The sequence below is a fragment of the Trichosurus vulpecula genome, chromosome 6 (assembly GCF_011100635.1).
Source record: "Trichosurus vulpecula isolate mTriVul1 chromosome 6, mTriVul1.pri, whole genome shotgun sequence".
NCBI classification, from domain to species: Eukaryota; Metazoa; Chordata; class Mammalia; order Diprotodontia; family Phalangeridae; genus Trichosurus; species Trichosurus vulpecula.
In genome coordinates, this window is record NC_050578.1 from 273165012 (window position 1) to 273237100 (window position 72089).

Sequence of the window (72089 nt, forward strand, 5' to 3'; positions counted from 1 at the left end):
CTGGTGTACAGTGAAAACTCTTTTCTCTTTTGGAAGGTCATCACCTTGGACTCTATGAGGGGTTGGAGTTCTACCAGGGATCCTCTGGGCATAGGTGCTCCCATAGGATCAGCATTTAAGGGCCCAAACTTGTTACGGATATATCCTTCCAGCTAGATAGTAGGCCCTGTGCCAGCTTTTCTTCATGAATGGTCTGAAAGATTTTGGCATCCTCAACTGCACACAGACCTGAGAACACTGCCTAGCTACATTGCTTAATCAAAGTAAGGACGAAGGTTCTGGGGGAGGTATCCCCACTGGTCTAAAAAAACACATCATGTGTTTTGTTGCAGTCAAATGACTACTTTCTTCACTCAGTAGCTCTCCGAAGAAATTCTCTCCTTGGGGTCAGCATTCCAGTCCTGATGGCCTTTGAGGATCTCCTCTCCGAAGTTGGAGATAAGAGACGATTCCAGATTCTTCAGCTCCTTTCTTTGGGTATTCCTCTAGTATTTCTAGGTACCCATTTTCTGCTAGAGAACTTCACTGCCTTTGTCCCTGAGCACCGGTGCTGGGTTCACTTGCTTGACAATACCTCAGCTTTGCTCAATATCAGTGGGAACCTTAATTTTAGTTCCCTTCTAAAGCTTTCCATCCCCTTGGATTCCAATGGGAAACTAGAGAGGTGTCGCCGATTCTTCTGGCCACAGGGGCAGCCCTTGGGTCCAAATGTCACAGGCCAAAACCTGAGCCAGCTGGAGATGGAGCCATGTGTGGATGGCTGGGTTTATGACCAAAGCAGCGTCACTTCTTCCATTGTGACTGAGGTAAGAGGTTCTTCTTGCTTCCCCTTTCCCATGCCAGGAAGATTTAATTCTCCTTTTGAAAAGGTACCACCGATTTGGAACTTGATTCCCTTGGTGACTGACAGAATTAGATTCCTGTCCTCTGCCAGCCCACAGCTCCCATTGTGAAAAAAAAAATCAATGAAACACCTATTGATTAGGTCCTGCTGTGAAATACAAATCAACAATGCAGAGAATGTTATTCTGCAGATTTTCTTTATGCTAAAGCATAGGCTCACACAGTCAGAATAACACAAGATTTAGCAGCTTCTACACTGAAGGATCATAGGTCCTGGAATATGACATTCTGAAGGGCAAAGGAGACAGGAATGGAACCAAGAATCACCTATCCAGCAAAACTGAGCATAATCCTTCTTATTGAAAAATGAATACTTAATGAAGTATGGGACTTTCAAGCCTTCCTGATTAAAACACCGTGGCTGAATAGAAAATTTTACTTTCAAACACAAGACTCAAAAGAAGCATAAAAAGGTAAAGAGATAAGGGAAATCATGAGGCTCAATTAGATCAAACAGTTTACATTCCAACATGAGAAGATGATATTTGGAACTCATAAGAACTTTCTTATTGTTAGGGCAGTTAGAAGGAGAGTATATATAGACAGGGGGCACAGGTGTGAATTGAATGTGATGGACTGATATCTAAATAAATCAAATTAAGAGGTGAGAAAGATGAATGCACTGGGAGAAAGGGAAAGGGAGAGGTAGAATGGGGTAACTTATTGCACATAAAAGAGGCAAGAAAGAGCTTTTATAATGGAGGGGAAGAAGGAGATGGCAAAGAAACTTTGCACCTTACCCTTATCAGAATTGACTGAAGGAAGGAATAACACACACTCTGGCATAAGGAAATTGGCTTACTCTATAGGAAAGTAGGAGGGAAAGGGGATAAAAGAAAAGGGATGGGACTGAGAGAAGGGAGTCCATATTGAAGTAGGCAATAAAAAGAGGTACATTTTGTTGGCTAAAAACTACCTCATTAATTAGTGGTTTACTGACTAGATGTCTGTCTCAAAGACCAAGCCTTAAACCCAATTTATTCTCAAGCTCATAGATTGGACAACAATAGGTCCCTGCCCTTCTAGCACAGAGTGAAGGCAAATAGTAAATAGTAACTCTTTCTTTTTTAGCCAGCAACCCTGAGGGACTTTCCCTCTCAGTTTGATTTTTTTTGATTAAAGGGGCCATCCCTTGACTCACATCTTAAAGAGGCCTAATTACTGAATGGGGGTTACGTCACTCAAAGTGAAAACCTGGAAAGGCTTGAATCCTGAAGGGCCAGGGTCTCCATTGCATCCTGGGCCAGCTCCAGTCATCCTGATGAATATCAGGCCACTGGACCCAAATGGCTCTGGAGGAGAAAGTGAGACTGGTGACCTTGCACAGCCCTCCCTCACTAAAATCCAAGTCAACTGCAAGTCGGTAATCATTCCCTGATGTCATGGTACATATGCAATCAGATGTAAGACACTTTTGAAGAGGGATAGAATGAAAGGAATCGAATAACCAGGGGGTAAATAGGATAGGGGGAAAGACAGTTAGCAAACATAACTGAAAAAAATTTTTGAAGCAAGTTTCTCTGATAAAGGCCTCATTTCCCAAATATATAGAGAACTTAGTCAAATTTAGAAAAATAAGTGACTTTCCCAAATTGATAAATGGTCAAAGGTATGAATAGTCAGTTTTCAGGTGAAGTAATCAAAGCTACCTACAGCCATATTAAAAAATTCTCTAAATCACTATTGATGGGAGAAGTACAAATTAAAACAATTCAGATTGGCTAATATGACAGAAAAGGACAACGACAAATGTTGGAGGGGATGTGGAAAAATGGAGACACTGCTAATGGAGTTGTGAACTAATTCAACCATTAAGTAGCACAATTTACAGCTGTGCCAGAAGTCTAGAATCCTATGCCTACTCTTTGATGAAGCAACACCACTACTAATTCTGTATTACAAAAGGATAGGAAACAGGAAGGAAAAGTCCCAACACGTATGAAAATATTTATAGCAGTCTCTTTCTGGTAACAAAGAATTGGAAATTGAAGAGATATCCATCAATTGGGGAAATGGCTGAAATCGTTGTGGCATATGATTGTGATAGAATACTATTGTGCTATAAGAAATAATGAGCAGGATCCTCTCAGAAAAAACCTGGATAGACTTACATTCAATGATAAAAAGTGAAATGAGTAGAGCTAGGAGAATATTATACACAGTAACAGCAATATTTTAAGATGGTCAACTGTGAATGACTTCACTATTCTCAGCAATACAATAACCCAAGACAGCTCTGAAGGACTTAATATGAAAAATGCTATCCATCCCTAGAGAAAGAACTGATAAAATTGCAGTACACGTCCAAGCACATTTTTAAGAACCATTTTTCTTGATTTTGAGGAGCTATGTTTTCTTTTACAATATGAATAATACAGAAGTATGTTTTACGTGCTAAACATGTGTTAACTATATCAAATTGCTTGCCTTCTCAATGGGGTAGGGGTGAGGGGTTGTATTGATGTATGATGTACAATTATAAGATCGCATGATGGAGGCAGTGTCCTCTTTTTATCATAGTGGAGCAAGAAGCCTGAGCCAGAGTGTCTTTCCCATCATAATCTTTCTCTTGCCACATTGGCAGCAAGAGTCCTGAGGCCAAATTCTCTTGCCTCACTTTAAGATCTAATGCTCTCATCTTCTCTTTCAGTGGGACCTGGTGTGTGACTCCAGGAATCTGAAGTCCTTCTCTCAGTCAATATTCCTCGCTGGGATTCTGGTGGGATATCTCATACTGGGCAATGTTTCAGACAGGTCAGTTTCACCTGGACACAGATGTTTCTGAAACCCAGGGAGCCCAGGGCCATGGAGCTAAAAGTTGGAAGTTGAAATTATAGATCATTTAGTCCAACCCAGTCATTTGAAAAAGGAGGAAGCCAAGGCCCAGGGAAGTACAGAGACTTGCCCAAGGTCACATACCAGGAGCCAAAGCAGAATTTGAACCAAGGACTTTCTTTCTATGTCCATGTTATGCCAAAAGTCCACAAGGACAGGGAGAAGATTCGTGGCTAGATTTGGAGCTTTGAGTGGAGGTGGGTCTAGGCCTGGAAAGGACCCAAAAAGAAAAGCAGGTTGCTGATGGGTTGAACGTGGGACAAAGGTCGATCAGTCAACAGTCAGTCAACAAGAATTTTTTTTAAACACTGAGTATGTGCCAAAAGCTGGGCTAAGATCTGGGGATAGGAAACAAAACAAACTCCCTGTCTTCAGGGAGCTCACATTCAGTGGGGGAGACAACATGCAAACGACTCTGCACCTTCATGAGACAAGCCCAATACACTGGGGGTAGTCTGAGGAGGAAGGTGCTGCCCTGGCATTAAGAAAGTGAGGAAGGCTTCCTGCTAAGGTGGAATGTTACCTGAAAGTCAAGGAAGCCAGTGAGACTAGAAGGAGGAGATGAGGGGAAAGGCATTCCAGGGAGGGGGGACAGCAATGAAAACAATACCCAGCGAGAGCTGCCGGGTGGGGGGATAACATTATGCCTCTGCCCTGAAGTCACACCCATGTGCTTTCCCATGATGTAGGTTTGGGAGAAAACGGTTGCTGCTTCCAAGTTACTTCATGATGGCTGTCTCCAGCACTGGGGTTGCCTTTGCCCAGTCATTTCCAGTTTATTGTTGCCTTCGCTTCCTGCTTGGGTTTTCAGTATCAGGAATCATGCTTTGTGGTGGGACCCTGCGTAAGTCTCCTCTGTGGGGCTTCTTCAAAATTTGCACATGTTCTTTGAGATCTCTCCTGTGTCTGAAATTAATCCTTTTCTGGGGTTTCCTTTCAGTTATAGAATGGACCACCAGCCAGCAGCGGCCTCTGGTAATAGTCATAACAACTCTGTGTGTAAGTGTGGGGCATCAATTTCTGGGGTTTCTGGCCTATGGCATCCAGGAATGGCGCAAACTCCAGCTGGTAGTGTCTGCTCCCTGCTTTGCCTTTGTTCTGATTACTTGGTAAGTGCCCCCAGGACTTATGTTTTCTCTGCATGGGCTGAAGATGGAGGGTGAAGAATCCCAAGCTTCTTTATATTAAAAGCTCATTTCAGGATGTTTCAAATCTCATAAGAGAATAGGAATGTTTCCCATCAGGGTCTTGGGTGCCAGTCAGGAGTTAAAACCCATGCTTGGATGAGACAGACTTGAATCTAGATATCCTCATCAAATTATCTCAAGGTTATAAGAAGTAAAGAAAATATAATGAAAGTTATTAGTGATTATATTAGGAAGGCAGAATTTATATTTCAAAGAGAATCTCATATGTGCCTGAAATGTTCAGAACCACAGGATATAAGGAATTCTCTAGGCAGAAGGCAGGAGAACTAAAGCATGTATTTACACTCCACAGTAATAGGCCCACAAACCAGCATCCCCATTTTGATATTTTGATCAAAAGCTTCCAGGCCTCACAAGGGTAACCAGGAAGCCACAGAGAAGCGAGATAGTATAAGGCAAAATTGTATACATGCTTCCCCTCTACGGTAAGAAGATTACCCACTGGCCTCCAGTCGTTACTCAGCACTCCTTGCTCCATGTGGGTCAGCTCTGCTACCGGCAGCTCAACTTCGGCTGTAGGCATCTCTGGCTCCAACCGGAAAAGGAAAAGGGGTCTTCAAGCTGTCCTCTCCCCTCTTATAGTGTTTTCCATATCCTCAAGCGCCGCCTGAATGACCAGGGCCAATTGGTTCTTCAGTTGGCCCCTCCCCTTAGGGTAGACCAGGTTAACACCCAGTAGGGCGTGGCTCTGGAGTTAACACCTCCCCTCAGTCAGCCCCATGACTCATCACACAGGAAGTTCTCTGCTCGCAGGTATGGCCCAGCTAGGCTCAATGAGGTAAGCTGAGTCACTCAAAGAAAACAAAGGCCACTCTAGCTACAGTGATGAACAGACTTTCCTGAGGTACCATGAAGAGTATCCCAAGACACAGGAGGTGAGACAGAAAAATGTTATATTTCAAATCAAAAGTCAGGTGTTCAAAGCATGCCTTTAACCTTTATTAGATGAGTACCCATGGACAAATCACTTACCCTCCCGATACCCCAGTTTGTGAATGGGTCAGACTAAGTGACCTTTAGGGTCCATTCTCCCTTGGGGGGTCCTAGCTGGTGCAGTGCATAGAGTACTGAACTTGGAGTCAGGAAGACTCTTCTTCATGGGTTCAAATCTGGCCTCAGAAACCTATTAGCTGTGTGACCCCGGACAATTCGCATAACACCCTTTGCTTCAGTTCCTTGTGTAAAAATGAGCTGAAGGAGGAAATGGCAAACTGCTCCAGTACCTTTGCCAAGAAAATGCCAAATGACATCATGAAGAGTCAGACATTACTGAAAAGACTGAACAACAACATACTCTTGAAGGCACATAAACAAGCATAGTACAAATGCATATTGTTTTACTGAAGATAAAGGTTTAAAGAATCAGACCCAAAAAAGGCCTCTCCACCATCTTTCTGTCTTCATCAGCTTTGATGGAAAAACACTCTCTTCAATTACCCTCAAACCCTCCACCTTAATAGTCTTTTTCTAGTCTCACTCCTCATCCAATGACTTTCATAATGCTTCTTCATAAAACAACAATTGAACCAGGTTTGACAACAAAGAAATTTCTCCTCATCTGATGTCTGTCTTCTCCATAGTTTATTTCACAAATCCTCATAGGTCAAAATCGAACGCATATATGATCTCCCAGACTCCACAGGGAGAAACATCTCTTAGGATTACTATGCAGCTGTTGCTACATTTTACTTTCTCTGCTGCTAAAGAGAGTTTGAGTTTCTACAATCTATATAAGAGAGGCTTTTGAAGTGGCCTCCCATGAATCCTTCAAAGATTGCCTATAAATAGCACAGGAGGACTTCCTCTCTGGCAACATTTTGGCATGATGTTGGTGCCCATGCACGATGCAGGTAGCCCACAGGTTATCCCTCACTTATGCTACACAGCTTTTCTAGTGACACCTTTTGGACCACCTTTTCAGTCTGGGCCCACCAGAAATTTCTCCATAGCTTTTTGGGGACTCACAATTTCAATTCTTAAGTTGTAATGCCATTCCATATTCTGTATAACATCATATAGAGAAAAGTTATATGTGTTAGGGCTTGGTTTCAAAGAGAACTTGTCTTTACACAGACTTTTGAATATCAATTCTACTCTGGAAACTATTGAGAAATATGTAGTCATGGGCCTAACCCTGGTGGCAGGAAGCAGGAGGGTTCAGAAGATTCTGCCTTTTTAATGTATGGAAACAGGAACAAATGGTAAGGTAGAGCAAACACTTGAGGGGATGAAGGAGTGTGAGGAGAGCTAGGATTCTCAGGGGAACATGGAAAAAAGGTCCTGACCCACTTTTTAAAAATATATTTGATTAATGCATTTTCTTTTTAATACCATTAATAACTTCCTCCTTCCCAACCCAGAATTGGACCACCCCTTGTAACAATCAATCCAATCAAAAGTTTCTATTCTTTTCACATTAAACTGTTTTAATGGTCTCAAAATTCTGCATTAGATGTTTGTTTTTTTCCTTTTAAAAATTACTGATTTTAAAAACTAATAACTTAAACTGCCATGAAATTAATGGTCCACAAAAATATTCCTTTCCTCCTGAAGCTCTTACACTGCTCTGTAATCACTAACCAACCTTTTACTATGAAGCCAAAATTGCCATTTGAGACAAACATTTCTGAGTCCGTTCTTCCATCGCTGATTAAGACTGGGGTGGGAGGTGTTGTACAGAATATCCTTTTAGCCTTCTGGACAGATTTTGTGAACTTCCCAGCTCCAGCAGCCTCCTTGTCAACTGCCTTGATCACACCAACAGCAACAGTCTGCCTCATATCAGGAACAGCAAAATGACCCAGAGGAGGACAATCAGAGAAGCTCTCTGGGCTTGCCTGGACCCATGTCACTGGATTTCAGGAATTTAGGGCCATCTTTCAGCTTCTTACCACAAAGGCCATCAATCAATGTGAGCAGTGTGACAATCAAGAACAGGTGCATGTGGGTCAGGATAATGACCTGTGCAGTGAATCGAGCCATTTCCATAAGTGGGTCATTCTCACTATGCCAGCCATATTACCATGGCAGACATCATGGACAGACACACTGTTGACATAGAAACCAATGTTATCCCCAGGCAGAGCCTCACTTAAAGCTTTATGGGGCATTTCAACAGAATTTACTTCAGTTGTGATATGGACTGGGGCAAACGAGGTTTTAGAACATCAGTGTCCACTTACCCAACAGGTGGATGGCCTAGAAAGAAATTTGTATTTACAATACTAAGGGGGATTATTAACCACTTCCTTAATCTTTCTAATAAAGACCATGAAGATGAAATGTTAAAGACAGGAGGTATTTGTTTTAACCTTGAAATTGTGAGAAAGTGATATAAGACTTGCAATCCTAATTTATTATTTTTTCTTTTATTTAGAGTAATAAGGAAATGGAGAGGGTTTAGGAGAAAGCCTGAAAATCAAAGGGACGAAACATTTGTAATAGAAAAGATGAGATCAGCTTCACGTAGGATTGATAGAAATGTCTGTTTCCCGGCAGTGATTCAAGACATCTCCAGATGATATGTTTCTCCTATATCCTCTTGCATGACTGACACAAGAATGGAATTCTTGCTGAATTATGCCCATAGCATAGAGGAGAAATTTTCTCCCACTTAGACCTTCAAGGAATGAAAGGCTGATTTAAATGCTATCTATTCCATTGACAATTTTAGAAGTTTTTCCTGATAGGTCCATTTGATCATCTATTGGAGGACAGATTTGAGGCAAAATCAAAAATCTATCCTGACTCCTTTGAAGGGAAAAATCAAGAAAGGCTCTAGTTGATCAGTTACTCTGGCCATCTTGTCATAGGTGTGTGCCATAATTGGAGATGAAAGCTTTTACATGTGAACTTTCTTTTGTAGGTGAAAAAATGCAAAGTAATTAGTTGTAGAATTTTTAAAAAGAACCCTGCTCTAATATACGTAAGAAGTGTGCTTTTGAACAAGAAGAAATGGAGAATTAACTATACGTGTCCTGTACTACTTAATTAGGTGGTTGCCAGAATCTGCTGGATGGCTGATTGTCCACAACAAATATGATGATGCCTTAAAGTTGCTCAGAAAGGTTGCAAAAATCAATGGAGTAAAAGATAAGATCCTGACAGTAGAGGTGAGAGGCAAAGCAGGACCTAGGGCTGGGGTGTGGGAAGTGGGGGCCTTTCAAATGAAGCCCAATAGCCAGGGGCCTACCAGAGAAAAGTCTCATCTCTGATGTTGCTCCTCCAAGTCCCAGTGGACAAGGGTAAGGGATTGGGGAGGACACTTTAATCGATACAAGACAAGTACAGTACTTGGTGATTAAGGGTCACTTCCGAATGTAGTAAACTTGTCTCTTTGAATGTAACATATTTGGGGGCTTCCTAACTGTGTCAGAGAGACAGGCCAGAGTTGGGGAAGTGGTACCTGAACTGTGGGAAGGGGTGAGGATCCCCTGGGGGAGGAGACAGGAAGGGGGCAGTCTTTCTCCTTCTCTCTGGTTTAAGAGGGTCCCTGCAGCCTTCTGCCCTTCCATCCTCCTATCTCCAACACCCTTCTCAATATTCCTTCTTGTCTGCTCTTTCTGCTTTTTTTCCTCCTCATGTCCATCTTTCTTCAGTGGATTACCCCTTGCCCTGCATTCCATAAGGAGGCAATGTAAGATGGCTGATGAGAGAAATATAAATGAATATTAAATGAGATTTAATTTGTAAAGCACTTGCCACATAGTCACTTTTTAATCGTTGCTCATTCCCTGCCTCCCTCTGGCCTCAGAGCAGCCTTGACTGTGACCGAGGCTACCAAGGATCACCTACTCACACACGGCAAATTTAGAAAGAGTGTTACTGAAATTTGTTTGAAATGAATTTAATGATTTGTGCTCTAGTAAATTGTGGGAGCACAAGGTAGGCCCAGAAGCCAGCCCCTGAAGGCAATGTGGATAGAACACGGAACTATTCAGTCAGCAGAAATGAATTTGAATCCTTCATCAGCCACATCCTGGCTGGGTCATCATGGGCAATCCCCTCGATGTCTCAGGCCTCACTTTCTTCATCTATGTGGAGTTCCTAGGGAAATTTCCCTAACTCATACATGGGATACAAAACAGGACCACCTCTGCTTCCTACATTTTGAATTTCTATGGGACTAAATTCAAACAGCAGCTGAAAGAAAAATGCCCTCTGTCCAAGCTAAAGCTTCAGCCTTCTGTCCTGCTGCAAGAAGGAGGGGAAAATACTACAGAAGCATGGCGTTCTCTCTGTGGAGCTACAACCTCTCAAAACCATAGCTCATGAGCCCCCAGTAGTACAGGTACCTTTATTGTTCAGCCAATGAGCACAAACCAAGCAAAGGCATTTAATGAAACAGCATAATAGGGAAGTACCAATATTTTCCCCAGAAACCTGGCAAACACCTTTAACAACTGTATTATACAATATCTATATGCAAAGTGGACATGTGTAGGGAACTTAGGGTCATACAATAATAAATCCCTATCTGAGGGTCTGTAAAGGCCACCTAGTCCAGCCCTTCATTTTACAGAAGAGGAAACTGAGGTCCCAAGAGGTTTTAAGTGAACCACAAGTTCATGCTGGCATTAACAAATGGGATCTGCTGATCTGAACCCAGGTGTTCTGACTCCATAGTCAGCATTCTCTCTGCTCTACTACTCATGCATGGAGAGAAACAGGAAGAGGGAATGTGTGTGATCCAGACATATTCAGGAAGCAAACAATCATAGAATTGAAACTGGAAGGGACTGAAGAGGCTTTCTAGTTTAACCTCCTCATTTTACAAATGAGAGAACTGAGGCCCAGGGAGAATAAGGGCCTTGCTTAGGCTTTACCAGGAGTATCAATGGCAATACTTGACCCCAGCATTTTTGACTCCAGAGCCAGTGGTAAAGGTGATTTTTCCCCTCTGTTGATTGCTAGATTATATGATGCATATATGTTAGAGTTTAGTAAGTTCTGAAAAACATTTAGCCATCACATTCAGCTGGTACCTATAAAGTATTTTCATTAACGTTTTCTCAAAATGCAGTCATGTTCCACAGAGTTCTATGTTTGCTTCTAAGCTAGATGTCAGTAGTCCCATGGAGGAGCGCCCTCAGTGGAGTTATGGGGCCAAAATGGATGTCCATCATGCTGTAGTGGCAGACATAGGCACATCCTGTTATCTCTGCTGATCTTGACTGATCTGAGGGTTCTCAAAGGCAATCCTCTGGTGCTGTGGTCACAGGCATGGCTCCACCAGGCATGACATTTTACAGCTTGACATTGGTGTAAGGAAAAGCTCATAGCCAATTAGCTCCATTTGGTCCCAGTACCTGCCTAGAATGTCTTACCAACCCAATCCTTCCTACTTCTTCCTTGTCTTCTTCCATATACTAACCTCCAGATTGACTCTGTCCTTGGTTCTTCTTTCTGAAGGCTTTGAGATCCACCATGGAAAAGGAGCTGGCTGCAACACAGACCCGTTATAGCATGTTGAGTTTGTTCCACTTTCCGATCCTGCGTAAAAGAATCCTCTGTATGTCCCTTGCTGGGTAAGTTTCCTATAATGTATGAGGAATACTAAAGCTTACAGGCCCCACCAAAGAATCTCTCAGACACACAATGAAGAGATGGTAGAAATGGACAGACTAAACAATCTTCCACTAGTGATTCACAGAATTGCAGAATCTTAGAGCTAGGTGGCACAGTGGATAGAGTGCCAACCCTGGAGCAGAAAGATTCATCTTGCTGAATTTGAACCTGGCTTCGCACACTTACTAGCTGTGTGACCCTGAGCAAGTCACTTAACCATGTTTACCTCAGTTTCCTCATCTGTGAAATGAGGTGGAAAAGGAAATGGCAAACCACTCCAATATCTCTGCTAAGAAAACCCCCATGGGGTCAGGAAGAGTCAGACATGACTGAAATGACTCAACAGCAAGAAAGCATTGGAAAACCTTCAGAGGCCATCTAATTCTACTTAAATTTCAGAAATTTACTCAACACTATTCCTCACCTTAGCCCCACTAACACTTACCCAGCTTCTGCTTAAAAATCTCTATGGACAGTGCCACTAACTCTTGGCATGGCTCATTCTACCTTCAGCCAGCTCCAACTATTATGAGGTTGTTCTTTACCTAGAGCCTCAACCTGCCTCTCTGTGACTTCCATCTTGGTTCCTCATTCTGCCTCTGGGGCCATGCAGAGAAAATGTTTGCTCTCTTCCTTATGTCAGCCCTGTAGGTCCTTGAAGACAGGGTTCATGTCCCTCTCCCCAAATCTTCTCTCCTCCAAATGAATCATCCCCGGTTTCTTCAAGTGATCTTCATGTGGCAGGAGCATGATGTCCTTCCCCATCCCAGCTCTCCTCCTCTGGGCATTCATCTGAGTCACATTTCAGAGAACAAGACTGGGGCCAAGAATAGCCCCCAGGACTTTCTTAAGTGATAATTGAAATCTATCTCAAGGAATCCTCAAGTTATCATTATGCTCCATGAATTCAAGACCTCAGGGACATGCATTCTCCCTCCACTGATGGGTGTTGAAATTCATTGTCAATGTCTTTCTCATCTTCTGTATTTTTTCCCATTGTTTCATAAATTTTCCTTGAATGATCTATCCAATGAGGTGGAGCGATAATGGATTGATGGTGGAGTGATGATGACAGCTACCATTTATATGGTGTCTTAAGGTTTGCAAAGCACTTGACAAATACTTTCACATTTGTTCCTCATAGCAACCCTTTGAAATGGGTGCTATTATTATACCATTTTACAGAGGAGGAAACTGAGGCAGACTTAGGTTAACTGACTTGCCCAGAGTCACGTGATTAGTAAGTTTTAGAAATGGCCTTTGAACTCAGGGCTTCCTGACTCCAGGTCTTGCACTCTACCCACTGTGCCCCCCAGGTTTCACTCTTCCTCTAAGTCTCTTCACATTTCCTAAGTATCATGCAACATTTGGGCTGTTTATCCCTCATACTCCCCCCATGCCAGGTGCAATCATGCATCATCCTGAATATGCCTTTCACACCACCTCAGAAATAAAACTCAGATTCATCCTGTAGAGCTTGTCCTATGTGAAGGCTGGAGAATAGCTTTCCCCTCTTGAACCCACAAAAATCTCTCCCTTGTTCTACATGGGCCCCAGAATGTCCCCCATGCTGTTGGGGTTTTTTTGGGAAGAATTATGATGAATGGAATGAATCATGAGGAGGAAGAAACAAAACCAAAAAAATAGAGAAAAAAGGAGAGCAAATAGTTTGCCTCAATCTGCACTCAGACTCCATAGTTCTTTCTCTAGATATAGATAGCTCTTTCCATCATGAGTCCCTTGGGGTTGTTTGTGAACCTTGTATTCCTGAGAAGAGCCAAGTCTATCAAAGTTAGGCATCACAGAATCAATATATCTGGGTTTGGATACAATGTTCTGGTTCTGCCCCACTCACTCAAGCATTGTATTGTGTAGGTTTTTCCAGGTTATTATGAAGTCCATATCTTGCCCATTTCTTATAGCACAATAGTATTCCATTACATTCATATACCACAACTTGTTTAGCCATTCCCCAATTGATGGGCATCCCCTTGAATTCCAATTCTTTGCTATTACAAAAAGAGCCACTATAAATATTTTTGTACATATGGGTCCCTTTCCCACTTGTGTGATCTCTTTGGGATACAGGCCTAGAAGTGGTATTTCTGGGTCAAAAGGTATGCGCATTTTCATAGCCCTTTGGGAATAGTTCCAAATTGCTCTGCATAATGGCTGGATCAGTTCATAACTCCAACAACAATGTAACAGTGTACCAATTTTCCCACATCCTCTCCAGCATTTACCATTTTCCTGTTTTGTCATGTTAGCCAATCTGACAGGAGAGGTGTGGTACCTAAGAGTTGTTTTGATTTGTGTTTCTCTAATCAATAGTGATTTAGAGCACTTTTTCATATGCTTATCGATATCTTTAATTTCTTCCTCTGAAAACTGCCTGTTCATATCCTTTGACCACTTCTCTATTACCAGAGACACCAGTTGTAAAGATTTTCTCACAGTTTTCTGATTCCCTCTTAATCTTTGTTGCATTGGCTTTTTTTATACAAAAACATTTTAATTTAACATAATCAAAATTATCCATTTTCCATTTTGTAATGCTCTCTATCTCTTGTGTCATGAATTCTTTACTTTCCCATAAGTCTGATAGGAAAACTATTCCTTGCTCTCCCAAATTGCTTATAGTATCAGCCTTTATTCCTAAATCATGAACCCATTTTGACTTTATTTTGGTATATGGTGTAAGGTATTGGTCTATGCCCAGTTTCTGCCCTACCATTTTCCAATTTTCCCAGCAGTTGTTGTGAAATAGTGAATCCTTAGCCCAGAAGCCGGATTCTTTGGGTTTATCAAAGAGAAGATCGCTATAGTTGTTGACTACTGTGTCTTGTGTACCTAACCTATTCCACTGATCCATGACTTTGTTTCTTAGCCAGTACCGGGTAGTTTTGATGACTGCTGCTTTATAGTACAGTTTAATATCTGGTATGGCTAGGCCACCTTCCCTAGCATTTCTTTTCATTAATTCCCTAGACATTCTAGACCTCTTGTTCTTCCAGATGAATTTTGTTATTATTTTCTCCTGCTCTGCAAAATAATTTTTTGGTAGTTCAACTGGCATGGCACAGAATAAGTAAATTAATTTTGGTAAAATTGTCATTTTTATTATATTAGCTCAGCCTGACCATGAGCACCTAATATTTTTCCATTTATTTAGATCTGAATTTATTTGTGTGAAAAGTGTTTCCTAATTATATTCATATAGGCCCTGGGTTTGTCTTCATAGATAGACTCCCAAATATTTTTTAGTGTCTACAGTAACTTTAAGTGGAATTTCTCTTTCTATCTCTTGCTGTTGGGCTTTGTTAGTAATGTATAGGAATGCCAAGGATTTATGTGGGTTTCTTTTATGTCCTACAACTTTGCTAAAGTCATTTATTATTTCAAGAAGTTTTTTACTTGATTCTCTAGGATTCTCTAAGTAAATCATCATAACATCTGCAAAAAGTGATAATTTAGTTTCTTCTTTTCCTATTCTAATTCCTTCAATTTCTTTTTCTTCCATTATTGCTACAGCTAACATTTCTAGTACCAAATTGAATAGTAGGGGTGATAATGGACATCCTTGCTTCACCCCTGATCTTATTAGGAATGCATCTCGCTTATCCCCATTACAAACAACACTTGACTTCTTGGCTTTTTTCAAGTGTGATGTAATCCACTGGAAGAGATTGTAGACATGAGCAATGTGTTGAACCAAGAGACCAATAGGAGGAGGTATGCATGCTGGCTTGTCTTCAAAAGACTGCAAAGGTCCTTTAGTGACCATAAGCCTCTCCCTGAAACAGACATACTTCTTTCTTTCTTTTTTTTTATTTGACTTATTTTTTCTTTGTTTTTTATTCAATATTTTTAGTTTTCAACATCAATTTCCACAAGATTTTGAGTTACGAATTTTCTCCCCATTTCTCCCCTCCCCCCACCCTAAGATGGCAAAAATTCTGATTGCTCCTTTCCCCAGTCTGCTTTCCCTTCTATCACCCCACTCTCCCCACCATACCCTTTCCCCTTACTTTCTTGTAGGGCAAGATAGATTTCTATACCCCATTTCCTATATATCTTATTTCCCAGTTGCATTTAAAAACAACTTTTTTAACATTTGTTTTTAGAACTTGGAGTTTCAAATTCTCTCCCTTCTTCCCTCCCCACCCACCCTCCTTGAGAAGGCAAGCAGTTCAACATAAACATAGGCCACACATGTATCATTATGCAAAACACTTCCACAATAGTCATGTTGTGAAAAACTAACTATATTTCCCTCCATCCTATCCTGTCCCCCTTGATTCAGTTTTCTCCCTTGACCCTGTCTGTTTTCAAAAGTGTTTCCTTTGATTACCTCCTCCCTTCTGATCTGCCCTCCCTTCTATCATCCCCCATTATCCCCTTCTCCCCTACTTTCCTGTAGGGTTAGATGCCCAATTGACTGTGTACGTTATTCCCTCCTTAAGCCAAATCTGATGAGAGCAAGTTTCACTCCCTCCCTTTCACCTACCCCCTCTTCCCTTCCATTAAAACAGCTTTTTCTTGCCACTTTTGCATGAAATGATTTACCCCATTCTATCTCTCCCTTTCTCCTTCTCCTAATATATTCCTCTCTCATCCCTTAATTTTATTTTTTTAGATATCATCCTTTCATATTCAACTCATCCCGTGTCCTCTGTCTATCCATCCATCCATACATCCATACATCCATACATACATACGTACATACATATTCCCTTCAACTACCCTAATACTGAGAAAGGTCTTATGAGTTACAAATATCATCTTTCCATGTAGGAATATAAACAAAACAGCTCAACCTTAGTAAGTCCCTTATGATTTCTCTTTCTTGTTTACCTTTTCAGGCTTCTTTTGATTCTTGTATTTGAAAGTTAAATTTTCTATTCTGCTCTGGTTTTTTCACTGAGAAAGCTTGACATCCTCTATTTTATTGAAAATCCATATTTTGCCTGGAGTATAATATTCAGGTTTGCCGGGTAGGTGATTCTTGGTTTTAATCCTAGCTCCTTTGCCCTCCAGAATGTCATATTCCAAGCCCTTCCATCCCTTAAAGTAGAAGCTACAAGATAGTGTGTTATCATGATTGTGTTTCCATAATGCTGGAATTGTTTCTTTCTAGCTGCTTGCAATATTTTCTCCTTGACCTGGGAACTCTGGCATTTGGTGACAATATTCCTAGGAATTTTCCTTTTGGGATCTTTTTCAAGAGGCTATTGGTGGATTCTTTCAATTTCTATTTTACCCTCTGGTTCTAGAATATCAGGGCAGTTTTCCTTGATAATTTCTTGAAAGATGATGTCTAGGCTCTTTTCTTGATTATGGCTTTCAGGTAGTCCAATAATTTTTTAAATTATCTCTCCTGGATCTATTCTCTTGGTCAGTGATTTTTCCAATGAGATATTTTGCATTGTTTTCTATTTTTTTGTTCTGTTTTATAATTTCTTGATTTCTCATAAAGTCACTAGCTTCCACTTGCTCCATTTTAATTTTTAAGGCAATATTTTCCTCTGTGGTCTTTTGGACCTCCTTTACCATTTGGTTAATTGTGCCTTTTAAGGCATTCTTCTCCTCATTGGATTTTTGGAGCCCTTTTGCTGTTTGGATTCCTCTATTTTTAAGGTGTTATTTTCTTCAGTATTTTTGGGATCTCCTTTAGCAAGTAGCTGACTTGTTTTTCATGACTTTCTTGTATCACTCTCATTTCTCTTCCCAATTTTTCTTCTACTTCTTTTACTTGCTTTTCCAAATCTTTTTTTGAGGTCTTCCATGACCTGAGACCAATTCGTATTTTTCTTGGAGGCTTTTGATGTAGGATCTCTGACTTTGTTGACTTCTTCTGGTTATATGTTTTGATCTTCTTTGTCACCAAAGAAAGTTTCTATAGTCTGGTTCCTTTTATGCCGCATGTTCATTTTCCCAGCCAATTACTTTACCTTCAAGTTATTTGTCAGTGTATGACTGCTTTCAGAGTGTAGAGTGCTTTGTCCAAAGCTTCAGGGATTTTGCACTGCCATTTTCAGAGCTATTTCTATTCTGAGGTGGTATGATGCTCTTCTATAGTCCTGTGCTTCGGTCTGTGGGTGCAGGCACTCCTTTCTGTTGTATAACCACCAGGAGAATTCCCTCTCCGCAGCCACCACAAAGCTCTACCACACCAGTGCTCCTCCTACCCCAAGAACCACCAACCAGGACCACAACCCAGATCCAAGCAGGAAAAAGCAAGAGAATGCTACCTCATTACCAGCAAAGTGATCTCTGCACTCCTGCTCTGTTCAGCTGCTTGATTTATCCCATGTGGATCAGGGGCCAGAAGGAGCTGCTGCTGCCACTTCAGCCACCTCCACCACCCCAGGGTTGAGGCCAGATCACACACTTCCCTCACCCAGATCTAGCAGTTTTCCCACCTACCTGCCTTACCAATGAAATTACCAAAAACTTTTTTCATAGGGTTAGAAAAAATAATACCAAAATTCCTCTGGAAGAATAAAAGGTGATGTATATCAAGGAAATTAATGAAAAAATGTAAAGGAAGGTGGCCCTCCCAAACCAGATATCAAACTGTATTTTAGAGTGGTAATTATCCACACAATCTGGTACTGACTAACAAATCCAGTGGTAGATCAGTAGAATAGATGAGATGCCAATATGTTATACTAAATGGGCAAAGTAATTTCGCATTTGACAAACTCAAAGAGTAAAACCTTCTGGAGCAAAAACTCATTATTTGACAAAAACTGCAACATAGTATTGCAGAAATTAAGCAGAGACCAAAATCTCACATTGTATATCAAGATAAGGTCAAAAATGGGTACATTATTTACACATAAACAGTGATTCCATAAGCAAATTAGGAGAGGATGGAAGAGTTTTTTTGTCAGACATATGGAAAAGGGAAGAACCTAGGACTAAAAAAGATACAGAGAGCATCACAAAATGTAAAATGGACAATTTTGATTACATAAAATTTAAAAGGTTTTGCACAAAGAAAACCAATGCAACCAAAATTAGAAGGAAAACAGAAAACAAGGGTGAGGGGATTTGTAGCAATTATCTCTGATAAAGCTTTCATTTCTCAAGTATATAGAGAATTGAGTCAAATATATAAGAATAGCAGTCATTCCCCAATTGACAAATAGACAAAGAATATGACTAGGCAGTTTTGAGACAAACAAATCAATGCTACCTATAGTTATATGAAAAAAATGCTATAAATCAATATTGATTAGAGAGATGCACATTAAAACAACCCTGAGGAACCAACTCTCACCCATAAGATTGGCTAATGAGGCATAAAAAGAAAATGATAAATTTTGGAGAGGACATGGGAAAAGTGGGATACTAATACATTGTTGGTGGAGCTGTGAACTGAATCAATTATTCTGCACAACAATTTGGAATAATGGCCAAAGGGTTATCAAAGTGTGTATACCCCTTGATCCAGCAATACCACTACTAGATCTGTAATCCAAAGAGATTAAAAGGGGGAAGGGCTTATTTGTACAAAAATATTTATAGCAGCTTTTTTATGTTTTTATGTGTAAGACTGGGAGACTGTGGAGATTCCCATCAATTGCGGAATGAATGAAAAAGTTGTGATATATGATTGTGATGAATATTACTGTAGCATAAGAAATGATGAGGAGGATGCTTTCAAACAACCTGGAAAAATCTTACATTAACTGATACAAAGTGAAGTGAACAGAATCAGGAGAACATTGTACACAGTAACAGCAATACTGTACGATGAAGAAGTGGTCCAAGACAATCCCCACGAGCTCATGATGAAAAATGCTACCTGTCTCCAGAGAAAGAATTGATGGAGACTGAATGCAGATCAAAACATATTTTCCCTCCTTCTTTCTTTCTTTCTTCCTTTCTTTCTTTCTTTCCTTCTTTCTTCCTTCCTTCCTTCCTTCCTTTATTTCTTTCATTCCTTCCATGCTTCTTCCTTTCCTCCTTCCTTTTGTTCTTTCTTTCTTTCTTTCATTTTTTCTTTCTTGCCTTCCACAAAATGACTATTGACATTTTTACATAATTGCACATGTATAATCTTAATCAGATTGCTTACCATCTCAGCAAGAGGGAGGAGAGGTAGGGAGGGATAGAATTTGGAACTCAAAACTTTAAAAAAAAAACAATTTAAAAATAGTTTTTCAATGTCATTGAGAAAGAATGAAATATTATTAAAGAAAAAAAATCACAGCCCTTTACATAACCCAAATGATTTTCTTGATGTTTCCTGAACTAGGGAGCAGATCTCCCACTCTCTGTCTTTGTATGTGAGGTTCCTCATGCCTAGAACACAACCCTTCCTCACCTTTGCCTTCTGGTATCCTTTGGCTGCCTTCAAAGTTCAGCCCCAGGCACCGGCTCCTGCTGAAGCCATTTCTGGTCACCCCACTTAGTGATCCTATTACCCTCCTGAATTTATCTCGCATCTGCTTAATAGTATTCATGGAGCATCACCACCCCCAGCAGAATATGAACTCCTTGAGGAATTTGTGTCTTTCAGGGGTATATACAGACCCCTGGCACCCAACAGGTGTTTAATACAGGTTCTTTGTACTGACTTGCATTTAATGGTGAGTTCTGGGCTCCAAGTGTGATGGATTCTGTATGTTTCCCCACTCTTTGCTACAGTTTCACAACAGGGATGCTTTTTTATGGGATCTCCTTGGATCTTCAGAACTTGGGGAGCAATATTCAAGTGCTCCAGGTTGTTTTTGGAGTTTCTACCTTCCTAAGCAGGGTTGGGGCTTTGTTTCTCATGAACCACCTTGGCCGTCGAACACTAGCAGTGGCCTGCTTCCTTCTTGCTGGACTGTTCGTATTTACCAGTGCATTTCTGCCTCAAGGTAAGAGAGTGAGCTTTGAGGAAAGGGGAGAAGGGGGAGTAGGAGTAGCATAGGTTCAAAGGCAGCTACGTGGCCTGATAGAGACTGTTTCTAGAGTCAGGATGATTTGAGTTCAAATCCAGACTCAGATACCTCCCAGTTAGGTGATGCTGGGCAAGTCACATAACCTCTTCCTGCTGCCATTTCCTCATCTGTATAATGGGGGTAGTAATAGCACCTACCTGAAGGGGTTTTGTCAGATAATATTTGTAATGTGCTTAGCCCAGTAGCTAGAACATGGTAGGATTTGTATAAGGACCATCTGTAGTATCATTCTTAATTGTCATTTTTGAAGAGAAGTTCCTTCCCCATCTTTAAGGCTGAGTTGGATGTGTCCTCCCTGGGCTGGTCAGACCTCCCCCTCTACCTCTCACTTTGGGGCAAAGGGACACTAAAATGAATCTGGGACTTGGGCTCTGGATTCTGCTAAGGGACAAAAGGGGGAATGGCTGTACCACTGGTTGCCTTCATTAAACCCTCAAACTTAGAGCACAAAGACCTTAGAGCATGGATGAATGGTCCTTATGGGCTTCTTGGGTGTTAGGACCCTAGAGGAAAAGTGATGTAGATCTGTTCTCCAAACCAGGAAGTGCCTCGCATTTACACTGTATCTCTCTTGTATGCCTAGTTGTTGGCATGTTGTCTCCCTCATTAGAATGTGAGCTCCTTATGGGCAAGGATCTAGTTTTTGCCCTCCTTTGTATGCCCGGCACGTAGTGCAGTGCCTGACATGTAGTAAGTGCTTAATGAATACTCATTGACTGTGTGAGTTCAAGTCTTATCTCATGCCTACTCTCTGTGTGACCCTGGGCAAGTCACTTAACTCCTCAGTATAGTAGGCAAGTTACAGATTATTGATTGCAGAGAAAGGACCAATTCGAGTTAGTAGAGTGAATTTCTTTACCTGGGTTTTCCCTATACACCTATATAAGTATGAAATAATAGGTCTAGTCCGTGTTCCCAGTGACAATGAAGACTAAATGTGTGAGACCCCTGATTCATAGCATCATAGAGCTAGAGCTGAAGGGATCTCAGAAATCCCATTTTTTACAGATGAGGAAACTGAGGCCCAGGGAATTGAAGCAAGGTGGCCAAGGTGATACAAGTGGTGTACCTCAGAGGTAGAATTTGAACTCACATCATCTTGTACCAATGGCATTCAATGTCATAGTGACTTCCCAACTTTATCATTTTAAAGAAGAGGAAATGGGCTCAGAAAGAATATCCAACTTGGACAGAGTTTCAGAGCTAATAAATGGCAGAACCAGGACTCAAACCCAGGCCAGGACAGATGACCAGGAAAATAGGAATGATAGATAGATAGACAGATAGATAGATAGATATAGATGGATATATCAACAGATCAATGAGTAGATAGCGAGATGAATGGATGGGTGGATAGATAGAGAGAGACAGGGATGTTAGAGAGCGAGGAATGATAGATATATTGATTGATTTATAGGTAGATAGATCAATAGATGGATGAGTGGATAGCTAGACAGATGGATAGCTAGAGATTTAGGTAGATAGACAGATGACTGGATGGGTAAATAGGTAGAGAGAAAAAGAGAGGGGTGGATGGGATGAACAAGTGCATTGAATAAATGATGAATAAATGGCTGACATATGTTTTGAATTCAGCTTTACAGAGTTCCTTAAAAGAAGGATTATTGAGTTCTTCTTTACCTTACACCCCCGGCACTTAGCACAGAGCTTCACACACAAGAAGGGCACAATAAGTATTTATGTTTGCTAGATGAAACAAACAAATAACAATTCCCATTTGGAGAGCACTTTAAGGTTTCCAAATTACATTTCTCATGTCATATGTTCCTCACAACAACCCTGGTAGTCAGATGCCAAGATCCCTGTTGTGCAGACGAGAAAACTAGGTTGAGAAAGGTTAAATGATATGCCTGGAGTCACTCAGCTAGTAAGTTTTAATACAGGATTCAAATTCAGATCTTCCTGACTCTAAGCCCAGGATTCTATCCCTACACCACTTAACTGCCTCTAATAAGAAATACTAGTAGGATAAATGGGTGGATGGATATGCAGATCAAGGGAATGAATGGAGGAATAAATTGAGACATAATTATATGTATGAGTATTTGAATTAATATGGTTAATAAATTAATGAATAGCTCCAAGATGTGTTGAAATTTGATTTAGTGAGGTTTTTTGTTCTTCTGCTTCACAGGAATTTTGCGTGCGGTTTTGGCAATACTAGGGATCAGTTGTGTTGTGATCTCCATTTCCAATAGTGGTCTCTATTTTAATGAGCTCCTACCCACAGCAGTCAGGTAAGATGGAGAATTTGGGGATAAAGAAGCAGCTGTTGCCATTTCTGGGGGAAGGGCGGTTGAGGAGAAGCTCAAGAGACTAGAGCCAGCAGGACACATGCCAGGAAGTTTCCCTGTGTCTGTGACTCTCTCTAACATAGCCAGGCTCTCACTCTCAAAATACAGAGACCCCGACACCCCCCGCACTCCCCATACATACCAGTATCAGCTCCTCTGAAACTTAGATCATTCTCTCAGACCTTCCTATGCCTCTGGACAAAAATTTCCATCTTCCTTGAAAGCAACCTGGTGATTGGTGACCTCAAATCATCTAAGATGGTTCTCAGACAAAAAAGAAAGAGATCCCCCCCGGAGCTTTCCAGCACAATAGGGGCCACTATGGATTCTGTCTCCTGGCCTATAAAGAATGAGAGTCTCCTCAATATCACAGGGAGGTCTCAGAGGAGGACTTGGGGTGAAGTACGTGGAGGGGTTTCTCTACAAATAGTGTTGAGGGTTAAGGGAGATGAGGTCCAGGAAACCCAAGACTGCAGTTCCCAGACAAGGTCATTGAGGGGGAGTGCCCCTCAGGGACCTGAGTACTGGAGAGGGTCGGGGCCATTTGGAACGAATTCATGATCTCAAGCATTCTTTAAGTCAAGGTGGCAAAGATGTATTACGCTTTACAGCGGGCAAGAGTTCTTAGTGAACGTGCAACCTTAGATGGTGTATTTTGAAGGCAGAATTTATAATTTCAAAGGGAATCATATATATATGTCTGAAAGATTTGGAACCGCAGGATATAAGGAATTCTCGAGGTAGGAGGCAGAAGAATTAAAGCATATATTTAAGCTCCAGAGTAACAGACCCACAAACCAGCATCCCCATTTTGATATTTGGATCAAAAGCCTCCAGGCCCAATAAGTCAGCCTCACAAAAGTAACCAGGAGGCCACAAAGAAGCATGAGAGTATAAAGCAAAATCATATACATGCTTCCCCTCTATGGTAAAAAGATTACCCACTGGCCTCAAGTCCTTGCTCAGCACTCCTCAATCCACACGTAGGTCAGCTCTGCTACCGGCAGCTCCTGCTTCAGCTTCGCCTGTAGCTGTCTCTGGCTCCAACGGAAGCTGTTTTTAACAGTCCGGCTAGCAGCTTCTGTGGGGGTGGTGTAAGACCCACCCACAGCTTCTGCCGCCATGCCAGGGAAGCACAGGTTCTTTCGATCTGCTTAACCAAGGGAAGCAAGGGGAAGGAGTTGACTGGGAAAGCACAGGTTCTTTCGATCTGCTTAACCAAGGGAAGCAAGGTGAAGAGGTTGACAAGCCCACTTTAATTGAACATAGGCCCTCCCTGGAGTTAGCCCTACCCCACCAAGCACCGAGCAAGGCTCAAAGAGATAAACTGACTCACTCAAAGAAAACAAGGGCCATTCTGCTTACAGATGGGTGCAGGGAAAGTTTATATACAAGATTTGGGGTGAAACATATCAATTAGTTGTTTTGGGGTGGGATTAGGGAGTGGTTAAGAAGTGGTCAGTTCATAAAGGAATATGCACTTTTTGTATCTATTGCACAAGCATATTACCCAGAATTCACTAGGAAATAGCCCAAGTGGGGGGCTACTAGGAGGTGTGATTTTGACTGGGAAATGTCACTAAGCTTACTAGCAGTCAGGGCTGACTGGGAATATGTAGGTGGCTCTCATCAAATGCCTTGTTAGAAAAAATAAATGTAAGAGAGTATACGTTTGACTATATCTAGGATACATATCAGTAATTTCAGTAAGTAGTAAATATGGTCATGATCCAGAGCACAGCCAATTATCAGTACACAGGGAGTGGATTGGCACAGCTGCCTACTGTGAAAGGAGTAGAGATAAATATGTTGCTGGGGCATGCTGCCCTTGAGCTAGAGAGACGGCATTTTGAGGCTAGGGAAAGATTTGATTTTAAAACTGGCTGTGGTTTTGGAATTGGGGTTCAGGCACAGACACCCAAGCAGAGGCTGTTAGAATTAGAGTCCAAGTACAAGCACTTAAGTACCCCAGCATTGTAGAACTAGAGCCAACCTCAAGAATTAGCCAAGCCAAAACAACAGGAACTTCAGCTATACAACGTAGCATGATGGATGGACAATGCCAGCAAGCCTATGGGCAATGCCAACAAGGCTGTGGGCAACAGGAAATTTGTTCTCTCTCTTACCTCCACCCTGGTTTGAACATGGAATTGAAATATGTGTGTGAAGTCAGTATCCTAGGACAACAGTAGCTAGCATTCATTCAGCACCTTTCACATTTCACAAAGGTTTAGGCATGTCATTAGGGGTACCCTGGTAGTACAACAGAAAAAGCACTGGACCTAGAGTCTGGAAAATCTGAGGTCTAACATAGCCTCAGATACTGACTAGCTTGTGACCATGGGTAAATCACTTAACCTGTCTTTCCCTCAGGTTCCTCATCTGTAAAATGGGGTTAATAAGAGCATCTAACACCCAGAGTTCTTAGGAACATCAAATGAGATAACATGTGTAAAGCACTATGGGAACCTTAAAGCCTAGTCATTATTGTCATCATGGTAAGAAAGAAGAGATAATACACAGGGCCTGGCCAATAAGAGCCCTGCCCTTATGAGCATGCACAGTGCCCTCAGCCTGAAAGACCCACCTGTGAGTGTTGGAACATAGGCAGTTACTCTCTGACTGCACCCAGATGAATCACTATGGTCGTCTTTAAATAGTCGTTAATCCAGTGATCAGTGTGTAGGCAAAAGGTTCCCCAAAGGGTCTGATTCTTTTCTGAATAGCTTTTTGTTAAATATTGGCAAGCATGATGCTGGCTCTCCCCAAGAAAAGTAAGGGACATCAAGGGAGCACCTTGGATGCCCTTGATGAATCCAAGTGACTTGGCCCAGATGACCTGCATCCTGGGGTCCTGAAAGAACCAGTCAAGATAGCGATGGCCAAGTTAAACAGTGATTATTGAGGATCACAGAGAACAGGAAAGGTGCCACAAGATTTGAGAAGCACAAATGTTTGAATTTTGTAAAAGAGAAGAGAACAGAGCCTACAAACACTAGGTCAATGAGTCTAACTTGGATTCCAGGAAAGTTCTAGAATGAACCATTAAAAATATGGTCTGTGGATACCTAGAAATGGAAACATTGATTATGAAGAGACAGACTCTGCTAAGAGAGGGGAAGGGGATATGTAATAGGTGTTGAGTCTAGGACTTGTAAAGAACCACAGAATCTGAGAGTCAGATAGAGCCTCAATGGCCTTCTAATCCATCTCATTGAATGAAGGAATTCCCCCTATAGTTCCCCCAAAAAATGGCTGTCCAGCATATTTGAAGACCTCCAAAAAAGAGAAACCTCTTGAGCTGTTCATTCTACAACAATCAGATTTCCTTTACCCTGACAGGGACACAGGCAAAGGATTCATTTACACAGTAGATCGGATTGGGGCTGTGCTGGCCCCATTAATGAGTACACTCAGGCACAACATTGCAGCCCTACCTCAGATCATCTTTGCCATAATAGCCATCACTACCAGCCTTGTGGTCTTCTTCTTCCTCCCTGAAACCAAGAACAAGCCAATGCCTGACACCATCCAAGATATAGAACGTGGGTGAGTACTGCCTGTGGAATCTTGACAATGTCTCTTAACATGTCTCAGTTCTATTTGCCTCATCTGTAAAAAGATGTAAAAAAAAGATGTAAAAAGATGAATGAATGCACACAAGCATGGATTTATTATTCACCTACTGTGTGCTTAATAAAGGTTTGTGCCAGTCACTTAGGAAACAAATATGTGAGCAAACAATCCCTCCCCTGGTGGAGCTTACATTCTACTGGGAGAAGAAAATATATATAAATGAATTACGGGCATGGAAAAAATGTTTTTGGTCTGTAGAGTCACAGGGAGAGTGAATGGAACCAAAGAGGAGTCTATTGACAAGGCCTTTCTAGGAGCAATGGCAATACTGTTTTCAGTGCCTTTCCAGAACTGGAAAGGGAGTGAAGGGTGGGCATGGGGGAGGTGGGGAAGCATGTGTAGGGATTGTCACCAGGTGGTGCCCAAAGAAATAGAGTCATTGTACAAATGTACAAAAATGTACAAATTGTACGAAAGGACATTGATAGCTATCAAATAGCCAACGAGATTCATCTGGCCCTCCCAACTCAGACAAGTTTCCTCCCCTTCAATCAAATGAGGTAATATTTGTAAAGGCACTTTACCACAGTTCCTGACACACAGTGTGGGCTTCATGAATGCTTATCCTCTTTCCTTCCTTCTACTATATGCACTGAAATTTGTTTCTTTTCTTTCCATTCATTCATGGGAAGATATTCAAGAGAAGAAGACCAAGAGATGAGGGTGAACCTCCAATGAAAATAAGTCAGTTTTCAGATTTTTCCAGGAGTCTGACTGAGAAGAAAACAACTCTAGTCTAATCTGGGCTTTCCTCTCTTCTCCTGGTGGGGAGGACATGAGTCCAGCATTGAGAGCATCAGTGGTCCTGCTTGGACTCCAGGCTTGCGAGAGGTTTCAATAGTGAGACTCAAACAACAAACTTTAATAAAACACTTCCTAAGTTCTAGGCACTGGAGATACAAAGACAAAAACCCAGCAAGCTTTGCTCTCTAGGAGCTCACATTCTACCTAGGGAGATGGCACAAATACCAATAAATAAATACAAAATATCTTTAAAACAAAGAGTCCCAGAGAATACTTCACATGCACCTGTACCCATTTACTTGAAGCTGCCCTGATTCCAAAGCTTAATTCTCATGATTCCCTTTATCAGACCTCTGCTCCAGCCAAGCTTGTCTTCCAGCTTCCCAATTGTGTGCATTTGCATTGCCTGTGCACCTATGCCCAGGTCCTTTTACCAACTTGCCTTTCCCTCTGACAATCCTTAGGCACCAACTCAAATGGAAAAAAATTTTTCATTCTCTTAGTTATTAGTGATCTTTACTTCCTCAAATTGCCTGCTTTATTCATTCCTTTATATGTACTCTGTCTGCTATTTGCCCTATAGAATGTAAACTCTTGGATGGCAGAACCTGTTTTTGCTCATGTTCTCTCTGTATCCTCAGCACCCAGAATGGTGCCCTGTCTTCTTGGGCCCTAATAAATCTTAATTGAATGGAACTGCTCAAATTGAATTATTAAAAATCAATATGAAGAAAAGTCAATAATGTCTGGCATTTGGCATAAAACCAGGTGGAATTCACAATTCAGAATTTTGTATATTCATGTACAGGTCAATGAGACTTTTACCTATAACAGAATTACCTGGGAGAAAAAGGAGAAAGCCACATTGTTTGCTCCAATTGATAAATCTAATTGATAAATTCACATCGAAGGACATGAATAGGCAGCTTTCTTTTTTAAATATTTTTTTCATTTGCTTGTAAAGACGATTTTTTTACATTCATTAAAAAATTTAGTCCTAAATTATCTCCTCTTTCTCACTCCTACCTGAGAGAATAAGCAATTTGATATCAATTATACATGTGTGATACTGCAAAACATATTTCAATAATAGCCACATTGTGAAAGAAGACAGAGACCAAAAAAGAAAAAAAAAACAAAATCAAATAAAGAAAGTGAAAAACAGCATGCTTTGATCTGCATTCAGATTCCATCAGTTCTTTCTGTCAAGGTGGATAGCATTTTTCATTAGAAGTCCTTTGGAATTGGCTTGGATCATTGCATAGCTGAGAATATAGCTAAGTCATTCACAATTGACCGTTGTACTATATTGCTATTACTTTGCACAATGTTCTCCTCCCTCTCACTTCACTTTGCATCAGTTTATATGTGTCATCCAAGATTTTTTCTGAAACCACCACTCTGGTCATTTCTTATATGATGACAGTATTCCGTCAGAATCATATACCCCATCTTGCTCAGTCATTCCCCAATAGTTGGACATCCCCTCAATTTCCAGTTCTTGGCCACCACAAAAAGAACTACAATAAATGTTTTTGTACAAATATGTCCCTCCCCCCGCCCTTTTAATCTCTTTTGAATACAGACCTACTAGTGGTATTGCTATTTCAAAGAATACATACAGTTTTATAGTCCTTTGGGCATAGCTCCAGATTGTTCTCCAGAATGGTTGGATCAGTTCACAATTCCACCAGCAGTGTGCAATAGTGTATCAAATTTTCCATATGTTCTGCAATATTTGTCATTTTCCTTTTCTGTCATATAAGCCAATTTGATGGGCATGAGGTGGTACCTTACAGTTGTAATTTGCATTTCTCTAATCCAGAGCGTAGAGCCTTAGAGGATTTTTTCATATGACAAAAGATAGCTTTGATTTCTTCATCTGGAAATTTCCTGCTCGTATCCTTTGACCACTTATCAATTAGACAATTACTTTTCTTATATATTTGATGCATTTCTCTATATATTTGAGAAATGAATGCTTTATCAGCGATATTTGCTATGAAAATTTCCCCCAATTTTCTGCTTTCCTTCTAATTTAGGTTGCATTGGTTTTGTTTGTGTAAAACTATTTAAATACGTCTGGGGCAGCTATGTGGCACAGTGAGCAGAGCACTGGCCCTGGAGTCAGGAATACCTGAGTTCAAATCTGGCCTTAGACACTTGACACATTTACTAGCTGTGTGACCTTGGGCAAGTCACTTAACCCCAATTGCCCTGCCTTCCCCCCTACCAAAAAAGTAAAAAAAAAAAACTATTTAAATTTCATATAATTAATATCCATTTAACATCTTGTAATGCTATCATTTCTTTGGTCCTAACCTCTCTTTATTTATTGATCTATCAGGTAACTTATTTCATGTTCTCTTAATTTGCTGTTGGTATCACCCTTTATGTCTGAATCACATATTCATTTTGACCTTAGCTTGGTATAAGGTGTGAGATGTTGGTCTATATGTAGTTTCTGCAAAACTGCTTTCCAGCTTGACCAGCAGTTTTTGTCAAATAGTGAATTCTTATCCCAAAGGCTGTGATCTTTTGGTTTATCAAACATCAGATTACTATGGCTATTACCTACTGTTTATTGTGTACCCAATCTTTAGTAAGCTGTGTTCAAAGGGAAAAAATTTAGCTATCAGAAACCTATTAATAGTGATGATAATAAAGATAAAACCAATAATAAAATCCAGGATTTCCATAAAACTTTAAGGTTCACAAAGTGCTGCCTTACAAATATTATTCCACTTATTCTTACAGGAACTCTGTGCCCAGGGTCATGTATCTAGTGTGTGAAACAGGATTTGAACTCAGGTCTTCCCGACTTCGCATGTAATTCCCTATCCACTGCAGTTCCTAGGTGCCAACATGTGAAAAAATGTTCCAAATCTCTAAAACTAAAAAAGTTAATTAAAAATTAAAGCAACTCTGAGGTTCCAGGTGATCCCCATCAGATTGGCAAAGATAACAAAAAGGGAAAGTATCAAGCGTTGGAGGGGCTGTGAGAAGACAGGCACATTAATCCCCTCTTCACAGAGATGGAAACTGGTCTAGCCATTCAAGAAAGCAATTTGTAATTATGCCCCCAAAGCCATCACACTAGGAAAACTCTTTGACTCATCAATATCACTACAAGGTTTATATCCCAAAGAAATAAAAGACAATGGAAAAGAACCCATATGTGTTCAAAATATTTACAACACCTCTTTTTGTGGTGTCAAAGAACTAGAAAGTAAGCAGGTACCTGGAAAATGGGGAATGGCTAAAGAATTATTGTATATGAATTGGATGTAATATTATTTCACCATTAAGAAATGATGAAGGGTACAATTTCAGAAGAAGGTCTGCTAGACCTTCGAGGACTGACACAGAGTGAAGTGAGTAGAACAAGAACATTTTTTAACAATCAAGATGATGTTTTTGGGACAAACAATTTCCAAAGACTTGAAAACTCTGATCAGTGTAATGAGCAAACATGATTCCTCCTGACAAAGAAGTGATGCACTCAAGATGCAGAATGAGACATGTGCATTTAGACATGCCCAATGGGGGAATCTCTTGTGCTTAACTATGTGTATTTGTCACAGGGGTTTGCTTTTCTTTTATTTCAATGGAGGAGAGAGGGTCAGTGAGGTAGAGAGGCTAGGGATAAAGTTTCCAAATCCCTCCTTCCAAACAAATGAGGGAAGAATGAAAAACAACCAGAAGGAATCCAAGATAAGCAGGACACCTTTGAAAGTTGCATGTTGAATGTATTAGAAACTTAGGAGGAAAAGCAAGCTTTATTCATAATAGAGATTCACAGATTTGTGTTCTATTTTACAATGATCTTTTACTGGAAATGTGAAAATTTTCTTTTCAGTCAGTAGGTCAATAAATATTTGTTGAGTGCCTACTATGTATCAGGTGATGTGCTAAACACTAGAGATGCAAAAAGAGGCAAAGGACAGTCACTGTCTTCAAGGAACTTACAATGAAAGGAGAGAGACAAACACCCACCCACCCGCATATATATATATATGCGTGTGTATATATATATATACATATATATATACGTTTTGTGAATATCTGTATCTATCTATCCGTCTATACACACACACACACACACACACACACACACACACACACACACATATATATATATATATATATATAATGCAGGAAATAAGAGGATGTCACCAGAATTAAGGGTGCTGAGAAAGGCTTCCTGAAGAAGATGAGATCTTAGTAGGTACTTAAAAAAAACCCAGGGAAGCCATTAGGCTCAGATTAGGAGAGACAACTTTCCAGGCATGGGGAATGGAGAGAGCAAATCCACAAATTAGAGACGGACTGTCTTGTTCATGGAACAGTCAGGAGGCTAGTGTCACTGGATCAAAGGATATATATTGTGGTGTGAGGCATAAGATGGTGGGAAAGGTAGGAGCGGGCTAGGTTATGAAGGGCCTAGAATGCCCAATAGAGCATTGTGTATTTGTTCCTGGAGACAATGGAAAGCAACTCTGTAAGAACAAAATTACAAAATGCTCTTTATACAAATAAAGATTAATCAAATATTTGGAGAATTATTAATTGCTCATGGATAAGCCAAGCCAACATGATAAAATGATAATACTACTAAAATTATTTTACTTATTCATGCCAGACCCACTTTATAAAGTTAAAAAATCATATCAAAACTCATTTGGAGGAAAAAAAGGGTTCAAGAATATCAAGGGAGCCAGAGAAATAAAAATGGGAAGGAAGGGAGACTAATAGGACCAGATCACAAACTATACTACAGAGCTGTAATCACCAAGACAAATTGGTACTGAGTATGAAATAGAGAGGTTAATCAATGGAAAAGAATAGGTGTACAATTTACAGAAACAAATGAACGCAGTAACTTATTTCTGATAAATACAAATCTCCCAGCTACTGGGGCATGAACTCACTACTTGACAAAAAGTGTTGGAAAAACTTGCAAGTGATCTAGCAGAAAAGGGGCAGACAGCAACATCTCACACCCTATACCAAGGTAATGTATCAAAATGGGCAGATGATTTGGACATGAAGGATGATATCATAAGCAAATTGTTGGAGCATGAAAGAAATCAACTGTCAGATTTATGGATAGGGGAAGAGTTTATGATAGCGGTTTACCAGAGGTTAATTGGATAATTTTGATTACATAAAATTAAGAAGGTTTTGAAAAATAAAACTCATGCATCTACAATTGGAAGAAAAGCAGGAAACTGGGAAACAAAATCTTTGCATCACATATTTCTGAGTAAGGTCTGTTTTCTAAAATACATAAGGGAATGAATGAAATTTAGAAAAATAAGAGTAATATCCCAATTGAAAAAAAATGATGAAAAGATATTAATAGTTTTTGGACAAAAAAAATCAAAGGTATCAATAGGTATATAAGAAATACTCTAAATCATAAATAATTGGAGAAATGAAAATTAAAATCACTCTGAGGCACTACCTCCCGTCCATCAGATTGACTTAAGATGGTATAAAAGGAACATGACACGCTGGAGAGGATGTGCTAAAATTGGTGGTCTAATGCACTGCAGAAAAAATCTATGAACTAGTCTAATTATTCTGAAGAACAATTTGGAACTATGCTCCCAAACCAATTAAACTGTACATACCTTTTGATGGAATGGTTCACAAAAAGATCAAAGAAAGAGGAAAAGGATTCATAGGTAGGAAAATATTTATAATAACTCTTTTAGAGACAGCAAAGAATGTGAAACTGAGGGGATGTCCATCAATTGGAAAATGGCTTAATAATTAATGCTATATGAATGTGATATAAGACTTTGTGCTATAAGAAAGGATGAAGGGGTGGGTTTTCAGAGAAACCTAGGAAGATTTATATCAACTGATGGAAAATAAAGTGTGCAGAACAAGCAGAATACTTAGAATACTGTAAAGATGATCAACTGTGAAAGATTTAGAGGAACTCTGATGAACACAAGGTCTCATCACAGTTCCAAAAGACTCATGATGAAAAATGGTATTTACCAGAAGAGAGCGTGGATTGGGGGTGGAGGGAGAGGAGTCGATGGATTCAGGGAGCAGATTGAAGCATTTTTCTCCTATTTTTTAATATCAATAATGCAGAAATATACACAGAGTTAGGGCAGGAAGAAACTTGCAAAAATACCCCCAGCTCTAGCCATTGGGAGCTGAGGTGCCAACAGGAGGAAGTGCAGGGAACTCAAGGGGAGCAGAGGAAGGATACCAATGGTCCTGCAGGTGCAGAGGAGAGACTTGCCTTGGCCAGGTGCGTTCTTCACACACTACTATCATACTCCAAATTTGTGCCCACTCTTCCCACTGGTGGCTTTCTCTCGTAGGAGTGCTTCAGCAGAGCTTCCATGATGACTTAGGAAGACTTTCTAAGGAGATTCTTTCATGAGATGGGCTTAAATGGAACCTGCCAAGCTTCTCTTCCAACTCTTATTTTAATGGATTCAGGGATTGGGGATGATGAACGTTTTTATCATCAGACCCAAACCCAGAATGCTCTCTTTCCTCCTATCATGCTCCCTTCAAGTTCCAGGTAAAATCTTTCATCATATCATATGTGTGCCTTGCATAATGCTATTATACTTCAAAGTTGTGCCCTCTTCCCATTGGTGCTGTGTGTAGTGGTGGGAAATAGTGTCTCAGCTTTATGGTTGGTATGAGAAAAAGTTCTGTCCAAGGGGCCAAGGATATACAACCCAGTGGTTGGTGCTTTGGGGCACACAGATTTTGGCTGGGTCTGTACTCATAGGACAGAAGAACTAAAATGGACCTCAGAAGCCATCCAGTCCAATTTATTCTTTTGATAGTTGAAGAAACTCAGGAAAACCCCAGAGTGCCTTGTCTAAGGCAACAGAATGGAAGAGAAGCCATGACCAAGTTCAGGTAGCCCTTTCCAGAATAACACATTGCTCCCTGGAGTTCACTGAATACCTTTTTCCTTGGCCACAAAGGGTAATGAGACCCTAGGGAATGCTTTCTTCCTCTCTCCAGTGTTCTGAAGCATTCTAAACTGAGATTCTGGACTTTGGAAAGTAGCTCTTTGGGTGCCCCAAATACCTCTTCCCAAGTTGAGATCAAGGAAGGTGGGAACAGAGAACACCAAAACAGGCCTTTTAAACATAGCCACAGATGACATTGTGCAAGAAAATTACCCCCAGGTGCACGATCTGATAAATCTGCTTTAGGTGACTGGGAGTCATATATCAGGGTCTACTGAAAAAGAAGGGAAGAAATTCAGTGGAGAATGATGATGAGAGCTAAGAATGGCTATGGGAACATCTATGGGTGTGACCTTGACTGAGATAGGCCAGGAACCATGGCAGCTCAATGTCTTGACCATCTCATCTCCTCTCCAAAGACCTGGGGTTGATGCTGGAACCTCCTACTTCAATGACAAAGGTGGAGATGAAGACACTTGAACGAAAGGTCTGTTAATAGAGTAGTCCAGGGCTGACCCATTGACATCCAGTGCTAAGCCATTTGTCTTTAAGGACTGCTACTGTGAGTATGGGAACCCACTTTCTTTTTAAGTCCAATGGGGCAGAGATGCTCAAGAGCATTCCAGGCTGAGGTTTCTAGGGCCCTATAAGGAGATGATGTCATTGTCAAGAATTTTCCCCTGATTGCCTGGGAGCAGTGAAATTTTCCAAGGGCTTGTTGCTAATGATCAACAGACAGGAAGAGCAACTGACACCTCCTCAGACCACCAGCAAGACCAAAGAGTTCAGCAAATACCACAAGGTCAGGTAGACCCAAGTAGAGAAATCTACTTGGCAAAATCCTTGGCAAAGATGGGCTCTCCTTGAAACCTTACAAGATTGTGCTTGATGGGGAGAGCTCGCTTTGGTTGTCTGAAGGCCTGCTCAGTGGACTGATCTGAGCCCAGAGGCTTCCTGCCACCTGCACCTGATCTCCACATTAGCCAGAGAGCACCAGCTATGAAATCTTAAGCCACATCAAGGAAAGGAAAGTGCTTAGACCCAAAGGCAAACACCTTCCTGATTCTTCTGGGCTGAAAAGAAGGACATGGTTGGTTTCTTCAGTTTTATGTAATAAAGATTAATTCATATGGTGTAGAGGGTGACACTGAACTTTGAATTAAAGAGGATTGAATGATGACTATTTCAAACAGAGGGGAATGTGTCTGGTAAAATTCTGACTTTTGGTAATTCAGAATCTGCTTCAATCCTTAAATAGATTAGCCCAAGGTCTTTAGGGACAACAGGGAGGAAAACTAGGGCTCACCAGATACTCTAGAGCTGAGCTAAGACCTGAGTTCAAATCTGACACTTCCTGTGTGACTCTTTGCAAGTCACTTCACCTCCATCTGCCTGAAATGGCAATAATTTCACTTACCTGTGAGGTAATTGTCCTTATGTTACAGATGAATAAACTAAGACTCAGAGTGTTGGGTGATAACGGCCATGGAGAAGACATAAATGTCTTCCTGGAGTTCGTGCCTAAAACATAAGAGAGAATTTCCCAGCATTCAAGACAAATTACCCTGACTCCCTTAATATGACATCCGTGGTATCACGAATGTTGTCTAAACAGGTGGCAAGAGTACAGTCTTGGACAGGGAAAGGAAGAAGATAAGCATACGAGTTTGTTCTCTTCATGAGTGCCCACTGAAGAGGTATTGCCCATTGAGCGAATTCTACAATCCACAGGGAGAAATCTCCAGAGGGTTGCCTAATCCAGGACCCAAGGTCCTCTGTGGGTATGCAGGTGCAAATCTGTAGCTCCAAAGTCCCCACAGATGGATTTTTACCATCAGGACTGAGCCATAGAACACAATTATCTCAAATTAAAAATAACTGACTAGAATAGCATAGCTAGATTTAATGTAGAATTTATTCTCCCTCCTACCCCAAATGAAATCAGACCACATCCTCTTGCAGTCATATGCACCATCCATGAACAAAAGAACAACTACAGAGATTAGGCAAGAGGGACCGACAGGAGGGGACACACCTGCCTGGAAACTCACATCTGAGAGGCCGTGGGGCCCCTTGGTCCTTTCTAAGATGTCTGTGAGTTGTTCTCTCTGGGCAGCATGTGTCAGGGAAGGCTGTCACTATGTTGGGCTCACTGGGCCTCCTCTCTGAAGGCTCCATTGCTGTGCTTGGTGAGAGATGGTCTATGTAGCCTCAAGTTCCTCATAGAACATGAATCCCTCACCAGAGCTTCACTAGAAAACTGGAGACTAATTTCCCTAGTGAATATGGATGCAAAAATCTTAAACAAATTGCTACCAAGGTGAGTACAACCACATGTCACAAAGATCATACTCTATGACTGATGGGGTGCTTGGGTGCTTGTTCTTGGACCCCAACTCTAACAGCCTCTGCCTGGACCCAATTCCAAAACCACATCCAATTCTAAAATCACATCTCTCCTTAGCTTCAAAATACTGTCTCTCTAGCTCAAGGGCAGCATGCCCCAGCAACACACTTAACTCTACTCCTTTCTCTATAGACTGACTCCCTGCATACTGATAATTGGCTGTGCACTGGCTCATGACCATATTTGCTACTTACTGACCTTACTGATATGTATCATATATATAGTCAAATGTATACTCTCTTACATTTATTTTATCTAACAAGACATTTGATGAGAGCCAGATATTCCCAGTCAGCCCTGACCATTAGTTAACTTAGTGACATTTCACAGTCAAAACCATTCCTCCTAGTAGCCCCCCTGCCTTGTGCTATTTCCCAGTGAACTCTGGGTAATATGTCTGCACAGTAGATACAAAAAGTGCATATTCCTTTAAGAACTGAGCACCCCTTAACCACTCCCTAATCCCACAACAGAACACCTAATTGACAAGTTTCACCCCTAAATCTTGTATATAAACTTTCCCGGCACCCATCTAAGGTTGCAGGTTCCCTAAGAACTCTTGCCCACTGTAAAGCATAATAAATCTTTGCCACCTTGACTTAAAGAATGCTTGAGATCGTGAATTCATTCTGGATGGCCCCGACCCTCTCCAGTACTCAGATCACTGAGGGGTACTCCCCCTCAATGACCACCTCTGGGAACTCCAGTACTGGGAGCTTTAGTTTTGGGATTCCTGAATCCCTGGGTTTTTCTCCCTCAACATGACCAGGAAGTAGTCATACTAGGAATGCAGGGTTGGTTCAGTATTAAGAAATGTGTCAGTATAACTGACCATATCCATAACAAAACCAGCAGAAATCATGTGATTATTTCAATTGATGCAGAAAAAGATTTTGACAAAATGCAACACCCATTCCTATTTTTAAAAGACACTAGAAAACAGGAAGAAGTGGAGCTTTCCTTAACATGATCTGTAGCATCTATAAAAAACCATCAATAAACATTTTCTTTAATGGGGATAAAGTAGAATCTTTCCCAACCAGATCCCAAGCCAGAATGCCCACTATCACCACTATTGTCCAATATCATATTAGTAATGCTAGCTGTAGGGCAGAGCCAAGATGGCTCTGTGAAAGAGGTAACTACTAGGGCTTTCTTATAAATTCTGTCAGATATGTCTAAAAAAGTGAATCTGAGCAGATTTGAGAGAGTCAGAAGCTACTAGTAGGCTGAGAGCAGCAGGAGCTCCAGGCATGCAGAATGGCACCAGACCACACCAACCAGGAACAGCAGAGGAATCCAGGAAGCATGCCAGGTCTGAGAGACTGCTGGGTGAGGGAAATGCAGGAACAGGAGCAGGCCCACGGCAGAAGAACCGGCTGTGGCGGTGATGGAGCACCAGGTCTCTCAGCACAGGACTCGAGTTCGTTGGAGCTATAGGAGACACCAGTGCAGAGCCTGCAGCAGCCTAAAGGATTGAAACTCACCTTCTTGAACTTCCAGGAGCCATGATGGACAGGTAACTCAGCTCTCCCTCCCTCACCCAGAGAATACTACCTCGGGAGAAACAGAGGAGCCAGAAGTGAGGCTTCAGTAGCCTGTTAGCGAGAGAAATTGGGGAGAGGGCCCTTCTTGTGGTAGCAGAAGGAGACTAGTGCAGGAAGAGAGGTCTCCCGGCAGGCCCCACCTCAGCAGAACAATGAGAGTTACTGAGCCCGAGGGTGATGGAATTAGAAAACAGCAACACCAAAACCACAGATGTGCCTTTGCACAGGCAGGGGAAGGGGAAATGGCAGACACCAGCACAGACAACAGCTGCGACCACCCATGCTGTAGAGTAATCACAGGGAAGAGGAGACTTCCAGCAGCCAGACCACCCCTCCCCCACACCTCAACAAACCAGAAGCCATAGCACCCAAAACCAGTGAGCAGGTGCACAGTTCCCAACACAAGAAGCATGGGACAGAGCCCCCTTAACCTCAGAAGTAGAGATCCACTTTAGAAGCCAGAAGGAAAAAAAACCCACCATGAAAAAACATTTAAAAACCAAAGATCATTGATTCCTATTATGGAGACAGGGAAGATCAAAATACCAATTCATGAAAGGACAGCATGGACACTATACCCACATCTGAAACCTCAAAAGGGAATGTGAATTGGTCTCCAGCCCAAAAAGCATTCCTGGAAGATTTCCAGAAGGACTTTAGAAACCAAATTAAAGACGCAAAAGAAGAAATGGAAAAAAATTCACCAATGAAAACAAAGTTTTTAAAAGTAAAATCAGTGAAATGGTTAAGGATATTCAGAATAGAAATGGAGAAAATGTCTCACTGAAAAGTAAAATTAACCAAATGGAAAAGGAGATAGAGAAGCTAAAGGAAGAAAACAATACATTAAAAATTAGAATTGGGCAAACAGAAGCTAATGACTCTATGAGACATCAACAATCAGTCAAACAAAATCTAAAGAATGAAAAAATAGAAGAAAATGTGAAATATCTGATTGGGAAAACAACTGACCTCGAGAATACATCCAGGAGAGACAATCTAAGAATTATTGGTCTACCAGAAAGCCACAATGAAAAAAAGAGCCTGGACAGTATCTTTCAAGAAATCTTCATGGATAACTGCCTGTAGGTCTTAGAACCAGATGGTAAAATAGTCATTGAAAGAATCCACGACTCACTCCCTAATAAAGATCCTAAATTGAAAACTCCAAGAAATATTACAGCCAAATTCCAGAATTATCAGGTCAAGGAGAAAATACTGCAAGCAGACAGAAAGAAACAATTCAAATATCACAGAACTACAGTCAGGATCACACAGGATCTTTCAGCTTCTACATCAAATGACAGGAGAAAATGGAATATGATATTCCAAAAGGCAGAGGAGCTTGGACTACAACCAAGGATCAACTACCCAGCAAAATTGAGCATACTTTTTCAGGCAAGGAGATGGATATTCAATAAAATAAAAGAATTCCAGACCTTCCTGTTGAAAAGACCAGAGCTCAATGGAAAACTTGTTCTTCAAATACAAAACTTAAGGCAGACATAAAAAGGTAAACAAGGGGAAAAACCCTTGTTAATCAATAAGGCAAATTATTCACATCCATGTATATATATCCATACATATATATATATATGTATGTATGTATGTATGTCAATCTTGAGTATGGTACAGTTATGACAATTGAAAGCGATATACATAGACTGTGGGTGTCAGTATAAAATAAATGATATAATGATAAAAACATAATTAAGAGATATAGAAGGATGGTTCCAGAAAAAGAGGTAAGGGAGTAGCAGAAAAGGATAAATTACATCACATGAAGAGGCACAAAAACATATTATAGTAGAGGGAAAGAAAGGAGGGAGAAGAGCAGTATTTTAGCTTTACTCTCATTGGATTTGGGTCAAGAAGGGAATAACATACTCTGACAAGTTTATAAATCAAACTTCTCCTACAGGCAATAGAAGGGGAAAGGGGAAAGAAAAGCGTCAGAAGGGAGGGAAAAAGTAGAAAGGGGAAAAAGGTAAGATAAAGGAGGGGAATCAAGAGGGAGGGTAAATTGAGGGAGGCAGTGGTCAAAAGCAAATTTCTTTTGAGAAGTGGAAGGGAGAAAGGAGAAATAAAAGCATATATGGGGGGAAATAGGATGGAGAAAAAGACAATGATAGTAATCATAACTGTGAATGTGAATTGGATAAACTCTCCCATAAAATGGAAGCAAATAGCTGAATGGAGTAAAAACCATAATACTACAATATGCTGTTTACAGGAAACGCATTGTAAAAGGGGGATACACACAGGGTAAAGGTAAAAGGCTAGAGTAGAATATATTTTGCTTCAGCTAAAGTAAAAAGAATGCAGGAGTAGCAATCCTAATCTCAGGCGAAGCAAAAGCAAAGAGAGATCTAATTAAAAGAGATAAAGAAGGACACTATATCCTGCTAAAAGGCACCAAAGACAATGAGGCAATATCATTACCTAACATATATGCACCAAGGGGTATAGCATGCAAATTCTTAGAGGAGAAGTTAAGGGAGTTACAGGTAGAAATAGAAAGCAAAATTATACTAGTGGGGGCGTCAACCTCCCCCTCTCTGAACTTGATAAATATAACCTCAAAATAAACAAGAAAGAAGTTAAGGAGGTGAATAGAATTTTAGAAAACGCAGATATGACAGACCCCTGGAGAAAACTAAATGGGGATAAAAAGGAACATACGTTTTTCTCAGCGGTACATGGCACATACTCAAAAATTGACCATGTACTAGGGCGTAAACACCTCACAATCTAGTGCAGAAAGGCAGAAGTAGTCAATGCATTCTTTTCAGATCATGATGCAATAAAAATTATTTGTAATAAAGGACCATGGAAAAATAAACTAAAATTAATTGGAAACTGAATAATCTAATCCTAAAGATGAGTGGGCCAAAGAACAAATCATAGAAACAATTAATAACTTCATTCAAGATGATGACAATAATGAGACAACATGCCAAAACTTATGGGACACAGCAAAATCAGTTCTCAGGGGAAGTTTTATATCTCCAAATGCTTACATGAACAGAATAGATAAAAAGGAGATCAATGAATTGGGCATGCAACTGAAAAAGCTAGAAAAAGAACAAATTGGAAATACCCAAATAATACCAAGTTAGAAATACTGAAAATCAAAGGAGAGATTAATAAAATTGAAATCAAGAAAACTATTAAAAGAGCTAATTTTATGAAAAAACCAATAAAATTGATAAACTTTTGCTAAATTTGATTGGAAAAAGAAAGAAGAAAACCAAATTGCCAGTATCAAAAATGAAAAGGGTGAATTCAACTCCAAAACTGAAAACAATAATTAGGAATTAAAACAATAATTGGGAATTATTTTGTCCAATTCCATGGCCACAAATTTGATGACCTTAGGGAAATGGATGAATATTTACCAAAATATAAATTGTCCAGGTTAACAGAAGAGGAAGAAAAATACCTAAATAACCACATCTCAGAAAAAGAAATTGAGCGAGCCATCAATGAACTCCCTAGGAAAAAATCTCCAGGGCCAGATGGTTTTACATGTGAATTCTATCAAACATTTAAAGAACAATTCATTCCTATACTTTATAGACTATTTCAGGAAATAGACAAAGAAAAAATCCTACCAAATTCTTTTTATGATACAAATATGGTACTAATACCCAAACCAGGAAGATTCAAAAGAGGGAAAGAAAATTATAGACCAACATCCCTAATGAATATTGATGCAAAAGATTTAAATAAAATATTAACTAAAAGATTGCAGCAACTTATCATGAGAATAATACACTGTGACCAGGTAAGATTTATTCCAGGCTGGTTCACTATTAGGAAAACTATCAGCATCATTGATCATATAACCAACAAAATTAGCAGAAACCATATGATCATCTCAATTGTTGCAAAAAAAATGCCTTTGACAAAATACAACAGCCATTCCTATTAAAAAATAGAAAGAATAGGAATAAATGGAGCCTTCTTTAAAATTATAAATAGCATCTACCTAAAACCAAGAGAAGAAAAATTAATTGAAGAAATTAGAGTAGGCAAAGAAGAAACTAAATTATCACTTTTTGCAGACAATATGATTACTTAGTCATAGAATCCTAGAGAATAAATTTTAAAATTACATGAAATAATAAACTACTTTAGCAAAGTTGCAGGATTTAAAATAAACCCACATAAATCCTCGGCTTTCCTATACATCACTAACAAATCCCAACAGCAAGAGGTAGAGAAATTCCATTTAAAGTTACTGTAGACACTATAAAATATTTGGGAGTCTACCTACCAGGACAAACACAGGGCCTATATGAACATAATTACAAAAAACTTTTCACACAAATAAAGTAAGATCTAAATAAATGGAAAAACATCAGTTGCTCATGGTTAGGCCAAGCTAATATAATAAAAGTGACAATTTTACCTAAATTAATGTACTTTTCAGTGCCATACCAATAGAACTACCAAAAAACTATTTTACAGAGCTGGACAAAATAATAACAAAATTCACCTGGAAGAATAAGAGGTACAGAATGTCAAGGGAATTAATAAAAAGAAATGCTAGGGAAGGTGGCCTAGCCATACCAGATATTAAACTGTACTATAAAGCAGCAGTCATCAACTACTTGGTACTGGCTAAGAAACAGTGTGGTGGATCAGTGGAATAGGTTAGGTATACAAGATGCAGTAGTTAATGACTATAGCAATCTACTATTCGATAAACCCAAGGAATCCACTTCTTGGCTAAGAATTCATTATTTCACAAAAACGGCTGGGAAAATTGGAAAATGGTATGGCAGAAAGTGGACATAGATCAATATCTTACACTGTATGCCAAAATAAAGTCAAAATGGGTTCATGATTTAGGTATAAAGGCTGCTACTATAAGCAATTTGGGTGAGCAAGGAATAGTTTACCGATAAGATTTATGGGAAAGGGAAGAATTCATGACACAACAAGAGATAGAGAGCATTACAAAATGCAAAATGGATAATTTTGATTATGTTAAATCGAAAAGTTTTGTATAAACAGAGCCAATGCAACAAAGATTAGGAGGGAAGCAGAAAATTACAAGTCATTCCCTAATTGAGAAGTGGTCAAAGGATATGAACAGGCACTTTTTAGAGGAAGAAATTAAAGATATCAATAGGCATATCAAAAAATGCTCTAAATCACTATTGATTAGAGAAATGCTAATCAAAACAGCTCTTAGGTACCACAACTCTCCTGTCAGATTGTCTAACATGACAAAACAGGAAAATGATAAATGCCAGAGAGGATGTGGGAAAATTAGAATACTGTTACATTGTTGGTGGAATTGTGAACTGATCCAGCCATTCTGGAGAGCAATTTGGAACTACGCCCAAAGGGCAATTAAAAAGTGATTACCCTTTGACCCAGCAATACCACTTCTAGGGCTGTATCCCAAAGAGATCACACAAGTGGGAAAGGGACCCATATGTACAAAAATATTTATAGCAACTTTTTTATGGTAGCAAAGAATTGGAAATCAAGGCGATGCCCATCATTTGGGGAATGGCTAAACAAGTTGTGGTATATGAATGTGATGTAATACTATTGTGCTATAAGAAATGGGGAAGATACAGTCTTAGTAATAACCTGGAAAGACCTACATGATGTAATGCTGAGTGAGTGGAGCAGAACCAGGAGAACATTGTACACAACTACAGACATATTGATTCTGTGATGACTAACTTTGATACACTCGGCTCTTCTCAGCAATACTCCAAAGGACTCACGATGGAAAGAGCTATCTACATCCAGAGAAAGAACTATGGAATCTGAATGCAGATTGAAACAAACTCTTTGTTCTCCTTTTTTTCTTTTTTTTCTCTTTTCTTTTGGTTTTGTTTCTTCTTCCTCATGATTCATTCCATTGGTCAATTCTTCTTTACAACGTGACTATTGTGTAAACAAGTTTAATGTGAAAGTATATGTAGAAGATATATCAGATTCCATGCCGTCTTGGGGGGAGGGGAAGAAAATCTGAAACTCAAAATCATGTAGAACTGAGTATTGTAAACTAAAAACAAAAAATCTTAATTTCAACAAAAGAAATGTTAGCTATAAGAATAAGAGAAGAAAAATAAACTGACTGAATTAGAACAGGAATTGTGGATAGAAAACATTCACTCTTTGCTGATGATATGATGGTGTACTTAAGAAATCCAAGAGAATCAATTTAAAAACTAGGTGATGTTACTAATGATTTTAGCAAAGCTGCAAAATGTAAAATAAAACCACATAAATTATCAGCATTCTTAAACACTGCCAACAGTTTAGCAGCAAGAGACAGAAAGAGAAATTCTATTTTAAATTACTGTAGATGAGATGGCCTAGCCAAGATGGAGGCTGGAAAGCAGGGATTTGCTTAGGCTGTCCCCCACATCCCTCCCAACACCTGTAAAAAATGGCTCTGAACAAATTCTAGAGCTGCAGAACCCACGAAATAGCAGAGGGTAACAGGTCTCCAGCTCAGGAGAGCATGGATGGTCTCCAGGAATGGTCTATCACATGGTGCTGGGAGCAGAGCACAGCCCAGTGTGGGCTGCACCAGGACAGACCAGACTAGGAATCAGCATGGTGGAACAGGCCCTAGGGCCATGAATCATTGAGCTGTGGCAGTTACCAGACTTCCCAACCCACAAACACCAAAAAGCAGGTTAGTGGGAAACTGTGGGATAGAGTTGAAACCAGTCTGGCCACCAGCCCTGGGTGTGGGGGAGGTGGTGCAGCAGTGGTGGTGGCAGCAGCAGGAAGTTCCTGTGGCTGCTTCCAGAGCTCCACCATCAGCTGCTTCCCGAGGCCCTGGCTCACATGGTGGGAGGAATCTAGCAGCAGATCAGAGTGGGAGTGAAAGGAGTGCTTTGTGGGTACAAAGGAAGGTTCTCTTGCTGTGCCCTTCTTGGATCTGGACTTCAGTCCTGGTTGCCGGTTCTTGGGGGAGGAGGAGCACTGCTAGGACAGAGCCTGGGGTGATGGTGGAGTAGAAGTAGTTCTGAAAACAGTAATGCTTGGACCCTAAAGCTTGGGACAAAGTACTCTCTACAAGCAGTCACACCCTGAAAAAAAGCTCAAGGGTCAAGTAGTTGGCTGGGAACATGAACAGGCAGTGTAAACAAACTCAGACTCAAACTCAGACTCAAACTCAAACTCTAGATTCCTTTTTTAGTGACAAAAAAGATCAAAACTTACATCCAGAAGAAGTCAACAAAGTCAAACAGCCTACATCAAAAGACTCCAAGAAAAATATGAGTTGGTCTCAGGCCATGGAAGAGCTCAAAAAGGACTTGGAAAAGCAAGTAAGAGAAGTAGAGGAAAAATTGGGAAGAGAAATGAAAGTGATGCAAGAAAACCATGAAAAACAAGGCAATGATTTGCTAAAGGATAGCCAAAAAATATTGAAGAAAATAACACCTGAAAAAATAGACTAACTCAAATGGCAAAAGAGGTCCAAAAAGCCAATGAGGAGAAGAATGCCTTGAAAGGCAGAATTAGCCAAATGGAAAAGGGGGTCAAAAGACTACTGAAGAAAATACCATCTTAAAAATCAGATTGGAGCAAGTAGAAGCTAGTGACTTTATGAGAAATCAAGATATTATAAAACAGAACCAAAGGAATGAAAAAATGGAAGATAATGTGAAATATCTCATTGGAGAAACTGCTAACCTGGAGAATAGATACAGGAGAGATAATTTAAAAATTATTGGACTACCTTAAGCCATGATCAAAAAAAGAGCGTAGACATCATCTTTCAAGAAATTATCAAGGAGAACTGCCCTGATATTCTAGAACCAGGGGGCAAAATAGAAATTAAAAGCATCCACCGATCACATCTTGAAAAAGATCCCAAAAAGAAAACTCCTAGGAATATTGTCACCAAATTCCAGAGTTTCCGGGTCAAGGAGAAAATACTGCAAGCAGCCAGAAAGAAAAAATTTGAATATTGTGGAAACACAATCAGAACAATACAAGATCTAGCAACTTCTACCTTAAGGGTTCAAAGGGCTTGGAATATGATATTCCCGAAGTCAGTGGAGCTAGGATTAAAACCAAGAATCCCTTACCCAGAAAAACAGAGTAAGGCAAAATATAGACTTTCAATAAAATAGAGGACTTTCAAGCTTTCTCAATGAAAAGACCAGAGGACAATAGAAAATTTGATTTTCAAATACAAGAATCAAGAGAAGCATGAAAAGGTGAATAAGGAAGAGAATTAGTAAGGGACTTACTAAAGTTGAACTGTTTTGTTTACATTCCTACATGGAAAGATGATGTGTGTAATTCAGGAGACCTTTTTCATTATTAGGGGAGTTGAAGAGAATATATATATGTGTGTGTGTGTGTGTGTGTGTGTGTGTGTGTGTGTGTGTGTATACGTGTGTGTATATATATGTATGTATATATATATATATATATATATATATATACTTTTGAAAACACATATAACACTTTTGAAAAGTGACAGGGTCAAGGGAGAAAATTGAATAAGGGGAGTGGAATAGGATGGAAGGAAATATAGTTAGCCTTTCACAATATGAGTATTGTGGAAGTGTTTTACATAATGATACATTTGTGAGCTATGTTGAATTGCTTGCCTTCTTAGGGAGGGTGGTTGGGAAAGGAAGAGGGGAGAGAATTTGGATTGTGAAGTTTTAAAAGCAGGTGCTCCAAAAAAAGTTGTTTTGCATGCAGCTGGGAAACAGGATATATAGGGAATGGGGCATAGAAATCCCTCTTGCCCTACAAGAAAGTAAGGGGAAATGGGATGGGGGGAGTGGGGTGACAGAAGGGAGGGCTGACTGGGGAACAAGGCAATCATCTTGGAATGGGGGAGGGTAGAAAAATGGGGAGAAAATTTGTAACTCAAAATCTTGTGAAAATCAATGTTGAAAACTAAAATATTAAATAAAAATGATAAAATTTAAATAAATAAAAAATAAATTATTGTAGACATCATAAAGTATTTGGGATTGTATCTGCCAAGACAAAACTAGTAACCATAGGAATACAACAAAACACATTTCATAAACATAAAGTTGGATCTGAAGAATTAGAAAAATATTAATTGCTCATGGGTAGGCTGAGCCAATAAAATAAAAATGACAATTCTAATTCAATTGAATTATTCAGTGCCATTCCAATAAAAATAGAAAAAAGTATTTTATGCAGCTAGAAAAATAACAACAGAAGTCATCTGGAAGAACAAAAGGTCATGAATATCAAGAGAATTCATGGAAAACAAATGTAAAGGAAGGTTGCCCAGCAGAATGAGATCTCAAACTGCATTTTAAAGTGGTAAGCATCAAAACAATCTGATCCTGGCTAAGAAATCGAGTGGAGAACCACGGAAATGGATTAGGCACACAGACACAGTAGTAAATGACCATAGCAACTTAGGGTCTAATTAACCCAACGATCCAAGCTTCTGGGACATGAACTCACTATTTGACAAAAACTGCTGGGAAAACCAGAAAACAGTTTGACAGAACCCAGGTATAGATGTTTGTTCTAAGTCAAAGTAGAACTACCAACACCTCAATCTTTATATGAAGATAAAGTTAGAATGGCTACATGATTTACGAAGAGTAATAGCATAAAAATTAGGGGAGCAAGCAATAATTTGATGTCCCAAGCTTGAATGTACTATGTAAAATTGTATGATGGTATGATGGAGGCAGTGTCCTCTTCTTATCATAGTGGGGCAAGAAGCCTGAGCCAGGGTCTCTTCCCATCAAAGTCTTTCTCTTGCCACATTAGCAGGAAGAGTCCTGAGGCCAAATTCTCTTGCCTCACTTTAAGATCTAATGCTCTCATCTCTTTCAGTGGGACCTGGTGTGTGACTCCTGGACACTGAAGTCCTTCTCTTATTCAGTATTCCTCACTGGGATTCTGGTGGGATTTCCTATATGGTGCTATCTCTCAGACAGGTGAGTTTCACCTGGACACAGATGTTTCTGAAACCCAGGGAGCCCAGGGCCATGGAGATAAAACTTGGAAGATGAAATTATAGATCATTTAGTCCAACCCAGTTATTTCAAAAAGGAGGAATCCAAGGCCCAGAGAAGTACAGAAACTTGCCCAAGGTCACATACCAAGAGTCAAAGCAGAATCCAAACCAAGGGCTTTCTTTTTATGTCCATGTAAACCAAATGACTACAATAATGGGGAGAAGATTCATGGCTAGATTTGGAGTTTTGGGTGGAAGTGGGTCTAAGCCTAGAAAGGACACCATAAGAAAGGCAGGTTGCTGATGGGTTCAACATGGTATAAAGACCAGTCAGTCAACAGTCAATCAACAAGCGGTTCTTAAACACTTAGCATGTGCCAAGAACTGGGCTACGAGCTGGGGATAGGAAACAAAACAAAAAGAATCCCTGTCTTTAAGGAGCTCACATTCAGTGGGGGAGACAACATGCAAACAACTTTGCACCTTCATGAGACAAACCCAATAAACTGGGGGTAGTCTGAGGAGGAAGGTGCTGCCCTGGCATTAAGGACTGAGAAAGGCTTCTTGCTAATGTGGAATGTTAGCTAAAAGTTAAGGAAGCAAGTGAGGCTAGGAGAGAGGGGAAAGGCACTCCAGGGAGGGGGAACAGCAATGAAAACAATGCCCAGTGAGGGCTGTGGGTTGGGAGATGACACTATTCCTCTGGTCTGGGGTCACACCCATGTGGTTTCCCACGACACAGGTTTGGGAGAAAACGGATGCTGCCTCCAGGTTACCTCAAGCTGGTTGTCTCCAGCACTGGGGCTCCCTTTGCCCAGTCATTCACAGTGTACTATTGTCTTCACATTCTGCTTGGGTTTCCAATATCAGAAGGCACACTAGGCAGTGGTACCCTCACTAAGTCTTCTCTATGGGACTTCTTCAACATTTGCACATGTTCTTTGAGATCTCACCTGCGTCTGAAATTAATTCTGTGCTGGGGTTTCCTTTCAAGTCATGGAATGGACCACCAGCCAGCACCAGCACCTGGTAGCAGTCATATTATCACTGTGCATCAGTCTGGGGTATCTGTTTCTTGGGGTTCTGGCCTATGGTCTCCAGGAATGGTGCAACCTCTAGGTGGTAGTGTCTGCTCCCTGCTTTGCCTTCTTTCTGACTTCTTGGTAAGTGCCCCCAGAGCTTATATTCCTTCTGCATGGGCTGCAGATGGAGGGTGAAGAATCCCAAGCTTCTTTATATAAAAAGCTCATTTCAGGATGTGTCAAATCTCATAAAAGAATGGGAATGTTTCCCATCAGGGGCTCGAGTGCCAGTCAGGAGTTTAAACCCATGTGTGAATGGGACAGTCTTAAAGCCAGATACCTTCATCAAATTATCTTGAGACTTAAAAGAAGTAAAGAAAATTAAATGAAAATTATTAATGATGAACAGGGTTTCCCCAAAAGAATATCCTAAGACACAAGAGGTAGTTTAGAAAAATCATTAAATTTTGAGGCAGAAGTCATGAGTTCAAATCCTACCCTTGTCCCTTCTCAAGTACTTGACCTTGGACAAATCACATACCTACCCTATATTCCAGTTTCTTTCCCTGCAAAATGAATGGGTTAGACTAAGTGACCTTTAGGATCCCTTCTGGCTCTAGGAGCAGCTTGGTGACACAGTGGATAGAGTACTCGATTTTCATCTTCATGAGTTCAAATCTGTCTTCAGTCACTTACTAGCTGTGTGACCATGGGCAAGTCACTTAACCTTATTTGCCTCAGTTTCCTCATTTGTGAAATGAGCTGAAGAAGGAAATGGCAAGGCACCCTGGTATCTTGGCCAGGAAAACCTCAAATAGGGTCACAGAGAGTCAGACACAACTGAACAACAAAAATATCTTACTGGGGGAGAAAAGGGGATCTATAATATAACAAAAGATGGTCAAATGTTTCTGATGGACAGACTAAAGCTGAGGAGAAGTATATTTATATTTATATATAGGCATGTAAATATATTTTTATCTTTATGTGTTTTCTCTCCATTAAAGTGTGAGCTCCCTGAGGTTGTACACTGTTTTTGCTTTTTCCCTGTACCACCACCAGTAGTATAGGACACATAGGCACATAGGAAGCATATTACAAGAGCATATTGATTTATTGAAGATAAAGGTTTAAAGAATGACACCAAAAAAGGCCTCTCCACCATCTTTTTGTCTTCTTCAGCTTTGATGGAAAACCAATCTCTTCAATTACTCTCAAACCCTCCCACTTAACAGTCTTTCTCTTGACTCACTCCTCATCCAATGACCTCTATAATGCTTCTTCATAAAATAACAGTTGAACCAGGTTTGATAACAAAGAGTTTCTTCTCATCTGATTTCTATCTTCTCCATAGTTTATTTCACAGATGCTCATAGGTCACCATTGAACTCATATATCCTCCTCCTGACTCACAGGGAGAAACATCTCTTAAAATTACAATGCAGCTGTTACTACATTTAACCTTCTCTGCTGATAAAGAGAGTTTGAGTTTCTACAGTCTATATAAGAGAGGCTTTTAAAATGGTCTCCTATGAATCCTTGAATGCTGCCTATAAATAGTATAGGAGAACTTCCTCTCTGGCAATATCTTGGCATGATGTTGGTGCCCATGCATGATGCAAGCAGTCCACCAGTTATCCCTCACTTCCACTGCATAACTTTTCTAGTGGCACATTTTGGACCAACATTTCCATCTTTGCCCCCCTGAATTTCTCCACAGCTCTCTGGGGGACCCACAACACAATTCTAAAGATATTGTGGCAGTCCATTTTCTGTATCACATCATGTGAAATATAGCAGATTCGGGGGCTTGGTTTATAGAGAACTTATATTTAGGCAGACTTTTGAAAATCAATTCCATTTCTATTTTGGAGGCTATTGGAAAATACATGTTTATGGACACAACACTGGTAGCAGGCAGTGGTGAGGGGAGAGAAGATCTGGGGTTTTTTTAATGAATAGAGACAGTAACAAAGGGTAAAACAGATTAGACACTTCAGGGGATGAAGGAGTATAAGAAGGGCTAGAACTCTCAGGAGAACATGGGATCCAGATCTTGTTTCTGTTTTCCTTTTTCTTTTTCTTAAATAAGTCTGATTGATGTCTTTGTTTATTATAATTATTTCCTCCTCCCTAAACCATAATTGTACCATCCCTTGTAAAAATCAGTCAATCAATCAATTAGCTTCTATTTTAGGTGCTAGGTACTCTGCTAGGCTGGGAACACAAGTACAAAAATTAAGACACCCTGCCCTCAAAGAGCTAACACTATCAGATGAGATGACAGATATATATATATATATGGATATATATATACACATATAAATATGCATATGTATATAGATAGATAGATATAGATATAGATAGATAGATAGATAGATAGATAGATATATGTATGTATGTACGTATATATGTCAAAGGTAATCTTGCCTCCAACCAAAAGGTGGTCCTGCCTCTGACCAAACCAGTGCTTGGTGACCCTGGCCAAGTCACCAGACTTCTCAATGCTCTAGGCAACCCACCAAGACACAATTGCAGTAGAAGGTTTTCATCTCCTGGGAGTTCCCTCTTACAGTGAAATCCTAGGTACAGTCCTTATTTCTATCATTCACAGGCTTGATTACATAAAGGGCAGCATTTTGGAGTTAAAAGATCTGGGTTGGATTCTACTTGCGGGTCTCTAGAAGGCTGCCCACCTTCAAGCACCCCCACTTCACCTCCCCACCTTCTGTGTCAAGTGGGATCCTGATCGTGCAGGACAGCAACTCATATTCAGCAGGACCAATACCTCACCCAGCACTTCGAGAGTGATGAGACCAAGAGAAGTTCTTAAAGAAATGCTGCACCTTGTATGTTGGGAACCTCTCCTTTTATACAAAGGAAGAACAGATTTATGAACTCTTTGGTAAAATGGTGCCACAAACAAAATCATCATGAGTATGAATAAAGTGAAGGAAATACCATGTGGATTCTGCTTTATTGAATACTCTTGTACAGCAGATTTCAAAATTCACATGCAATACTTTAATGGAACACACTGGGAGAATGGAATCATCTATACAGACAGAGATGCAGGTTCCAAAGAGGGCATAAAGAGCAGACAGGGAAGATCCATGGCCAGGTACAAGATGAGGATCCAAAAGATTACAATGGCAGGGGAGGAGGCTATGGGGAAATGGGTAGAATCAATGACTGATGAAAACCCATTATTTGAAAAAGGAAGTTTTGGCTGGCTGAAAGATTCTAAAAAGAGCAGCACTGATGTCCTGAAAATGGTTTACTTATAACAGGCTCTCATTTATTTCTCTGCCTTAAGGTTTGCAGAGCACTGTACACATTATCTCATTTGCTTCTCAGAACAACCTTTTGAGATAGGTGCTGTTATTATCCCATTTAACAGAGGAGGAAATTGAGGCAGACTTACCCAGGGTCACAAAGAAGTATGTATTTGAGGCTGAATTTGAACTCAAGACTTCCTGACTCTAGGTCTAGCACTCTACCCTCTGTGCCACCCAAATGTCAATCTTCTAGGTCTCTTCACATTTTCTAAGCATCAGTGCAGCCCTTGGGCAGCCCAGCTGTATATTCCTCACTTTCCCTATGTGCAAGGTCCAATCATGCCTCATCCTGAATATACCTTTTATGCCACTTCACTACTTTTTAAAATTTTACTTTTTGCACCCCTTTCCAAAAAGAATTTCTTTCACTCTCTTTGTCATCCAGCTTCTCTTTGTTTACCATAGACCTCATTCTCTGCTTCAGAACCCTCCTAATTATATAGTTTCTCTCTTTTGTCTATACCCATCCTGAAATTTAAGCTTCTAAAGGATCCATTCTCATGGCTCTTCACTCTAGGTGTTTTCTACCACATCAAATGAGATAACATGTAACACACAATGTGAACATTAAAGCCTAGTTATTATTGTCATCATCATGTGATGTGAAAGAAGAGATAATAAACAGGGACTGGCCAATAAGAACCCTGCCCTTATGCACATGCACAGTACCTTCAGCCTGATGCACCCCACACATGTGAGTGTTGGAGAATGGGCAGTTACTCTGTGACTGCATCCAAATGGCTCACTGTTGTTGTCTTTGAATAGTCATTGATCCAGTGGTCAGTGTGTAGGCCAAAGACTCCCCAAAGGGACTGCTTCCTTTCTAGAGAGCTTTTTGCTAAATATTTGCAAGCATGACACTGGCTATCCCCAAGAAATGTAAGGGACATCAAGAGAACACCTTGGATGCCTGTGATGAATTAAAGTGAGTTGGCCCAGATGAACAGTATCCTGGGGTCCTGAAAGAACCAGTCGGGATAGTAATGGCTGAGCTTAATCAGTGATTATTGAGGATCACAGATAAAAGCAAAGGTGCCATGAGATTAGAGAAGGACAAATGTTTGAATTTTGTAAAAGAGAAGGGAACAGAGCCTACAAACACTGGGTCAATGAGCTTAACTTGAATTCCAGGAAAATTCTAGAATGAACCATTAAAATTATGGTTTGTGGATATCTAGAAAGGGAAGCATTGATTATGAAGAGACAGACTCAGCCAAGAGAGGGGAAGGGGTTAATTAATAGGTGTTGAGTCTAGGACTTCTATAGAACCACAGAATCTGAGAGTCAGATAGAACCTCAATGGCCATTTAATCCAACTCATGAATGAAGGAATTGCCCCTACAGTGCCCCTAACAAATGGCTGTCCAGCATATTTGAAGACCTCCAAAAAGGAGAAATTTCTTGAAGCGTTGAGACAACCAGACTTCTTTGCCCTGACAGGAACCCAGGCAAGGGATTCATTTTCACAGTAGATTAGATTGGGGCAATGCTGGCCCCATCAATGAATACACTCAGGCACAATATTCCAGCCCTGCCTCAGATCATCTTTGCCATCATAGTTATCGCTGCCAGCCTTATGGTCTTCTTCTTCCTCCCTGAAACCCATAACCAGTCAATGCCTGACACCATCCAAGATATAGTACATAGGTGAGTACTGCCTGTGGAATCTTGGCAATGTCTCTTAACATGTCTCAGTTTTATTTGCCTCATCTGTAAAAAGAGGAAACTGGACAAGATGAATGAATGCATGTGAGCCTGGATTTATTATTCACCTACTGTGTGCTTAATAAAGCTTTATGCTAAGCACTTGGGAAACAAGTATATGAGCAAACAGTCCCTCCCCTGGAGAAGCTTACATTGTACTGGGAGAAAAAAATATATATACATATATTTTTGAATGAATCAAGGGCCTGGAAGACTGTTTTGGTCTGGGGAGTCACAGGGAGAGTGAATGGAATCACAGGGGAGTCTATTGGCAAGACCTTTCCAGGAGCAATGGCAATACTGTTTTCAGCACATTTCCAGAGCTGGAAAGGGAGTGAAGGGTGGGCATGGGGGCAAGTGGGTGTATGGATTCCAACCAGGGGGCCTCCAAAGACGTAGAGTCATTGTAAAAGAAGACATTGATGGCCATCAAATTGCCATCAAGATTCTCAGATAAGTTTCTTGTCTTTCAATCAAATGAGGTAATATTTGTAAAAGCACTTAGCACAGTGCCTGACACACGGTGGGTGCTTCAGGAATGCTTATCCCCTTTCTTCCCTCCACTGTATGCACTCAAATTTTTTCTTTTGTTTCCATTCATTCCTGGGAAGACATTCAAGAGAAGTAGCAAGACCAAGAGAGGAGGGTGACCCTGCAGTGAAAATAAGCAAGTTTTTTTAAAAATTAATTTATTTAATATATTTAGTTTTCAGCATTGATTTTCAGAAGAGTTTGAATTACAAATTTTCTCCCCATTTCTATCCTCCCACCTACTCCAACATGGCGTATATTCTTGTTGCCCTGTTCCCCAGTCAGCCCTCCCTTCTGTCACCCCACTCCCATCCCATCCCCTTTTCCCTTCCTTTCTTGTAGGGCAAGATAAATTTCTACGCCCCATTGCTTGTGTATCTTATTTTCTAGTTGCATGCAAAACCTTTTTTTTTTGTTTTTGAACATCTGTTTTTAAAACTTTGAGTTCCGAATTCTCTCCTCTCTTCCCTTCCCACCCACCCTCCCTAAGAAGTCAGGCAATTCAACATAGGCCACATGCGTATCATTATGTAAAACCCTTCCACAATACTCATGTTGTGAAAGACTAACTATATTTTGCTCCTTCCTGACCTATCCCCCTTTATCCAATTTTCTCCCTTGACCCTGTCCCTTTTCAAAAGTGTTTGTTTTTGATTACCTCCTCCCCCATCTGCCCTCCCTTCTATCATCCCCCCTTTTTTATCTTCTTCCTCCTTATTTCCTGTGGGGTAAGATACCCAGTTGAGTGTGTATGGTATTCCCTCCTCAGGTCAAATCTGATGAGAGCAAGATTCACTCATTCCGCTTCACCTGCCTTCTCTTCTCTTCCTACAGAACTGCTTTTTCTTGCCACATTTATGCAAGATAATTTACCCCATTCTATCTCTCCCTTTCTCTCTCTCTCAATATATTCCTCTCTCATCCCTTAATTTGATTTTATTTCTTTTAGATATCATCCCTTCATCTTCAACTCACCCTGTTCCCTCTCTCTCTCTCTCTCTCTCTCTCTCTCTCTCTGTGTGTGTGTGTATATATATATATATATATATATACATACACGTACATATATACATACATACACACACATATACACATATAAATATACATACATACATACATATATATATATATATATATATATATATATATATATACATATACATATTCCCTTCAGCTACCCTAATACTGAGGTCTCATGAATCATACACATCATCTTTCCATGTAGGAATGTAAACAAAACAGTTCAACTTTAGTAAATCCCTTGCAATTTCTTTTGCTTGTTCTTTTTCTTGATTACCTTTTCATGCTTCTCTTGATTCTTGTATTTGAAAGTCAAATTTTCTATTCAGCTCTGGTCTTTTCACTGAGAAAGCTTGAAAGTCCTCTATTTTATTGAAAATCCATATTTTGCCTTGGAGCATGATACTCAGTTTTGCTGGGTAGGTGATTCTTGGTTTTAATCTTAGCTCCACTGACCTCTGGAATATCATATTCCAAGCCCTTCGATCTCTTAATGTAGAAGCTGCCAGATCTTGGATTATTCTAATTGTGTTTCCACAATACTCAAATTGTTTCTTTCTGGCTGCTTGCAATATTTTCTCCTTGATCTGGGAGCTCCGGAATTTGGCGACAATATTCCTAAGAGATTTTTGGGATCTATTTGAGGAGGCCATTGGTGGATTCTTTCAATTTCTATTTTGCCCTGTGTCACTAGAATATCAGGGCCAGCTCTGCCACACCAGCACTCCTCCTTCCCCAAGAACCTCCAACCCAGACTGGACTCAGATCTTAAGCAGGCGCTGTACTCCTGCTCTGATCCACCACTTAATTCCTCCCACCAGGTGGGCCTGAGGCCAGAAGCAACTGCAGCTGTAGTTCTGTAGCTGCCCCACCTCTGCTGCCCCCGGGGCGGTGGCTGCACTGCAAACTCTATCACCCTGTCCCCAGCAGCTTTTCCCACTAACCTTCTCTGTTGTCTTTGGTGTTTGTGGGTTGAGAAGTCTGGTAACTGCTGGAGCTTACTGATTCAGGGCGCTAGGGCCCACTCCGCCAGGCTCCTGGTCTGGTTGGTCCATGCCACCCATGCTGGGCTCTGTTCCACTCCGCTTCACTCCCAGCTCCATGCGGGATGACCTTACCCAGACACCATCCAGGCTGTCCTGGGCTAGAGCCCTGCTTCCCTCCACTATTTTGTGGGTTCTGCAGTTCTAGAAGTAGTTCAGAGCCATTTTTATAGGTTTTTGGCGGGGAGCTCACACTAGTCCCTGCTTTCCAGCTGCCATCTTGGCTCCACCCCAAAAATAAGCCAGTTTTAAGGTTGCTCCAGGAATCTGACTGAGAAGAAAACAACTCCAGTTTAATCTGGGCTTTCCTCCCTTCTCCTGGTCCAGCATTTAGGGCATCAGTGGTCCTGCTTGAACTCCAGGCCTGCAGGAGGTTTCAGTAGAGTGAATCATTCAACAAGCTTTAATTAAACACTTCCTAAGTTCTAGGCACCGGAGATACAAAGACAAAAACCCAGCAAGCTTTGCTCTCCACGAGCTCACACTCTACCTGGGGAGACAACACAAACCCCAATAAATAAATACAAAATGTAATTAAAACAAAGAGTCCCAGAGAATACTTCACATACCATTTGCTTGAAGCTGCCCTGATTCCAAAGCTTAATTCTCATGATTCCCTTTATCACACCTCCGCTCCAGCCAAGCTTGTCTTCCAAACTCCCAATTACACGCCTTTGCACGGGCTGTGCTCCTATGCCAGGGCTCTTTTACCAAGTTGCTTTTCCTTCTGACAATCCTTCGGTAACAACTCCAAGGGAAAAACATTCTTCACTCTCCTAGTTATAAGTGATGTTTCCTTCCTCAGATTGCCTGCTGTATTCATTCCTTTATACGTACTCTATCTGCCATTTGCCCTATAGAATGTAGACTCTTCGAAGGCAGGGCCTTTTCTTGTTTGTTTTCTCTCCGCGTCCTCAGCACCCAGAATGGTGCCCTGACTTCTTGGGCCTTAATAAATCTTCATTGAATTAAACTGCTCAAATTGAATTATTAAAAATCAATATGACGAGAAGTCAACAAAATCTGGCAGTTGGCATGAAACCAGGTGGAATTCACAATGTAAAACCTCAGGGTTTTGTATATTCATGTACAGGGCAATGAGACTCTTATCTATAACAGAATTATCTGGGAAGAAAAAAGGAGAAAACCAGGTAGCTCAATCTACAATTGATAAATTCATATCAAAGGATGTGAATAGGCAGTTTTCTTTTTTGAATATTTTATTTGTTCCATTTACACGTAAAGAAATTTTTTACATTCATTAAAAAAATTTTTTAGTTCTAAATTCTCTCCTCTCCTCCTCCCTCCTCCCTGAGACAGCAAGCATTTTCATGTCTGTTATACATGTGTGATCCTGCAAAATATATTTCCACAATAGCCATCTTGTGAATGAAGATAGAGACCAAAGAAGAAAATAACAGAATCACATGAAGAAAGTGAAAAACAGCGTGCTGTGATCTGCATGCAGATTCCACCAGTTCTTTCTCTGGAGGTGGATAGCACTTTTCATTAGAAGTCCTTTGGAATTGGCTTGGATCATTGCACAGCTGAGAATATAGCTAAGTCATTCGCAGTTGATTATTGTACCATATTGCTATTACTTTGCAAAATCTTCTCCCAGTTCTTCTCACTTCACTTTGCATCAGCTCATATATGTCTTGCAAGATTTTTTCTGAAATCACCCCTCTGGTCATTTCCTATATCATGACATTATTCTATCATAGTCATATACCATAATTTGCTCAGGTATTCCCAATTAATGGACATCCCCTCAATTTCCAATTCTTGGAGACGATGAAAAGAGCTTCTATAAATAGTTTTGTATAAGTATCCCCTTCTCCCCTTTTAATCTCTTTGAGATACAGATCTAGTAGTGGAATTGCTGGATCAAGTATTCTGAATGGTTTTAAAGCTGTTTGGGCAAAGCTCCAATTGCTCTTCAGAATGGTTGGATCAGTTCATAACTCCCCCAACAGTGTGCATTACTGTCTCAATTTTTCCATATGGCCTCCAACATTTGTCATTTTCCTTTTCTGTCACATTAGCCAATCTGATAGGTGTGAGGTGGTACCTCATAGTTTTTTTAATTGGCATTTCTCTAATCCAATAGTGATTTAGGGTATTTTTTCATATGACCAAAGATAGCTTTGATTGATTCATCTGGAAACTTCCTGTTCATATCCTTTGATCATTGACCAATTGGAGAATGACTTGTATTCTTATAAATTTAATTCAGCTTTCTATATATTTGAGAAATGAGGGCTGTATCAGAGACACTTGCTATAAAATTTCTCCCCAATTTTGTGCTTTCCTTCCAATCTAGGCTGCATTGGCTTTGTTTGTGTAAAACCATTTAAATTTCATATAATTTAATATCTTTTAATGTTCTCTATCTTTTCTTTAGTCTTAGATTCTTTTCTTATCCACAGATCTTTCAGTTAAATTATTTAATTTTCTTCTAATTTGCTTATGTCACCACCCTTTATGTCTAGATCACATACTCATTTTGGCCTTAGCTTGGCATATCATGTGAGATGTTGGTCTATACCCAGTTTCTACAAAACTGCTTTCCAGTTTTCCCAGCAGTTTTTGTGAAATAGTGACTTATTATCACTTAAGCTAGGATTTTTTTGGTTTATCAAACATTAATTACTATGGCTATTATCTACTCTTTATTGTGTACCCAATCTTGAATAAGCTGTTTTCAAAGGGAAAAAATTTAGCTATCAGCAAACTATTAATAATAACGTTGATAAAGACAACACCAATAATAAAATCCAGGATTTCCATAAAACTTTAAGGTTCACAAAGTGCTGCACTACAAATATTATTCCATTTATTCTTATAGGAGCTTTAAGTCCAGGGTCATATATCTAGTGTCTGAAACAGGATTTGAACTCAGGTCTTCCCAACTTCACATATAGTACCCTATCCACTGCAGTTCCTAAAAATGTGAAAATATTCTCCAAATCTCTAATAAGTGAAAGAAAATGTGAATTACAGCAACTCTGAGGATCCCCATCAGATTGGCAAAGATGACAAAAGGAAAAAATGACAAGTGTTGGAGAGGCTGTGAGAAAACAGGCATATTAATGCATTCTTGGCAGAGCTGGGAACTGGTCTAGCCATTCAAGAAGGCAACTTGCAATTATGCCCCCAAAGCCACCATACTATGTAAACCCTTTGACTCATCAGTATCACTACTAGGTCTATATCCCAAAGAAATAAAGGACAATGGAAAAGAACTCATATATTTTCAAAATATTTATAACACATCTTTTTGTGGTGTCAAGGAACTGGAAACTAAGCAGGTATCTGACAAATGGGGAATGGCTAAAGAAATTATGGTATATGGGGGCAGAGCCAAGATGGTGGCTGGAAAGCAGGGGCTTGCTTAAGCTCTCCCACAAATCCCTCCAAACACCTGTAAAAATGGCTCTGAACAAATTCTAGAGCTGCAGAACCCAGGAAATGCCAGAGGGAAAACAGGTCACCAGCCCAGGAGAGCATGGATGGTTGCTGGGAAGGGTCTATCACAGGGTGCTGGGAGCGGAGCGCAGCCCAGCATGGGCCGCATCAGGACAGACCAGACCTAGAGTCAGTTCTCCAGAACAGGCCTTAGGGCAAAGAATCATAGAGCTACGGCAGGTACCAGACTTCTCAACCCACAAACGCCAAAGAACAGGTTAGTGGGAAACTCCAGGATCCAGTTTAGAGTTGTCTGGCCCCATCTCTGGGGGTGGCAGAAGTGTTGCAGCAGTGATGGTGGCAGCAGCAGGAAGCTCCTGAGCCTGCTTTCAGAACTCTAGTGTCTAGCTTCCTAAGTCCCTGGCTCACACAGTGAGAGGAATCTAGCAGCAGATTAGAGGGGGAGTGCAAGGAGTGCTTTGTGGGTACAAAGGAAGGTTCTCTTGCTGTGCCCTTCTTGGATCTGGACTTCAGTCCTGGTTGCCGGTTCTTGGGGGAGGAGGAGCACTGCTAGGACAGAGCCTGGGGTGATGGTGGAGTAGACGTAACTCTGAAAACAGCAGTGCTGGGACCCTAAAGCATGGGACAAAGTACTCTCTACTCTACAAGCAGTCACACTCTGAAAAAAAGCTCAAGGGTCAAGTAGTTGGCTGGGAACATGAACAGGCAGTGCAACCAAACTCAGACTCAAACTCAGACTCAAACTCAAACTCTAGATTCCTTTTCTGGTGACAAAGAAGATCAAATCATACAGCCAGAAGAAGTCAACAAAGTCAAAGAGCCTACATCAAAAGCCTCCAAGAAAAATATGAATTGGTCTCAGGCCATGGAAGAGCTCAAAAAGGATTTGGAAAAGCAAGTAAGAGAAGTAGAGGAAAAATTGGGACGAGAAATGAAAGTGATGCAAGAAAACCATGAAAAACAAGTCAATAATTTGCTGAATGAGATCCAAAAAAATACTGAAGAAAATAATACCTTAAAGAATAGACTAACCCATATGGCAAAAGAGCTCCAAAAATCCAATGAGGAGAAAAATGCCTTGAAAGGCAGAATTAGCCAAATGGAATAGGAGGTCCAAAAGACCACAGAAGAAAATACCACCTTAAAAATTAGATTGGAGCAAGTGGAAGCTAGTGACTTCATGAGAAATCAAGGTATTACAAAACAGAACCAAAGGAATGAAAAAATGGAAGACAATGTGAAATATCTCGTTGGAAAAACCACTGACCTGGAAAAATAGATCCAGGAGAGATAATTTAAAAATTATTGGACTACCTGAAAGCCATAATCAAGAAAAGAGCCTAGACATCATCTTTCAAGAAATTATCAAGGAAAATTGCTCTGATATTCTAGAAACAGAGGGTAAAATAGAAATTAAAAGAATCCCCTGATCGCATCTTGAAAAAGATCCCCAAAACAAAACTTCTAGGAATATTGTCGCCAAATTTCAGAGCTCCCAGATCAAGGAGAAAATACTGCAAGCAGCCAGAAAGATACAATTTGAGGATTGTGGAAACACAATAAGAAAAACACAAGATCTAGCAGCTTCTACATTAAGGGACTGGAGGGCTTAGAATATGATATCCCAAAGGTCAAAGGACCTAGGATTAAAACCAAGAACTACCTACCCATCAAAACTGAGTATCATGCTCCAAGGCAAAATATGGATTTTCAATAAAATAGAGGACTTTCAAGCTTTCTCAATGAAAAGACCAGAGCTGAATAGAAAATTTGACTTTCAAATACAAGAATCAAGAGAAGCATGAAAAGGTAAACAAGAAAGAGAACTCATAAGGGACTTACTAAAGTTGAACTGTTTTGTTTACATTCCTACATGGAAAGATGATGTGTGTAAGTTGAAGAGAATATACATACATACGTATATATATATATATAGACACAGGGCACAGGGTAAGTTGAATATGAAAGGATGATATCTAAAAAATCAAATCAAATTAAGGGATGAGAGAGGAATATATTGAGAGAAGGATAATGGGTGAGAGAGAATGGGGTAAATTATCTCACATAAAAGTGGCAAGAAAAAACAGTTCTATTGGAAGGGAAGAGGGAGCAGGTGAGGGGGAACAAGTGAATCTTGCTCTCATCAGATTTGATGTGAAGAGGGAATAACATACACACTCAACTGGGCATTTTACTCCACAAGAAAGTAAGGGGAAGTGAATAAAAGGGGGGGTGATAGAAAGGAGGGCAGATAGGGGGAGGAGGTAATCAAAAGCAAACACTTTTGAAAAGGGACAGGGTCAAGGGAGAAAATTGAATAAAGGGAGATGGAATAGAATGGAAGGAAATATAGTTAGCCTTTCACAACATGAGTATTGTGGAAGCATTTTACATAATGATACATGTGTGACCTATGTTGAATGGCTTGCCTTCCTAGGGAGAGTGGGTGGGAAGGGAAGAGGGGAGAGAATTTGGAACTCAATTTTTAAAAGCAGATGCTCAAAAAAAAGTTGTTTTTGCATGCAGCTGGGAAACAAGATATATAGGGAATGGGGCATAGAAATTCATCCTGCCCTACAAGAAAGTAAGGGGAAAGGGGATGGGGGGGGGAGTGGGGTGGCAGAAGGGAGGGCTGACTGGGGAATGAGGCAATCAGAATATATATGCCACCTTGGAATGTGAGGAGGGTAGTAATGGGGAGAAAATTTGTTACTCAAAATCTTGTGGAAATCATTGTTGAAAACTAAAATATTAAACAAAAATGATAAAATTCAAAAAAATTTAAAATATTTAAAAAATAAAAAGAAGTAAAAAGAAATTATGGTATATGAATTGGATGTAAATTATTTCTCCATTAAGAAATTATGAAAGGCATGATTTCAGAGAAAACTTTGCTAGATATTTGTGAACTGACACAGAGTGAAATGAGTAGAACCAGGAGAATAATTTTTGCAATAACAATGACATTGTCAAGACAAACAACTTTGAAAGACTTAAAAATTCTAATCTATATAATGAGTAAACATGATTCCAGAGCACTGATGATGAGTCACCTCTTGACATAGAAGTGATACACTCAAGATGCAGAATGAGACACATGTACCTAGACATGCTCAATGAGGGGATTTCTAGTGCTTAACTATGTGTATTTGTTACAATGGTTAACTTTTCTATTATTTCAATGTAGGCGAGAGGGTCAGTGAAGTAGAGAGGCTAGGGCTAAAGTTTCCAAATCCCTCCTCCCAAACAAATGAGGGAAGAATCAAAAAAGCCAGAAGGAATCACAGACAAGCAGGACACCTTTGAAAGTTGCGTGTTGAATGTATTGAAAACTTAGAAGGAAAAGCAAGCTTTATGCGTAATAGAGATCCACAGTTTTGTGTTCTGTTTTACAATGATTTTTATCGGAAATTCGAAATTTTTCTTTTCAGTCAGTAAGTCAATAAACATTTGTTGAGTGCCTGCTCTGTATCAGGTGATGTGCTAAACACTAGGGATACCAAAAGGGATAAAAGATAGTCACTGTCTTTAAGGAACTCACAATCAAATGTGAGAGCCAACACACACATATGTGTGTGTGTGCGTATATATATAAATATATATGCATATATACATACATATACATGGAAATAAGAGGATGTCACCAAAATTAAGAGGGTTGCAGAAGGCTTCCTGGAAGGAAGCCAGGGAAGCCATTAGGCTGAGATTAGGAGAGAGAGTTTTCCAGACATGGGGAATGAAGAGAGCAAATCCACAAATCAGAGATGGAGTGTCTTGTTCATGGAACAGTCAAGAGGCCAGTGTCACTGGATCAAAAGGTATATATTGTGGAGTGAGGTGTAATAAGGTGGGAAAGGTAGGAGGGGGCTAGGTTATGAAGAGCTTTGAATGCACAACGGAGCATTGTGTATTTGTTCCTGGAGACAATGGGAAGCAACTGTATGTGAACACAGTTACAAAAGGCTCTTCACACAAATAAAGACAGATCAAATATTTAGAGAATTATTAATTTCTCATGGATAATCCAAGCCAACAGTATAAAAGTTGACAATACTACCAACATTATTTTACTTATTCATGCCATACCTACTTTATGGAGTTAAAAAAACATAGCAAAATTCATCTGGAGGAATAAAAGTTCAAGAATATCAAGGGAATCAATGAAATAAAAATGGGAAGGGAGGGAGACTAGCAGGACCAGATCTCAAACTATACTACAAAGCTGTAATCACCAAAACAATTTGGTACTGGGTAAGAAATAGCTTGATCAATGGAATAGATTATGTTCCCAATATACAGAAGCATATGAGCACAGTAACTTATGTTTCATAAACATAAAGATCCTGGCTATTGTGTTATGAGCTCACTATTTAACAAAAACGATTGGGAAAACTGGGTAGTAATCTGGCAGAAACTAGGCAGACACCAACATCTCAACCATATACCAAGGTAATGTATCAAAATGGGTAAATGATATAGACATAAAGGATGATAGCATAAGCAAATTATTGGAGCATGGAAGAAATTAACTGTAAGATCTCTGGATAGAGGAAGAGTTTATGATCAAACATTATAGAGGTTTACTGAAAGTTAATTGGATAATTTTGATTACATAAAATTAAAAAGCTTTTGCAAAACAAAACTCATGCATCTGTAATTGGAAGAAAAGCAGGAAACTGGGAGATAAAATCTTTGCATCACATATTTCTGACTAAGGTCTTTTTTCTAAAATACATACGGAAATGAATCAAATTTAGAGAAATAAGAGTAATATCCCCATTGAAAAAATGATGAAAAGACATTAATAAGTAGTTTTCAGAGAAAGAAATCAAAGGTATAGGCATGTTAGGAAATACTCTAAATCATAAATAATTGGAGAATGAAAATTAAAATAACTCTGGGGCACTGCCTCACATCCATCTGATTGATTTAAGACGGGAGAAAAGGAAAATGCCATGCTGGAGAGGATGTGCTAAAATTGATGCTCTAATGCAATGTAGAAAAAGCTGTGAACTCGTCTAATTACTCTGGAGAACAATTTGGAGCTACCCTCCCAAACCTATTAAACTGTACATACCCTTTGATGAAATGATGCTGCTACCTATACTCCCAAAGAGATCAAAGAAAGAGGAAAAGGACTCATAGTTATAAAAATATTTATAGTAACTTCTTTTGCAGTGGCAAACAATTGAAAACTGAAAGGATATCCATCCACTGAGGAATGGCTAAACAATTAATGGTATATAAATGTGATGTAAGACTTTGTGTTGTAAGAAAGGATGAAGGGGAAGGGTTTTCAGAGAAACCTAGGAAGATTTATATGAACTGATGTAGAACAAAGTGTGCAGAGCCAGTAGAACACTTAGAGTATTATAAAGATGATCAACTGTAAAAGATTGAGAGCAGGGCTAGGGAACCTGCAGCCTCAAGACCCCATGTGGCCCTCTAGGTGCTCAAGTGTGGCATTTGACTGAATCCAAACTTCACAGAACAAATCCCCTTAATAAAAGGATATGTTCTGTAAAACTTGGACTCAGTCAAAAGGTCACACTCAAGGACTTAGAAGGCCATATTTGGCCTCAAGGCTGCAGGTTACCCAGCTCTGACTTAGAGGAACTCTGATCAACACAATGTCTCACCACAGTTCCAAAGGACTCATGGCGGAAATTGCTATTCATCTGTAGAGAGAGGGGGTGGGGGGGGGAGGAGCTGATGGACTCAGAGAGCAGATTGAAGCATTTTTGTTCTACTTTTAAAATATCAATAATGCAGAAATATACATAGAGTTAGGGCAGGAAGCAACTTCCAAAAATACCTCCAGCTAGAGAGAAGAGCCCTGGCCATTGGGAGCTGAGATGCCAAGATGAGGAAGTGCAGGAAGCCCTGTAGAGATGCTATCCTCAAGGGGAGGAGTGAGAGAATACTAAAGGTCCTGCAGTGGCAGAGGAGAGAGCTGCCTTGGCCAGGTGTGTTCCTCACACACTACTATCATACTCTATGTTTGTTCCCACTCTTCCAACTGGTGGCTTTCTCTCCTTGGTGTGCTTCAGGCAGAGATCCCTTGATGACTCAGGAAGACTTTCTAATGGGATTCTTTCATGAGATAGGCTGAAATGGAGCCTGCCAAGCTTCCCTTCCAACTCTCATATTAATGGATTCAGGGATTGGGGATGATGAGCTTTTTTTATCAGACCCACACCCAGAATACTCTCCTTCCTCCTATCTTCCTCCTAGATTTTCATGCTTCCTTCAAGTCCCAGACAAAATCTTTCATCATACCATATGTATTCCTTACATAACACTATTATACTTCAAAGTTGTGCCCTCTTCCCAGTAGTGCTATGTGTAGCCATGGGAAATAGTGTCCCAGCTTTATGGTTGGTACGTGAAAAATTCTGTCCATGGGGCCAAGGATATACAACCCAGTGGTTGGTGCTTTGAGGCACATAGATTTTGGCTGGGTCTATACTCATAGGACAGAAGAATTGGAATGGACCTCAGAAGCCATCCAGTCCAATCTCTTCCTTTTATAGTTGAGGAAACTTAGGGTAACCCCAGAGTGCCTTATATAAGGCAACAGAGTGGAAGAGAAACCATGATCAAGTTTAGGTGGCCCTTTCCACCATGACACACTGCTTCCTGGACTAGGCCAAGTCCCTTTTTCCTTGATCACAATGATTAATTAGTCCTTAGGGAATGCTTTCTTCCTCTCTCCAGTGATCTTAAGCCTTGTAAACTGAGCTTCTGGGCTCTGAAGAGTAGCTCTTGGGGTGCCCCAAATACCTCTTCCCAGGTTGAGATCAGGGATGTGAGAACAGAGAACACCAAAACAGGGCTTTGAAACAGCCACACATGACCATTGCCCAAGAAAATTACCCCTAGGTACATGATCTGATTAATCTGCTTTATGTGACTAGGAGTTATATATCAGGTTCTACTGGAAGAGAAGGAAAGAAATTCAGTGGAGAATGATGATGAGAGCTAAGAATGACTATGGGAAGGTCTATGGGTGTGTTCTTGACTTAGAGAGGTCAGGAACCATCTCAGATCAATGTCCTGACCATCCCATCTCCTCTCCAAAGACCTGGAGCTGATGCTGGAACCTCCTCCCTAAGTGACAATGATGGAGGTGCAGACACTTGAATTATAGGTCTGTTAATATAGTAGTCCAGGTCTGAACCATTGACATCCAGTGCTGAGCCATTTGGCTCTAAGGGTTGCTACTGTGGGTATGGGAACTTAATTGCTTTTTAAGTGCAATGGGGCAGAGATGCTCAGGAGCACTCCAGGCTGAGCTTTCCAGGACCCTCCAGAAACATAGTGTCACTGACAAAAATTTCCACCCCACTGTCTGGCAGCAGTGAAATTTTCCAAGGGATTCTTGGTAATGATCAACAAAGAGAGCAGCTGACATCTCCTCAGGCCACCAGCAAGACCAAAGAGTTCAGCAAAGGCCACAAGGTCAGGTGGACCCAAGTAGAGTGTTGGCAAAAAAGCCTTGGCAAAGATGGGCTCTGGTTGAAACCATACAACATCCTGCTTGATGAGGAGGGCTCACTTCAGTTGTCTGAAGTCCTGTTCAGTGGACTGATCTGAGCCCAGAGGCTTCTTTCCACCTCCACCTGATTTCCGTGTTAACCAGAGGACACCAGCTTTGAGATCTTAAGAAAAATCAAAGAAAGGAAAGTTCTTGGACCCAAAGGCAAGCACCTACCTGATTCTTCTGGGATGACCATGAGAATATGGTTGGTTTCCTCAGTTAAATATAATGAAGATTAATTGATATGGTGCAGAGGTTAACAGTGAACTTCAAGTTAAAGAAGGTTAAAAGATGACTATTTCAAACAGAGGGGAATGTGCTTGGTAAAATATTGACTTTTGGTAACTCAGAATCTGCTTCAATACTTGAATAGATTAGCTCAAGGTCTTTAGGGACAACAGGGAGGAAAACTAGGGCTCAGCAGATACTCTAAAGGTGAGGTAAGACCTAGATTCAAATCGAGCCTCAGACATTACTAACTCTGTAAACCTTTACAAGTCACTTCACCACCATGTTGATAATTTCACTTACCTATGAAGTAAGTACTACAGGTATTATTGTCCTTGTTTTACAGATGAGTAACTGAGGCTTAGGGCCTTTTCTAGGATGAGACCCTCTTTTGTGAGGGTCTCATCTTTTGTACATATAGCAATGGCCATGGAGTGAGCTGTAGTCATGACAGTGAGGAGTAACAGAAACAATGAAACAAGTTTGATTCATAGCAGGGCTTCATTCCTATTTAAAAAAACACTAGAAGGCATAGTAATAAATGGAACTTTCCTTAAAATGATATGTAGTATCTATCTAAAGCCATCAGCAAATATTTTCTATGATAGGGATAGGCTAGGAACCTTCCCAATATGATAATGGGTGAAGCAAAGATTCTCACTATTACAATTATTATTTGGTATCGTACTAGAAATGCTAGCTATAGCAACAAGAGAAGAAAAAGAAATTAAATGAATTAGAATAGGCAATGAGGAAACAAAATGATCACTCTGTGTTGATGATATAATGGTATACTTAAAGAATCCTGGAGAATCAATTAAAAACTACTTGAAATAATTAACAATTTTAGCAAAGTTGTGGGATATAAAATAAACTCAGATAAATCATCAGCATTCCTATACATTACCAACAAAGTTCAGTAGCAAGAGACAGAATGAGAAATTCTGTTTGAAATGGCTGTAGACAATATAAAATATTTGGGAATCTACCTGCCAAGATAAACCCAGGGACTATATGAACACAATTACAAAACACTTTTCACACAAATAAAATCAGATTTGAACAATTGGAAAAATATTAATTGCTCATGGATAGGCTAAGCCAATACAATAAAAATGACAATTCTGCTGAAATTAATTCAAGTATTCAGTGTCCCAATACAATAAAAATGACAATTCTGCTGAAATTAATTCAAGTATTCAGTGTCATTCCAATCAAACTTCCAAAAATTATTTTTAGAGTTAGAAAAAATAGCAACAAAATTCATCTGGAAAGAGAAAAGATCAAGAACATCGAGGAAATTAATGGAAAACAAAATGGAAAGTGGCCTAGATGTAGGAGATTTCAAACTCTATTTTAAAGTGGTAATCATCAGGGAATTTGATCCTGGCTAAAATATGCAGTGGTGGATCACAGCAATAGATTAGGCACACAAGACACAGTAGTAAATGACCATAGTGACCTAGTGTTTGATAAACCCAAAGATCCAAGCTTTGGGAGCAAGAACTCACTATTTGCCAAAAACTGCTGAGAAAACTGGAAAACAGTTCAGCAAAACCAAGGTACAAACATTGGTTCTAGATCTAAGCGGAATTTAGTATAGACCAACATCTCACACTGTATACCAAGATAAGGTCATAAAATGCAATACTATAAGAAAATTATGGGATAATTTACCTATCAGATCTTTGGATAAGGAAAGAATTTATAACTAAACAATAGATAGAGAGCATTACTTAGATATAAAATGGATGTTTGGATGACATTAAATTAAAAAGGGGTCCCCAAATGAAACCAATGCAGCCAAGATTAGAAGGAAAGCAGAAAGACTGGGAAAAATTTTACAGCAAGGGTCTATGCTAAAGGACTCATTTTTCAAATATATAGAGAACCAAATAAAATTCATAAGAATACAAGTTATTCCCCAATTGATAAATGGTCAAAGGATATGAACAGGCAATTTTCAGAAGAAGAAACCAAAGTTATAAATCACAATTGATTAAAAATGTAAATTAAAACAACTCTAAGGCACCACTTCACAACTGTCAGATTGGCTAATATGATAAAAAAGAAAAATGATAAATGTTGAAGGGGATGTGGGAAAAATTGGACACTAATGCACTGGGAACTGATCCAACCATTCTGGAGAGCAATTTAACACTATGGGCAAAGGGCCATAAATCTGTGCACACCCTTTAATCCAGCAATTCCACTACTAAGTTTGTATCCCAAAGAAATTTGTTTAAAAATGAAAAATACCTATATGTACAAAAATATGTATAGCAGCTGTCTTTGTGGTGGCCAAGAACTGGAAATTGAGGGGATGCCCATCAATTAGGGAACGGCTGAACTAGTTGTGGTATAAGATTGTGATAGAATACTATTGTGTCATAAGAAATGACAAGTAGGATGCTTTCAGAAAAATTTGGAAAGATTTTTATGAACTGATGCAGAATGAAGTAAGCAGAACCAGGAAACCATTGTACACAGTAACAGCAACATCATATTACGATCAACGGTGAGTGACTGGGTTATTCTCAGCAATACAATAATCAAAGAAAATTCCAAAGGACTCATGATGAAAAATGCTATCCACCTCCGAAGACAAAACTTATGGAGCCTGAATGCAGATTGAAGCAGACCATTTTCACTTTATTTTGTGTGCATGGCAGGTGGGGTGGGGGAGTGCTTGTTTTTGGTTTTGGTGTGTGCCTTAACAGCATGACCGATGTGGAATTACGTTTTGCATAATTGCACATATATTACCTATATCAAATTGCCTGCCATCCCAGAGAGAGAGGAGGGAAAAGAGGGATGGAGAGAATTTGGAATTCAAAATTTTAAAAAGGTTAAAAAATTTATGTGTAATTAGAAAAATATTATTCAAAACTAAAATAAATTATGGGATGACAGAAACCTCACCAAGGTGAAAGTACAATCTCTCTTGATTCCATTGCTTCATCTCTTTATTATCCTATCTATAGCTTGTTTGTACATACTTGTTTGCTTGTCATCTCATTAGATTGTGAACTCCTTGAGGGCAGGAATTGTCTTTTGCCACTTTTTATATCTGCAGCGTTTATCATTGTAGTAGGCACTTTAAAATGTTTATTGGCAGACAACTAAGAAAGAATTGTAAGAATACATTTGGCAAGTATATCAAGAAAGTTTTAAATTTAAAAGAATAGGGAAGAAAGAAGTGGATGAGGACTATCCATGAAGCTGGACATCATAGTAAGTAGCTGAAATTAAGAAGATTGGCAAGCGAGACCCTCATAACTTCAAAGCAGACAAAATCCAAGGAAGGAGCCTTTGAAATCTGTGATTTCAAAGGTTTCAGCACAAATTGCAACATTTAGAAAACAAGAAAAAGGAATCAGAGGTTGTGATGTAATGAGGCAAAGCCAGCCTCCTACGTACAGGGCAGTTTGTCCTTGAAAGACCAAGACATAATGAGATGAAAGAGGCCAATGAGCAGGTATTAAATTAACTCCAGATTCAGCCACTTCTTTCTGAGGTGCAGCCAAGTTCACTGAAGGAAGGAGAAGTCCCAGAGTCAGTGAGTTCAAGTAAACCCAGGCAGAAACCATTGGCCCCAAGGGCATCTTAGAGAGGAAGACCCAGGCTGAGGGAAGTCCCAAGAAAAGAAGAGCTCTTTCCACAACTGCCCCCTCGAGATCCCTGTCTATCCACAGACATCATAATATGGCATAAATCATAGAATATAGAAAACAGTTCAACTAAGCTGACAAAATGATAGGACTGACACCCTAAGCAACATTCTGATCCCAAAGTTTCCCTGCCCCCTATATCTCTATAGAAAGCATGGAATTGGGATCTAGTTCTCTGGGATCAAGGTTGACCTTTGGATTTCACCTGTGTTTGGGAACTCAGAGGTGGAACTCCAACACAGTCTACCCTGACATCCTGCCCAGCTTCATTGCCACCACATTGCTTCTCATTGACCCTGGAGCTGAACCTCCATGAATCAGTCAATGCTTCCTGCAGCACATTCCACCTGGCTCTCAAATGACTCAGCCATGTCAAAGCTACCTACCCATCTTCAATCTGAGGTTGATTTGTAACCAATGAATTCTGTAAAATTATCTTTGTCATACTAACACAGAAAACTGGCACTGCTTTGTCTCTGGTTTACAGTGAAAATGGTTATCTTTCCTGAAAGTATGTGGAGCTC

General features: G+C 40.1%; 1 protein-coding gene across 1 annotated transcript; it reads left to right on the forward strand.

Moving 5' to 3' along the window:
• The first annotated feature begins 385 nt into the window (after window positions 1–385).
• LOC118855375 (solute carrier family 22 member 10-like) lies at window positions 386–28023 on the forward strand. The gene is made up of 10 exons (XM_036765466.1): window positions 386–806; window positions 3554–3657; window positions 4428–4582; window positions 4679–4847; window positions 8941–9058; window positions 11358–11473; window positions 20172–20386; window positions 22626–22728; window positions 26128–26334; window positions 27054–28023. Exons 1-10 carry the CDS (start codon window positions 405–407, stop codon window positions 27097–27099), a joined length of 1635 nt encoding a protein of 544 aa, XP_036621361.1. The 5' UTR covers window positions 386–404; the 3' UTR covers window positions 27100–28023.
• The last annotated feature ends 44066 nt before the right edge of the window (window positions 28024–72089 follow it).

Coding starts and splice junctions, on each gene's coding strand:
- LOC118855375 (XM_036765466.1), top strand. CDS start 405: ATGGCCTTTGAGGATCTCCTCTCCGAAGTTGGAGATAAGAGACGATTC. Junction 807..3,553: donor CTTCTTCCATTGTGACTGAG/GTAAGAGGTTCT, acceptor CTTCTCTTTCAG/TGGGACCTGGTGTGTGACTC. Junction 3,658..4,427: donor CTGGGCAATGTTTCAGACAG/GTCAGTTTCACC, acceptor CCCATGATGTAG/GTTTGGGAGAAAACGGTTGC.